The 72,089-nt window shown below is 39.9% G+C and overlaps 3 protein-coding genes across 12 annotated transcripts in view; all 3 read right to left on the reverse strand.

Moving 5' to 3' along the window:
* LOC123505854 (large neutral amino acids transporter small subunit 1-like) overlaps positions 1 to 158 on the reverse strand; it is a 134,670-nt gene extending 134,512 nt beyond the window's left edge. The window contains exon 1 of one of the 3 annotated variants that reach the window (XM_045257644.1): positions 1 to 158. This exon is cut by the window's left edge and continues 406 nt beyond it. In XM_045257644.1, coding sequence (XP_045113579.1) covers positions 1 to 78 — 78 coding nt within the window. In that variant the 5' untranslated portion in view covers positions 79 to 158. The other 2 variants (XM_045257643.1, XM_045257645.1) reach the window with 2 other exon arrangements.
* A 16,646-nt stretch (positions 159 to 16,804) lies between these two features.
* Positions 16,805 to 58,645, reverse strand: LOC123505569 (zinc finger and BTB domain-containing protein 7A-like). 4 transcript variants are annotated; one of them, XM_045257037.1, is made up of 6 exons: positions 58,545 to 58,645; positions 57,932 to 58,033; positions 57,104 to 57,787; positions 55,378 to 55,647; positions 54,911 to 54,994; positions 16,805 to 17,891 (listed from the first exon to the last, which is right to left on the reverse strand). In XM_045257037.1, the coding sequence occupies exons 2-6, from the start codon at positions 58,013 to 58,015 to the stop codon at positions 17,415 to 17,417; spliced, it is 1,599 nt and encodes a 532-aa protein (XP_045112972.1). In that variant the 5' UTR covers positions 58,016 to 58,033; positions 58,545 to 58,645; the 3' UTR covers positions 16,805 to 17,414. The 4 variants fall into 4 exon arrangements, with proteins under 4 accessions (XP_045112972.1, XP_045112970.1, XP_045112971.1 ...); XM_045257035.1 differs by lacking the exon at positions 16,805 to 17,891 and adding an exon at positions 24,854 to 26,851; XM_045257036.1 differs by lacking the exon at positions 16,805 to 17,891 and adding an exon at positions 24,854 to 26,851 and having other exon boundaries at positions 58,478 to 58,612.
* Positions 58,646 to 65,075: 6,430 nt separating this feature from the next.
* The window catches only part of LOC123505534 (myosin heavy chain, non-muscle-like), a 186,142-nt gene continuing 179,128 nt past the window's right edge, over positions 65,076 to 72,089 (reverse strand). For all 5 annotated transcript variants that reach the window (XM_045256957.1, XM_045256956.1, XM_045256953.1 and 2 more), the window contains 4 exons: positions 71,227 to 71,331; positions 69,296 to 69,421; positions 67,424 to 67,529; positions 65,076 to 65,469 (listed from right to left, as the gene is read on the reverse strand). In XM_045256957.1, the coding sequence (XP_045112892.1) occupies positions 65,285 to 65,469; positions 67,424 to 67,529; positions 69,296 to 69,421; positions 71,227 to 71,331 (522 nt within the window). In that variant the 3' untranslated portion in view covers positions 65,076 to 65,284. The remainder of the gene's footprint in view (positions 65,470 to 67,423; positions 67,530 to 69,295; positions 69,422 to 71,226; positions 71,332 to 72,089) is intronic.

The raw sequence follows: 72,089 nt of genomic DNA on the forward strand, positions 1-72,089 counted from the left end.
CACAACCTCCCCCTCCGCCTTGACTTCATCGCCCTCCTTCGTCGGCACCTCCTGGTAATCTCGTTTCTCTTCAGTCATGGTTTCCGCGAGTGAGGAGCGATTACACGACGGGACGACAGCTCCACACAGACTGGGACTTCCGACGCTGCGGCCGCCGCATTTGACTCAGTGCTAGTTGCCAGCACCCACCAGGTACTTGTTCAATTATTTAATACTCACTATACGCGCATTTCTAAATGGCATCTTTTTATCATCTTCGCCCAAGAGTTCATCTAATCACCAGTAGAGGTTCACAACTCGACAGAAAAACTAAAGATAAGCGAAACTTTAGCTTGAAGTGATTGACACTCCCAACATACCGGATCGGCCCGGCGCAGCGCCTTCCAGGCTTCGCCAGACTTTGGGCAGTCAGCGAGTTCCGCTTCCAGCACAAAATTAAGCTTCATGGTAACGAAACGCTGGTTAATCTTAAACTTTTTGTTCTCAAGATTTTTCTTATTCCTTTTGATAATTCAACTTTATTGTGTAAAAAAAAAAAAAAATAAAAAAAAAAGACAGCAAACTTCGTCTAGTTAAATTTCATAACTCACAAACGTCAACACGCGCCTGCGTATACACCACACACAGAAATAAATAAATTAATTAATAAATAAAATAAATAAATAAATAAAAAAAAAAAAATGAATAAATAAATGAATAAATAAAATGCTACATAATGAAAGTGATCATGCTACTTCACCCCTATCGATCTGATGAAGTCACATGTTATCGATTTCCCGCCAGTTGCTCCATCCTGGCCTGCGGCGTGTGTGTGTGTGTGTGTGTGTGAAGAAAGGGACAGACATATCCTGGCATGGGCAACTCTTAATCATCCGTCAAATCAGCTTTTCCTCTGCCTCTCTGTTCGAACACACACACACACACACACACACACACACACACACACACACAAGGCACTAGCATGGTACCCCCCCCACCTCCTGCTGTGCCCCGCGTGGACCACACGTGTCCCGCGTTGGCCACGCCTGCGCACTGCCGCGCCAACACTAATATTTGCTCCACTTTAGTTTCACTGTACCATTAGAACAGAATGGCTTGGTTTTGCTGCTGCCGCTGCTGGTGTAGTTGTAGCTATTTCGACTGTCACTAATATTCCTGCAGCTGCTGAAGTTGCTGCTTTCGCTATTATGATGTTTCCTCGTCAGCAACACAACCTTGATGTATCGACCGAGGGAGAATAATTTTTTGAAGATTTTAATCATACCGAAGATAATTATGAGATGTTACCCAAAGGAGAGACCGTCCCTCCTAAACAAAAAGAGACGCGTGTTACTTGGTCTCGCCTGGTCTTGAATTGGTCATTATGTCATAAGCTATTATACACACACACACACACACACACACACACACATGATATACTTTCCACACACACATGATATACTTCCCTATGTTTATTTTTTTGTTTAACAATAAAAAATACGCCTTTACAAAAAGTATGGAATGCCTTGCAATGCACGGCGCAAAGAAATTAACACTACAAGATTGCAACACGCCCTGCATATTTTAGTGTTCGTCACAGGATGCGACCGTGTCCGTGCCTAGATTCATGAACTCACCAATGGGAAAAAACGCCGGTACTTACTAATAACAAAGACATTAATCTTTTTGAGCAGCCCACTCGTGGGAGAGAACACAAAACCGGTTCTGGGGCGTATAGTCAAGTCTTCGAACTCGGCTTTCCTTGTGCCCGCTGTCACAACCTTAGCAACACTAGCAGACTGTGAAGGCTGCACACGATGGCAGCGGCGATGTGCTCCAGCTCGGGAGATTTAATTTTGTTTAGCCACAAATTTTTCCTGCTTGTAACCTCAACTGTCCACAACGGCCTCATTAATAAAAAGACGCTATAAGAAGCAGCGCCATGCACCGCGACGATGAAGCGATAAATCGCGGAACACTATAGACAAGTATATGTTGTATTCTTGGTAAGAAAGGAAACACTTGGAGCCTTTCAGGGATTTTTAAAGTAGACAGCAGCAGTACAACGCTGTGTAATAACAGCATCACCCAAGGAATACCCGTGCGTATATATACAAGTACTCGGTCAAGTGCAGGCCGTGAACTGACTAACTCGGGCTTACGGGGGTATATTTATTACCTAGTAATAGACTCGATCAAACCTACCGAAACCCCGAGCTCCGTCAAAATGAAACGTTGGTTGAAGCAAAATGAAACAAACATTGAAACGTCAATTCATCAATTCAAGGATTACTGAGAATATTATAACAATACACTTAACCAACATTTTCATTACTAACCAAGCAGAAAGCACTGGTACTTTCCTGATTTTCTTAGCATTGTCACATGACGCAACACGTCGATCAGTTGCCTCAAGAATAAAACAAATAAGAAGAAAAAGACGGATTTTCATGCACAAGGTCTAGTCACATAAATAGTAGTAATTACTTGTTTCTACGGTTTCGATCATCCAGGAGCAGACACTCACAACCTATGACATAATAATTCACGTGGAGAGCCAAAACAAATCAGCTCACGTGCAGTCCACTATTGATCTCAAGCCTCGAGGACCAGAGTTGCCGTCAGTTGCATTTACACTCCATCAGGTAAAGATTTAAAAAGCAATGCATAACACACACGTACACTTGAGCGTAGAGAGAAATATTGTACGCGTGTGCGTCTAGACTTGACAAAATGGCAGGCATTAAGGAATGCTCTGCGTGAACGTTTGCTCCACCCACCTACCCACTTACCCACTCACTTGACCGCAACCTCGGAATAACATCATCCAATCCATGATCCATCCGATGTGAACAGTTACCCGCTGACCTCGCGCGCACACATACACGCGCGCGCGCACTTACACACACACACACACACACACACACACACACACACACACAGTAGTGTAGATCAATATGTCTTCATAACACGTGCATGGGTCCACGTTCACTGAAGACATGAGTAAAAACATATACCGTACAGTATGAATGCTTACTTCTCACCTTTCCTTAATTCTTTCACGGTCCGCATCCGATCACGGGTGGATGCGGCAGCGTAGGTCCGGAAGTTAGGCACAACACACGTGTCTGTCGCGTCTCCGACTCCCGGCGGGACGTTGCTGTGCCGAGCTGGAGGTCAAAAGGGCGCCATAAAGTCGCGTGTTGTGTTGGCACTAGGAAAGGAAAAGCAAGGGAAAGAGTTAGCATGAGCAGCTGTTCATGGATCTTGAATGTGAGGGAGAGGATAGAGACTGCATGAGAGTGAAAGCGTACATAATCTTCCTCGTGCATTGCATCACTCACTATGCATTGCCTTACATGTATCCTCCAACCCACCACACAATTGTTTACTAATAGCTACATTTCATGATTGATCGTGCAATGCAATTTTCTTGCACTCTTAATTTCGTCCCGCATATATTTTTAAGGCGGGTTCACACGTGTCAACGTGCGACTGAAATTGCAAGTCGCTATAAATATCGACTGATTCCTCTACTCGGAACAGGTTCACACATAATGACTGAGAAGTATCGGCTGGTTAGCGGGAAGTGAGTGTAAACAATCAGCTACCCAACAAGATTTCTTCCATTGGTGACGATAACAAATGCGATCAAATTAAATCATCACAGGTATTCAATCCTCACCTCTAACAACACCCTGCACAAAGGGAAGCAGTCATCGCAGAGTGGCAGCTATCTCATCGAACGCCTATTTGCGTAAGCTTTTTTATTGTAGATTAACTTTTATTAGAGTCCCAGATGTACTCTTTTTCCCTTACCAACTCCAAAATAATCTTCTCTATATCGACACCACACCGAGTCTGTCTTGCCAACTCATCGCGCATCTCTCACATGTAGTAATTATTCTTCACACCTAACTAGACTATACTATATGTAAATGAAAGAGCTTCAAGTTGTCCCCAGGAACTTGGGTATTCCATCATTAATGTAGCTCTCATTAACAAATAATATATAAATAAATAAATACACACACAAATACACACACACACACACACACACACACACACACACACACATATATATATATATATATATATATATATATATATATATATATATATATATATATATATATATATATATATATATATATATATCGCTTCATTGCAAGGATTATCAAGTGGTATCTCTTGTTTGTATTGCATGTAGGAGGCACCATGCAACTACTTTCCAACCATTCCTGTTCTTCACCTCTCTCAAACTGAGGTAAACATTTCCAGTCAGCACCTCGTGGCTCTCACTGCGACGCTCTTTCGACTCCTCTGAAGGTTAAGTGTATTAAAGATATTTTTTTTTCGCAAGCCTCACACCCCGATCCCTTGTGTTAAATTATTGAAAATGAAATAGGTTACTTATTTCCCGTAATTCTCCAGTCAACGACAGCAGACTAATGAGGGCCAAATTCTTCAGATGAGAACATGATTAAAAAAGTATTCTTTTGCAACAAAACGCTTCAATACGGTAGTTTTTATTTACTGTAGAGTCCACATTTCAAAAGAATACCAATAAAATTAGGAAAAATGGGCAGCAGTTAAAGTATCTTTGAGAGCAGCAGCTTGAAAAATCTTGAGAAAGCAAACCTAATAGGAAAAGTTAATAAATGGTATGATTCATGGCACTGAGATTCTCCTATTATGATGGCGCTGCGTCCAGTCATCATTAGGCTAAATGTATCTCAAAGGCAGCTTTCATACAATGACGCTCAAGTCACGCTCTACTCACGCTCAAGCAATGATTCTCTGAAAACTTATCTAGGTAAAAGAGAGTGGACCTTGACTGTCTAGAACCGAGGTGACCGCATGACCATAGGAAGCGGGCACCTTGACCGTGTTCCCCTCTAATGTGAATCAAGCATAAATCGTTTCCCTTGCAAAACTACCTACGTATGATTGGAAAGACTTCGGACAACAATCAACAGCACCTGCAACAGTCAAAATTGCTAAAGTAGGAAAAATAAGTAAATAAATAAATAAATTATTAATAAACAAAATATAAAATATATTGATAAAATAGGTAAATAAACAAAATTAAGGAGTAAATGAAATAAACAAAGATAAAAGAATAAATAGAATAAAAGTAAAATACAAAAGATTGATTAAATTAAATTGAATAAGATATAATATTTTTCTCCATTATCTTCCTAAGACTTTCTTTTTTCATCCATGAATAATTTCACTAATATATTTTATTCTTCTACTGCATACTTGGAAGACCTAACTAACTCTTGTTTTTTTTTTTCTAGTTTGTCATATATATATTATTTATTGTTTTCTTGATAATAGTGAAATATTTGCATTTCCCTATACCTAACAATACAAATTATCTATTTGTCTTCAACAGATGTATTTTTTATTATTTTCTTTTAACGTATTATGATTGTATAGGTAGTGTTTTTTCCCCTCGCGTCTAACACTGGTAAGTAAGGTTTATCAAATTTTTCATCTGAAATAATATATCACACACCAAAGTTCCCATCCCATTACTGAGTACAGACAAGAACTGCACTAGCTATTCCATTCAAAGTTTTTACCTTGACATATATTATGGAAACGAACCCAACCACTGAGCTAATGTGTGTGTGTGTGTGTGTGTGTGTGTGTGTGTGTGTACTAAATCAAGTTAGATAAGCGAGTAACAGAGCTCTGTTTGTATCAGTGGACGGAGCAGGAATGTGTCAGAAAACAGCCACATGGAGATCATGTGACTAATTGATGCTGCTTGTCACTTTGTTGAATAATAATTTCAACTTATATAACATAGACAAAGTAACCTTGGCTACAAGTTCAACAAACAAGCCTGATAACACTCCACTCTTCAACAGATTAGTGCACAAGATAGACTGAGGCAAGGGATGCATCTCCGCCGATATGGAATACAGAACTGCAGCAGAAGCACTGCAGGCCAGCCTGTGGTGTGACAGCTCCATATTGGCATGAGAATCGGGGGCATTTTCTTTTTTACCATGAGCAAAGAAACATGACCACATAGAAATATTCCTGGGAGAAAATGTTCTTATTTTTCTCTGTTGAATGTACTCAGTAGCCTAGATTTGAACATTCACTTCATCATATAACAAAATATTTGTTGCAGTTGTCAACAGTTTACTCCAGCCACACCACAATGCAAAGTCCTCACATCTCAGTAGCATACACATCTTACACCACATTAATTCAAGTCTGTCCAGGACACCTTTCTTCTTCATCAGTGTCTGTTGTTCAGTGTTGCTCAGTGTTGCCTTTAATCCCATACACAAACATTTCCTTCCATGTCTTACCCTTGATCTTTCACTTCTTATTCTAGACCTATATATTGCTTTTACTTTTAATTATGCCCTCCTCTCCAGCAAGCTATGCTGGCTTCCTTGCAACCCTAATTATTTCTTAACCAAACCTTCCTTCATAAATAAGAAACCTAGAGGAGAGTGATGGTTGAGAGAATATGTTGCATTTTTTGATAAGCATGATGGGATTAGGATGACATGAAGTAGAATGAAACTTGATATCATGAAAAAATGTAGTATGAAATTATCTGGATATATTAAAAGGATGTAGGAAGATAATTTGGTGATAAGGGTGAGGGATAGGAAAATAAACCAGTAGAACTATACAACTTGAAATTAATCAGGAAATTTAGGCCAAGGTCTTACAAAGTAGCCTCAAAATTCTAGATGTAAACTGAGGCTGTTCCAGGACTGTGCAAGACACCTAAACAAGGGTAACATGAAAGCACATGTGAAGACTCTCAAATAGAGAGAGAGAGAGAGAGAGAGAGAGAGAGAGAGAGAGAGAGAGAGAGAGAGAGAGAGAGAGAGAGATGTAAGATGTGTATGCTACTGAGATGTGAGAACTTTGTATTGTGGTGTGGCTGCTGACCTGCTCCTCCTTCAGTCGGCAGTGTGGAACACGGCGCTGGATGGCGGCAGCGACGTGTACGTCATCGCCCTGGACATCGCTGGTGCGTTCGACAGGGTGTGGCACCGAGGCATCGTGGCGAAACTGCAGAGCTTGGGGGTTTGTGGCGGCCTCCTTCAGCTCCTGCAGGACTACCTCGGTGCAAGGACCTCCAGCACGGTGGTGAGTGGCCACACCTCTACTCCGCACCCTGTCAGGGCTGGTGTGCCTCAGGGTAGCGTCCTCGGACCCCTGCTGTGGAATGTCTACTTCAACGACATCCTGCAGCTCATCCCTGAGGCATATGCCTATGCAGACGACTGCACACTCACATTCGTCTGCGACAGGACCGACAGCCAGGCCACCATCACCAAAATAAACCAGGCCCTGGACACCATCGTCTCCTGGGGGTGGTGTTGGCAGGTCACACTGGCCCCGGAGAAGACCCAGCTCCTCCACATCTCCAGGACACGGCAGGCAGACGGTCAGCCTCGCCCACTACCGGCCATCTTCCTTGAGGGCAGAAGGCTGACTCCCCAGGACTCCATCAACATCCTGGGTGTGGAATTTGACGGCGGCCTCACCTTCACCAACCACGTCAAGAAAGTTACCAGGGACGCGTCCTACAAGCTGGGCTGCATCAGACGCGTGGGGGACGTGCTGGATGCCCAAGGGGTGTCCTCACTCTACAAGGCACAGGTGCGTCCCGTTATGGAGTACGCACCCCTCACCTGGTCCTCCTGCCCCCCCTCGTACCTCACCGGCCTAGAAAGGGTTCAGACCAGAGCCCAGAGGTTGGTGAGGGTCTGCACGCGGGGCCACGCACCAGACACCTTCCAGCCATTGCAGCACAGGCGGGATGTGGCGGGGCTTTGTGTTATGTTCAAAGCTCAGGCACTGCACACCCCTCACCTCGCTACTCTGCGCCTCCCTGGACCGCCGCCCCCTACTCAAGCTACGCGGTCGGCAGGAAACTCTGAGCACCCACACACGGTGGCTGTACCGTTCAGCAGGACTGAGCATAATATACGCTCCTTCCTGCCGCGGTACAGTCGCCTGTGGAACCAGATGGTGCTCAGCACGGACCTGCACCGCTCCACCTCCCTGCACATCTTCAAGTGCCGAGCGAACGAGTGGCTCGCCGACCAGCAGTAGCTGACAAGATATATCAAGGACATATCCACTGTAAACATCATTATACCATTATTTTTTGTAGACATAGCCATAGATAGCCCTACGCTCGTAATGACTAGGGCTTTGGCATTGTGTATTATATCTACTGTTTAAAGAGAGAGAGAGAGAGAGAGAGAGAGAGAGAGAGAGAGAGAGAGAGAGAGAGAGAGAGAGAGAGAGAGCAGACTGGCCCTCTCTAAAGAGAGACCTCCAGCAGAGAGACTGGTGGACCCTTCTGTCTGGACAAGCAGAGTGTATGGTGAGCGCCTTCATGGAACGTCTCAAAGTTTTACAACAAGCACACAATGGCATAGTGGATAAGATGGTGAGTGTGGGATCGGGCAGACGTCCATGTGTAGGTTCAAATCCCACCACATACCACTTTTAAGCTATGCCATTTGTCAAGTGGTTTAAAGTTACCTACATGTCCCCATGATACCCAGGTTCTAAGTGGTTACACAAAAGATGTACTTGGGTGGTGATAATGGCCCTAATATGGGTACCACTATAAAAAAAATTGCCTGTGCCATTAATACGTGGAAGCTTAACAGCGCTTTCACAAATATCCTCTTCAAGTATGCCTACAGGTGCTATTGGCCGACCCCACCAAAAAAAAAAAAAAAAAAAAAAAAAAACACGTCCCACACTGCCAGTACACCTCCAGGCCCACCACCCATCCTTGGTTTGGCTATCATTGCCACCTTGCTGCGAAGACAAAGCACGCTGCATGACTTCACTTCAAGAGGAGCGTGACTCATCGCAATAAAATCCTGCATTGAGGGGCTTGCAAGTGCATTATAGTTACCAGTCCGTGGGCCAAACGGAGGTGGGAGAAAAACCTCTGTAGCAAGTTGTGTGGGCCTGGAATGGGCAACAATACTTGGTGGATACTTGTCAAGGAGAAGCAAGGCAGCAGTAGTCAAGATTCTGTCCCTCCCCTCACCAAGCACGACGGAACCACAGCCATCACCAGCAGGGAGAAAGCAGAGATGCTAGCTGGCCTCTTCTCTGCAAAGATGACTGTCACAGACCCCACCAGACCCCCACCACAGCTGGTGCAGGAGTGTGATCAGATCCTAACATCAGTGGAAGTGACGCATCAACATGTGGAGCGACTCCTGAGAGCAGAGGATATCAGGAAGGCCACCAGAGCTGATGATGTCAGTCCACAAATGCTGTGTCACTGCTCCTTTGAGCTGGCAGGACCTCTCTTGGAAGTGTTTTTGGCCTGCATCCGAAAGAACACCTGGCCCTCCATATGGAAGGAAGCTCATGTGGTGCTGGTGAACAAAAAGAAGTCCAGATCTGATCCTGTGAACTACAGGCCCATCTCTCATCTGTCCGTACTATGCAAGATCCTTGGGAGAATAGTGGTGGAGGCCATTACCCGCCACCTCAAGGACAATGTCCTGCTCTTGGACCAGCAGTACGGAATCAGATCTGGCCGATTAACAATAGACCTCCTAATGCTCCTCTCCAGGGACTGGCATGACTCCCTGGACACTGGCCTAGATACCCTCATCGTCACTCTTGATATTGCAGGCACCTTTGACCGTGTGTGGCAAGCTGGTTTGCTGGAGAAGCTTTGGTACGGAACCTGCTGACACTGATAGGCAACTATCTTCGAGGAAGGAGCCTTCATGTTTTCATCAACGGGCCGTGATTCAGGGACTTCCCAGTAGGGGTTTCAGTCCTTCAGGGATCTGTGCTGGGGCCTGTCCTCTAGAACCTGTACATTGACAACCTTTTCAGGCACCTGCCAACAATCCCTGCATATGCCAATGATTGCACACTGTTCCTTTCATAGCCACGCCAAGACAGTTGGCGAGTAGTAGTTGACGTCAACCAGCAACTTGGCGTGATATGTGAGTGGGGAGAGCGTTGGCAGGTGAGCTTCACTCTTGAGAAAACCCAGACGATGGTCGTCTCTCAGTCCCCAGCAGCCTCGCTAGCTGTAGAAGATGGAGTGATTATGTTTGGCCCCATCTCTGTTCCTCTCCAGGATTATGTTCAGATCCTTGGAGTGGACCTGGACTGAGCACTGTGCTTCAACCGACACCTGAAGTACGTCGCCCACCAAGCCTCCCTCCAAGTCTCTGCACTGCGAAGGGTGGCAAATCTTCTGGACACGGGGGAGATTCTGCTGCTATACAAGGCACAGGTGAGGCCCTACCTGGAATACGAAGCACTGACCTGGATATCCAGTGCTGCCACACACCTGCAGAGGCTGGACAAGGTGGAGCAATGTGTGCAGTGCCTGATGAAAAACGGCAACTCCCAGCTGCCCTCACAAGGTGTGGCACCCCTGGACCTTCTAGAACATCGCTGAGACGTGGCAGCACTGGTGGTATTTCACAAGGTGAGAGAAACGAGAACAGTACTCTCCAGTCACGAGCAGGTCGAGGTGCCAAGGTCTCGCTCAAGTCAACACCAAAGGACCTTCAGCTCACGTGTGTCCCACCAGTGCAACTTATTCACTGCAGCAGTTCCTCACATTGCAGGGCATGTCCACCCAGCAAGTGAAGGTGGCTGCTCACAAATGAAAAGCAACGTGGCCAACCCCCATGGTGCTGATGGGCTCCTGAGTAAACACTCGATAGATCTATGAAGGCCTTTTAGGATAGTGCCATGAGGAAAAGTGGCACTTTAAGCCCTTAGGATAGAGATACACATGCATCTTGATACATTTGTACATATGTATCAAGATACTGTATTGTATGTAAAGTGAATGTTTAAAGAGAGAGAGAGAGAGAGAGAGAGAGAGAGAGAGAGAGAGAGAGAGAGAGAGAGAGAGAGAGAGAGAGAGAGAGAGAGAGAGAGAGAGAGAGAGAGAGAGAGTGTGTGTGTGTGTGTGTGTGTGTGTGTGTGTGTGTGTGTGTATTTACCTAGTTGTATTGTACAGGGTTCAACCAGGGCTCATAGTGTCCTGTCTCCATATCTCCATTTATCTGTGTATATGCGTGTGTGTGTGTGTGTGTATTTACCTAGTTGTATTTACCTAGTTGTAGTTTTACAGGGCCTGGGCTTTATGCTCGTGTGGCCCCGTCTCCATATCTACACTTATCCAATCTTACTTTAAAAGTATGCACACTCGTTGCAGACACTACTTCTTCATTTAAACTGTTCCACGTCTTAATACATCTCTGCGGGAAACTATATTTTTTAATATCTCTCAGACATCTTCCTTTTCTCAGCTTTTTACTATGCGATCTTGTGCTTCGGATGTCATATTCTTCTCTCAGGATCAGTTTCTCATTATCCACTTGGTCCATTCCGTTGATCAATTTATAAACTTGTATCAGGTCTCCTCTCTCCCTTCTTTGTTCCAGGGTTGGTAGGTCCATAGCCTTTAGTCTCTCCTCATATGTCATCCCTTCAAATTCTGGAACCATTCTTGTAGCTATTTTTTTGTAGCCTCTCCAATTTCCTTATGTGTTTCTTTTTATGAGGGGTCCACACTACTCCTCAATTATCCAGGAGCACACCTTCATCATCCGGGGTGAGATGCTGTGTGTGTGTGTGTGTGTGTGTGTGTGTGTGTGTGTGTGTGTGTGTGTGTGTGTGTGTGTGTGTGTGTGTGTGTGTGTATTTGCCTAGTTGTATTGTACAGGGTTCAAGCGGGCCTCATAGTATCCTGTCTCCATATCTCCATTTATCTAGTTTTTCTTTAAAGTTATGCACACTATGTGCTGCGACAATTCCATTATCCACTGCATTCCATTTTTCCACCGTTCTGTGTGGAAAACTGTATTTTCCAATATCCTTCACACACTGCCTCATCCTGATCTTTTCATGTCCTCTAGTCCTTCCATCTTCTTCCATCAATAGCACCAGGTCTTCTTTGTCCATCTTATCAATATCATTTACTATCTTACACCGTGTTATTAGGTCCCCACGTTTTCTTCTATCTTGTAAGGTTGGCAGTCCCATTTCCTTCAGTCATTCTTCATAGGTAAGGTCCTTTAATTCCAGCACCATCTTTGTAGCAATCTTCTGTATCCTTTCCAATTTTCTTTATATCCTTTTTAGAGCTTGGAGACCATACCACTGCTGTATATTCCACCCTTGGGCGTATCATGCTTGTGATGATGTTTTTTATCATATCTTTATCCTTGTAATGAAATGCCACTCTTATATTAGTCAACATCTTATATGATAGTCCAAATATCTTGCTTATGTGTTTATTAGGGCTCGGATTTTCTTGTATGATCACTCCAAGATCTTTTCTTCTTTAGTCTTCATTATTTGCTCCTTTCTCATCAAATTTTTCAATACTGGTCTTCTCTTACTCTTTCCTAGTTCCATTATGTGGCATTTCTTGGCATTAAAGTCTAATTTCCACTTCTTGCTCCATTCATAGATCTTGTTTAAATCTTCCTGCAATAGCAGACAGTCCTCTCTGGTTTTGATAACTCTTAGCAACTTTGCATCATTAGCGAATAAATCTATATATTTATCCCAATGTGAATGTCGTTTACATAAACTTGAAACATAATGGGGGCTAACACTGACCCTTGTGGCACTCCGCTAGTTACTTTACCCCAAGATGAGTATGTATCTCTGATCACAGTTCTCATTTCCCTATCCTTTAGTTCTTTAAAGAACTTTCATAATTTTGGCATGTGGTTTTTAGAACATCATTTTGCTTTCTTATTTCCTGAATCTCCATTACAATTCTGGTTTATTGCACTGAATTTCTCACATTCAGCTACTCTCAATTTCAAGGCTGTGTTCTCCATTCCCAGTCGGTCTTGTTTGTCCATGAGACTGGACATGACCTCCTTCTTGTGTGTGTGTGTATTTATTTACCTAGTTGTAGTTTTACAGGGCCTGGGCTTTATGCTCGTGTGGCCCCATTTCCATATCTACACTTATCCAATTTTTCTTTAAAGCTATGCACACTCTTTGCTGATACCACTTCCTCACTCAAACTGTTCAAAGTCTCAACACATCTTTGCAGGAAACTATATTTTTTAACATCTCTCAGACATCTTCCCTTCTTCAGTTTTTTACTATGCGATCTTGTGCTTCTAATGTCATATTGTTCTCTCAGAATCCATTCCGTTAATCAATTTATAAACTTGTATCAGATCCCCCTCTCTCCCTTCTCTGTTCCAGGGTTGGTAGATCCATAGCCTCATATGTCTCTCCTCATATGTCATCCCTTCAAATTCTGGAACCATTCTTGTGGCCATTTTTTGTAATCTCTCCAACTTCCTTATGTGTTTCTTTTTATGGGGGATCCACACAACTCCTGCATATTCCAATCTGGGTCTTATTATAGTACTTATCAATTTCTTCAGCATTTCTTTGTCCATATAGTGAAATGCTAATCCAATATTCCTTAGCAAATTATACGTCTCTCTGAAAATTCTATCAATATGGCTTACCGGTTGATTGTTTTCTTCCATCGTCACTCAAAAGTCCTTTTCCCTTTTTTACTTTTTCTAGTTCCACTCCATCTCCCATCTTATAGATTTCCACTGGTCGTCTTTCACTCTTTCCTATTTCCATGACATGGCTTTTGTCCACATTGAATTCCATCTCCCATTTCTTACTCCATTTCCAGATCTTGTTTAAGTCTTCCTACAGTATTTCACAATCCTCTTTTTGCTTTATAACTCTACACAGTTTCACATCGTCCGCAAACATATTTATGTAGCTGTTCATTCCCTCTGGCATGTCATTTATATATATGAGAAAAAGGATTGGCCCCAATACTGACCCCTGTGGCGCTCCGCTTTCTACTGCTCTCCACTTGGACTTCATATCTTTAACAACTGTCTTTATTTCTCTCCCTCTCAAATAATTTTCCATCCATCTCAATGTGCTTTCTTTTAATCCACTCTTCTCCTCTAACTTCCACAGTAATCTTTCATGTGGCACTTTATCAAACTCCTTTTTTAAATCCAAATAAATACAGTCAATCCATCCCTCTCTCTCTCTCTTGTACTCTATCAACTATTCTAGAGTAGAAACTCAGTAAATTTGTTACACACGACCAACCTTTTCTAAAACCAAATTGGCTATTTGATAATAATTTGTCTTCAAGAAACTCGATCCATTGTTTCTTTATTACTCTTTCACACATCTTGCATATTACACTAGTTAGTGATACTGGTCTGTACTTTAAAGGTTCTTCCTTCCTTGCTTTCTTATATATATGGGAACCACCTCAGCTCTTTTCCATTCTAATGGTACTGTTCCATTTTCTTTTGAGCATTTTATGATGTATATAGGACTTGTTAGTTCTTCCTTACATTCTTTTAATATTCTGCCTGAGACTTCATCCGGTCCCATTGCATTCTCTTCATATAATTCTTCATCAACTCTCTTATTTCCAGCTTGGTTACTTTAATCTTTCATATAGACAGTCTCTCTATAACCCTGTGGTCTTTCGAATTTGGATTCCTTAGGAAAGACCTCCTGAAATTTACTATTTAATAGTTCTGCCATACTTTTTGGGTCTTCCACCCATTCTCTCCTTTTAACCTTTCTATTGTTTCTTTTTGCCTTATTTTTCCATTTATGAATCTGTAGAACAATTTCGGTTGCTCCTTACATTTTTCGACAATGTCCTTTTCATGGTTCCTTTCTTCTTCCTTCCTCACCTTAGCATATTCATTTCTCACTGCTTTGAAGTTTTACTTATTTTCTGGATTTCTATTTCTCCTCCACCTTTTCCATGCTCCATCTCTTTTCTCCTTTGCCCTAGCACACCTTTCGTTAAACTAATCTTTCTTTCCTTCTTCTTTAGGTCTATATTTTGGGACATATTCCCTGACTCGTTTTGTATATTTCCAAAAATAAGTTATATTTCTCTTGCACCCTCTCTGAGTTTTCCATCTCCTCCCAGTTAACATTTTTAAAATAGTTATTGAGGTTCTCAATATCAGCCTTTCTGTAGTTTAATCGGTCTCCTTTGTATGACTCGTCTCTATCTTCCTTTCTCTCTTTTATATCCATTTCTAATATTATATGGTCACTCTTTCCCAATGGGCACTTATATCTTATATCATCGTTCATTTGTATACCCTTTGTAAAAACCAGGTCCAATCTCGCCGGCTCATCGCGTGTGTGTGTATTTACCTAGTTATAGTTTTACAGGGCTTTACGCTCGTGTGGCCCCGTCTCCATATCTTCACTTATCCAATTTTTCTTTAAAGCTATGCACACTCTTTGTTGACACCACTTCCTCACTCAAACTGTTCCAAGTCTCAACACATCTTTGCAGGAAACTATATTTTTTTAACATCTCTCAGACATGTTCCCCTCCTCAGTTTTTTACTATGCGATCTTGTGTTTCAAATGTCATATTCTTCTCTCAGGATCAGTTTCTCATTATCCACTTGATCCATTCCATTAATCAATTTATAAACTTGTATCAGATCCCCTCTCCCTTCTCTGTTCCAGGGTTGGTAGATCCATAGCCTTTAGTCTCTCCTCATATGTCCTTCAAATTCTGGAACCATTCTTGTAGCCATTTTTTGTAGTCTCTCCAACTTCCTTATGTGTTTCTTTTTATGGGGAGGTCTACACAACTCCTGCATATTCCTATCTGGGTCTTATTATAGTACTTATCAATTTCTTCATAATTTCTTTGTCCATGCAATGAAATGCTATTCAAATATTCCTTAGCAAATTATATGTCTCTCTGAAAATTCTATCAATATGGCTTACCGGTTGATTATTTTCTTCCATCGTCACTCCCAAATCCTTTTCCTTTTTTACTTTCTCCAGTTCTACTCCATCTCCCATCTTATAGATTCCCACTGGTTGTCTTTCACTCTTTCCCATTTCCATGACATGGCTTTTGTCTACATTGAATTCCATCTCCCATTTTTACTCCATTCCCAGATCTGATTTAGGTCTTCCTGCAGTATTTCACAATCCTCTTTTTGCTTTATAACTCTGCACAGCTTCGTATCGTCCGCAAACAGATTTATGTAGCTGTTCACTCCTTCTGGCATGTCGTTTATATGAGAAAAAGTATTGGCGCCAATACTGACCCCTGCGGCACTCCGCTTTCTACTACTCTCCACTTGGACTTCATATCTTTAACTTCTGTCCTTATTTCTCTCCCCCTCAAATAATTATCCATCCATCTCAATGTGCTTCCTTTTAAGCCACCCTTCTCCTTTAACTTCCACAGTAACCTTGCATGTGGTGTGTGTGTGTGTGTGTGTGTGTGTGTGTGTGTGTGTGTGTGTGTGTGTGTGTGTGTGTGTGCCTCAAGTTTATCTTATTATTCTAGGAATATTTGTGTGGCAGAGGGAAAGAGAGCATCCAGTATACATTCTCTACATATAAAGAAGAAGAAAAGAAATAACATGTTTTGTTGTTTGATAGAAGGATGACATGAGAGTTGTTCCTAAAGCCGATCCTGAGTGAGATGACTGCACTGCACACTGAGTGAAACAGGCTGCACATGACTCCTCCACTCTGCTTGATGCTGCTCATCTTCATTTTCTTCAAGCCTTCAACTTCATCTAGTAGATAATGAAAATGAAGAAATCTTGTATATGACACAAAGTATCTCATGAACTAACATGGCAGTATTAAAACAATCAGGCATGCTTGTCCTGCACATCTTGATACTCACCAGACATGAAGGTCAATGGTTCTTGATTGCTTTTATTTATATGTTAAGACTGTGCTATATAGGTCATAAGTTAGAAAATGTAGTATATAAAGGAACATAAAGCTTCATATTAAAATTTAATTCATTTTTAAAATATGTAATAGAAGGTACATAACTGACTAACCCTGAAACAAAAATCATGGATTTGCATAGGAACATTTTGATGTCAAATATTATTTATAGATACAAATTTAATTTCACAAGACAGAACATGTATTTTCAATCATGATGAATTGAAGGCAAGAGTGATTATGTTTTAGAATGACATCTAACCAGTAACCAGTTTTCTATTTCATTTTGTACCATTCATATGAATAACTTTTAACTTATAGAAAATGACAGAAATATCTGGAATCCACATTTATGTTCTAAAAAAATTCTCCTTTATAAAAATATCAATCATAACATCTATGGACAGCTTATATATGAAAGACCAGATGTCACCAATGATAAAGCAATAAAATGTTTGTGCATTTAGACATTATGTATATATTATGGGTAATTGCTAACAGTTTGAGTGAGGTAATGATGTGAATGCCATCTACAAATCTTGTCTCCCTCCATGAGGAAAATTGTGCAATGACTATGTAACAAAGAATGAAATTTCCTCAACCTGACTGTCTTTTCACTATGGTTAGAGAAGGCAGCTGCAAAACAAGGCAAGCTACAGCTAGATGTGGGACTGGAGGTGTACAGTGAGCTGCGACTTGCGGGGGAAACACACTTGGCAGTAGGGGCAGGTGTGAGCGTGAGTCTGTAGGTGGCGTGTGAGAGCCCACTGCCGACTGCATCTGTAGTCACATGTGGGACAGGCAAACTCCTTGCTTGAACTGCCATCAGAGTGTGTGCGGAGGTGATTTTTGAGGTTGACTCTTCGTGACGTGCGGAATGGACACTGGGAGCAAGCAAAGGGTTTTTCTCCTGTGTGTGTTTGCATGTGCCTGTGTATGTCGCTGTTCTTAGCAGTCCTGTAGGGACAATGTGGGCAAGAAAATGGCTTCTCTCCTGTGTGAGTGCGGATATGCTCCTTCATGTGGTCTTTCCGAGGAGTTATATATGAGCAGCAAGGGCACTGGTGTACCTCCCGTACACTTCGTTCACCAGTCCCTGCTCCTCCTTCTCGCTGAGTGTCACCTTCCACGCCTGCCTGTTGAAGATGTTCATATTACTTCAAAGATATCTCCCAGATCCTACACCATTCATACCTAACAGCAAGCAGTACAGATGCTTAAAAAAACCCACATAACTTTCATGTTGTCACTATATTCAGGGATTTGGAAAAACAAGCAGGAATTAGGAAATCCAAGTTTTTACATCAGAAGTATAGATCACCAATAAAGATCTTGATCAGATTAAAACTATGAGGCTACAGCAAAGATGGAGGCTCACCTCATGCTTCAGAGATAACACTAACAGAACATTTATCTGAAATATTCCCTGATTTTTGTCATATACTAGCTGTACTTGAAGAATATTAACACTAATAACACATCACTCTATATTTTCAAGATGCAAAGGACACATTCCTGCTACATAATAGGGTGGTGGCTGTGAAAAACCTATATATTTCTCTATGACTAAAACTGCATTATACACTTTAAGAAATAAAGATGTACTGCAAAATCCATCAACTTGTAGATAAGTGTTTAAAATTTAATTCCAAATGATCATGTACCATTTGGAATTAAATTAAATTAAATTTTGTATCTTTCTTTGAAAGATACAAAATGTTGTGTCATTAGCATACATAACAAACTTAATTCACTTTAACAGTAAAGTTAAAAATTATATAATGCAGTGAGAATATGATGACAGAGGCATTGTCACCTACTGAGCATAGAGTCAAGAATTATTCACACCAGGAAGGCACAAAAGTGTTATAAAGTGAGTAATAAGACTTATGGAGCTAAAGCTTGTAGTGTCACACAAGAATCTTTCACACATCACACTTGCCGCTCACTTGCTCAAGAAAGACAAAAGGTGTTTATAGCCCACTCATCTGTGAAATACCTTAGTAATGTGACCACAGAGCAAACTTTAATCTGCTAAGTGACAGTTGCATAAAATGTTGATGAGCTGATTCACAGTGTGTGTGTGTGTGTGCACGCTCACAAGCATGCATGTGTAGGATTCCTGAGGTCTTCAGTAGTTCAGTTGCAAGTGTCACTGGGTCAGTCTTTTGTATTTGTGTTGCTTAATTGTGAAAACTGGCAAACCCACACTCAAAATCACATCGAGCACTACAATGATGACAGAGCTCATGACTGCAATCAAAATGTCTTGAAAATTGCATTCTAAACATGAAAATTAAATTCTTTTGACAAATTAATGTAATTAAAAGTATGAACAAAGAATACATTTCATTCAATGTTACTCATACTATATACTAGTTTGGAGTTCTTCAAACAACAATACAATCAACACTCAATCAACACAGTAATATGTATGTGTACATTATAATAGACATTTACGCTGCCAAGCATGGGCAATATCACATCTTCATGGGAGAAGGATAAAAGAAAAAAGAAAGAAAGAAAGAAAGATATATATATATATATATATATATATATATATATATATATATATATATATATATATATATATATATATAGAGAGAGAGAGAGAGAGAGAGAGAGAGAGAGAGAGAGAGAGAGAGAGAGAGAGAGAGAGAGAGAGAGAGAGAGAGAGAGAGAGAGAGAGAGAGAGAGAGAGAGAGAGAGAGAGAGAGAGAGAGAGAGAGAGAGAGAGAGAGAGAGAGAGAGAGAGAGAGAGAATGTTATAGATCAATTACAAGAGTGTAATTGATCTCAAACACTAACTCTTGTTTTATATAGAATATTTAACATTTATTGAGATTTTATAATGAAAAGAATGAATGTTTATCAGTATTCATCTGTAATGAACAATATCATTACAATCACCAGTTTGTCAAATGGTGTATTTCATGAAACTATCCATGAAAATAACACATCAACTGATACAGTATATGAGTATGTTTGAATGTATCTCATCTCAATTTAATGAAGACACAAAAAAGCATTAGACGAAAGATATAGTATAGACAAATGGCTAAGGTTGACCTGATTGATATCTATGCCAATGTCCAATACACATGTAAGATTTCCACATTAATATTCAAACATTTTCAACACTAATTATTCTTGTTCCTTTCAATGCCTCTTGCATGTGTCTCTAAGTGCCTCAAACGGTTAACTTTCTGAGGTGAATGGAAAGAACACTGCTGGTGGTGGTGGCTTCTCTCCTGTATGAATCCTGATGTGAATCTTTAAGTTCACCTTGCTGCATCGATAAGGACAGTGAGGGCACTGAAAGGGCTCTTCTCCTGTGTGTGTTCACGTGTAAACAGTCAGACTCTTTTCTGGCTGCAAAGTATGAGCAATAAGTGCACTTGTGCCATCCGTTGGTGGTGAAGCTCTTGTGGAACACCACTCTTCTGCCCCCAGACTGCTGCCCATGCTGTTGGGGACAAGCAGTCTCTCATCAAGGGTGAGAGGCTATCAGCAGGAATGATGTACATACACTGAACACCAAACATGCACAGCTGTAACTTGCAAGATGGTCTGACATAGTAGACAAAAAGCTATTTATGCCATGTACTTGTGGTTGCCAATTTTACTTGCATCACTATCTTAGGCTGCAGTTCCAAGAAAGATCCAATTATCTAATTCAAGAGTCAAGAACATCAATGTTTTTAAGAAAGTTCTAGGACTGTATGCTAACAAGACCATAAGAAGCCAAAGGTCAAAATTGCAATTGCACTGTAAGTACATGAATATTATTGAAATAAGTAATGAGAGAAGATCCAAAGGAGATAGGAAAGAAATAATTGTAATTAATTGAAGTAATATAAAAAGGCAAAAAGACAAGAGGAGATTAGAGATGTATACTGGGAGTCAACAAAGATGCCAAAGTGCTGCACTGGATGATTATGGTTCTCAGAAAACCTCACAACAACAACATGGTCATGTGGCAACATTTCAGTGATGAAAGGATCCTTGGGCTGTAAACTAGACTCACAAAGGGCGCACAACTTTTTTTCAATCACTCATAAGATCCTGCCAGTGCCACCAAGTGCAGGAGACTTAAGCCTCTAAAAGTATAAAGAGGTACCTGTCTAAATCCCAAGGAAAAAAGTTGTAGTGAAAAATAATTACTAGCACTACAGACCAAAGACTTTAATAAAATGAATACATAAGATATGTTACAAATACATAAATAAGTTCCCCTCAATAAAATATCTTTCTGCAAAGTTATGCAGCTGTCATTAGGCTCTGTTATAGTTAAATGCATAACTTCTCCCAGGGGCATTTCTTGGGACTGAAAACATTGAGGGCTGACCCCAGGCCCTTAAAGGAAAGTCTAGGGGGTCCTTCCTGGGAAAAAAAACTCTATTTCTGTGATTTCTTTGGCCTTGTGGTGACTTCAAAATGCGTTAAAATTAAATCATATTATATTGATAGAAACAAGATGATGCACGTATAGGTAACACAGGGATTAAAGAAAAAAATAAATATTCTTACTGAAGCAAAGTCATATTCCCCCACTGTAATTGTTAAAACATGAGAGGTTACATGATTTTTTAAATTTAGTTTGCTTTTCTTAACACCTGACCATGTGAAAAAGTTGAGTGATGATGCCTACAGAATATACCAAGATCCACATTTGCCCCCAAAATGCACATCACATTAGTCTTCTTAAGTTTAATCATCTGGGGCTAAAGAAAAAAACATTCGGGGCTAAAGCCATGGATACCCTGGACAGGCAATGCCACTGACTTCTCCTCTTAACAGCTTACAAGACAGCATTTATATAGTAATACATTAAACGCTACATAAGCCACACCAATTGGAAGGAAGGCTAATCTGAGTTATCTGAAAATTTACATTTTGTAGAATTACCACTAACAGTTGCAATAGTCCGTGTAATGCATTATGTAAATAGGTACTGCACACATGGCATATATAGACACACTGTGTACTCTCTTTCACACACACACACACACACACACACACACACACACACACACACACACACACACACACACACACACACAGACTTTTTGGTAGGAAGAGAAATGAGAACAATAATTAAGGACAGACCATCAGAATGGGGCTTGGTGGAGAGTGGAGTTCCACAGGGATCAGTGTTGGCACCAGTAATGTTTGCGGTCTACATAAATGACATGGTGGATGGGGTGTCCAGTTATGTGAGCCTATTTGCAGACGATGCAAAATTGTTAAGAAAAGTGAGATGTGACAAAGATTGCGAACTACTCCAGGAAGACTTGGACAGAATATGGAAATGGAGCTGTACATGGCAAATGGAGTTCAACACGACAAAATGCAAGAAAATAGAGTTTGGCAAGAGTGAAAGAAGAATCAGGAGTATGTACAAGATAGGAAATGAAGACATAAAACCAGTCATGAAGAAAAAGACCTTGGGGTGACAATTACCAATGACCTATCGCCAGAGAGACATATAAACAAAATAATTGGAGAAGTATTGAACTTATTGAGGAACATAAGAGTGGCGTTCGTATATTTAGATGAAGAAATGATGAAGAAAATAATTACTGCAATGATAAGACCGAGGCTTGAATATGCAACAATACAGTGGGCTCGAACTTAAAGAAACACATAAGGAAACTAGAGAAAGTACAGAGGGCTGCAACAAAAATGGTGCCTGACTTAAGAGATTTGACTTATGAAGACAGACTGAAAAGAATGCAACTTCCGACCCTGGAAAACAGAAGAGAAAGGGGAGACCTGATAGCAATATACAGAGTGATGATTGGCATGGAAAAAATGGATAGGGAAGATCTGTGTATGTGGAATGAAAGAATGTCGAGAGGGCATGGGAAAAAACTAAAAATGGCCACTTATAGGAGAGATGTGAAAAAATATAGCTTCCCTCATAGAAGGGTGGAAGCATGGAATAGTTTAGACGTGGAAGTGGTCAACGCAAGGAATATTCATGATTTTAAGAAAAAGCTGGACATTAATAGATATGGAGACGGGACAACACGAGCATAGCTCTTTTCCCGTATGTTACAATTAGGTAAAAAATTAGGTAAATACACACACACACACACCCGGTAGCTCAGTGGTTAGAGCGCTGGCTTCACAAGCCAGAGGACCAGGGTTCGATTCCCCGGCCGGGTGGAGATATTTGGGTGTGTCTCCTTTCACGTGTAGCCCCTGTTCACCTAGCAGTGAGTAGGTACGGGATGTAAATCGAGGAGTTGTGACCTTGTTGTCCCGGTGTGTGGTGTGTGCCTGGTCTCAGGCCTATCCGAAGATCGGAAATAATGAGCTCTGAGCTCGTTCCGTAGGGTAACGTCTGGCTGTCTCGTCAGAGACTGCAGCAGATCAAACAGTGAAACACACACACACACACACACACACACACAGCATAACTTTAAGGAAAACTTAGATAAATGGATATATGGAGACAGGACACAATGAATCCTGCTTGAACCCTGTACAATACAACTAGGTAAATACACACTCACATGGTTCACAATTATCTCATGGTCCTCTATAACAGTCATTTTGTCTGCCACCAACAGCATCTTCAGCTTCATAACTAACATGAAGACACAGCCTTCCCATTAAAACCCATGATAGAATTACAAAGGCCACAATAAGGTCTACAAAGTAAGCAAAAGCTAAGGAAAACACTGCCACATGCTTGATAAATCACCTGTGTAAACAATGATCTTGGAGTTGGCATTGCTGTGACACATGTGCCCGTTTCATGTCTTGAAATGCTCAGACAATTCCTCAAATAGCTCAGATGATGTAAGAGCTATCAATGTATTCTAGCTGAGCTGCTTAAAAATATTCAATCAAAGGTCAAAGGGTAAAAGATGCTTACTAGTGCACTCAGGATAGAATGCCAGAAAAAAAGAGTCCTGAAAATGTCTAACTTATCTGATATCTGGCATAGTTGGGCCTGACATAAATGAGGTTTACTGTACAACAGTGCATCTTATTAGGATGATAGTAAGCATTACTTCCCTTACTAAATCAACCAGAAGGATATCTTTTCTCTTACTAAATAGCATCTTGGATAAAATTAGAACTTCTGCCATTGCTTGATCTTGTCTTTTATACAATTTATCATCTGCAAATGAGGATACTAAGCAATGTCATAAGGCTTGCATCTTTACAGTATAACTGATACTTGTTTAGCGCTGCAACACAATGTCCTACAATTTCCATATTCATTAAGCAATATAGATTATATGAGGCCTGTTCTGTATGACTTCCCAGGGATGACTAAATGATATTCCTAATTTATTCTTGTTCTGACATTCCTTATTATATTTTCAAATCCCACCTTATCTGGAATACTCATAGACACTCTCTTAGTCACTTCTCTTTCTGCTGCTCCTTCCATGAAGCCAAATTGTATAGAATTATGGACTTCACCTTCCACAACCATTACTCACTGCATTTGTTCTCTTATACTTGCTTCAACAAAATACTTTCAAACAATACAACAGAGGAAAGGATATGTACATCCATTGTTTTTCAAAATAACAGGAATCTAAAATAGTCATTATTTACTGTTTTCCAGCTTCAAGCTCATACAAAGCATAGTTGAAAGAGCTTCACTATCTATGTATACACTCACAACTATTAATAAAATTTGTGCACATTTTTCAGATCTACGTAACTAGAGAATCTGTAAATGTTCAGATTCATAAATGTCTGGTTTATATTTTGTAGGTAATCTTAAAGTGTATGTGCCTATTATGTTTTTCATTATAGTATGGCACCTGTTATTTGAGAAAACACAGGTCGCATGAGAAAATTTACCAGTAAAAGGTGAAGTGAATGGCAAGTCATGCCATTTTCTTCTTACTGTTTAACTGGTGCACAGATTTATTTCCTTAGCCACAGGTCTCACTGCAGGAAGAAAAAAAAAAAAAAAAAAAAAAAAAAAAAATACAATTAGATACTTTGTATGCAATGATGTGAAAATGTCAGATATTGGACACCCCAACATAAACCTCTACTGAATCATGTTAATTAATAATTCTGAATACATAAAGAAAAACTGTGGTTTAAGAAGAATGCTGCATGATGGTCTAGTGTTTATTAAGTAAACAAACATACTATCAAAGTGACTATTGCAATTCATACTTCACATTACAATTTTCTATATCATCTGGGCAGTGTTGAATTGAACATGACTGGTCCACATGGAGTTACATATGATTTGTTACAGGTTGCATGCGACTGCAACTCTGAATAAATACGTCTTCATTTGTCCAAAGCGATTCAGAGGATGATGGACGTGCAAACCATTTAGCAGGGAAACATTTCTTGTACTTTAAAATGCATGTCTAGGACAGAATGCTATATAAAATGTATTTGTTCATACACAGATACTCCTTAAAAGACTGGCACTACAAATAACATTTTTTGGCCAACCAATTCCACATTCTCAACAAATATCTTACATGACCTTTGTACATGTAGTGGCAGGTTGTTTTTCCGTGTTATAGAGCTAGAAAGTGACTATCTTCCCTACACTTCTACCAGTGTCACTAACACTCAAACACACATCAGTCAAATACCTAACAATAAAATTGAATCCATTACAAAACTAAAATTGTATTACCATGTTACTGTCTCTCCATGGTAAGCAACATAAACAACATGAAACATTGATGACTGTCAAGGTGAACAATAAACATACCATTAACATTATTTTTGGAGAAAATGTTAGACTTCAATTTATAAAAATGACTACAATCTACAATAAAACACTTATCACTGGTAGCTGCAGGCAATCTCCACACAAGCCTCCACAAAAGCCTCCTGAAGGTCTCTTGAAGCAGACAAGATGGACAAACAAACTGGCCTTTTGCCAAAGAAAAGCTAATGTTGGCTGTTGAGGTGACTCCCCAATGAATGGTGAGTAGCAATAAGGACAGGCAAATGGTCTCTTACCAGTGAATGCTAATGCTCCAACAGCATTTTATTGTTTATTTTCTCTAAGTTTTTGGCAGTAACTGAGGAACAACACAAACACTGGAGCACCGTGACCAAGCTACCAGCCCTGAACACCCCTTTCCTTCCCCTGCACCAGCATTTGACCAATGCAGGGGATAGAAGTCTTATATACGATTAAGAAACATACATACAACACAGCAACTGCACTCATACACACTACATAATTTATCAAACATAAAAAATCTTACTTTATCTCTGATCTAATTTGTACAGGCTTTTTTCCTTTGTCACCTTTACATCTCTTGCACAATGAAAACAGTGCATAAAACCTACTAAATACATTTAGCACAGAAACGTTGAGCATAATACTGTTGCACCACCAATACTCTAGTCTTATCTTAACATTCTACAACACTAAAAAAACTTGTCCTACACAAATAGTATCGAGATCAAATTGAGGAATAAAGTTTATTCATTTCATCAAAACTTCTTAGATTCATTAGGTTCTTTGGGGCACAATGGACAAACACTAGAGGTAAATGCTTCCACAAATAGCAGCCAACCCAAGTTCTTGACAATGCCTATAGGTGGGTGAATACAGTCTTCCTGAAGAACTATTGGTGTGTCTCCATGTGAGTAGTGAGGGCTTTTGGTGTTTGAAGGTTTGGGGACAGTGGGAACACTGTAACACTCGTTCTTGGGCATGAGTGCGGATGTGAGCCTGGAAAACATTGCTGTCTGAGAACTGCACATTGCAGAACTTGCACAGCAGAGACTTATCTTCAGCATGTGTACACAAGTGGAGGATGAGAGCATCTTTCCTAGATGTGGAAAAGGGGCAGAGGGTGCATCTGTGCAGAGATGATCTGTCCCGGGAATGAATCATGAGGTGTTTGCGGAGGGCATTGGTCTGAACAAACCGCGATGGGCAATGGGGACATCCATAAGGTCTTTCTCCCGTGTGCGTGCGGATGTGTATCTTTAGATGATCTTTTCTGTAGGTGGAGTATGAGCAGTAGGTGCAGTGGTGTAACTTGGCGCCTGTGTTGAGTCTAGCTCCTCTGCGACCTGTGGATCCTTCTACAGCTTCTCCAACATGTCTCGCTCTGCTTTCTTTTGCCTGTAGAAGATTTTGGCGTTGATCATTCACCTTGTGGCAATGAAGCACACTATCAAAACTGCTAAATATCACTTTGGTGCTTCTGGCCCTTTAGGAAAATGTAGCTATGTAAAAGACTTCAACCTACTGACTTCATGAACCAATGGCCATGATAAAGAATTCCCATCAGAGACTTTCTCTGCTGGTTATACAAGGCAAAAACTTTATCTCAGACAAAGAGCAATGAAACACACCTTCTGAAGCTGCTTTAAATTCCTTCTCTCATACAGTCATTTTCCAGATTTCTGGAAGAAGCTGTGTTAAATTCATGAACTCTGGAATCTGACTAGAAATAATAACAAGTAAAAAAATACTGAACTAATGTAGAGCCTAATGTATGATAAATATATGCTCTAATGAATATATATAACACAATCATACAATTATATCATAAATGAAAACTTATTCCAATTCATATCAAACAAGTAAACCACTGATACACTAAGATAGGAGAAACTTTGGGTAAAAGACTTACGGGTTTGAAGCAAAGAAATCTATGGCTACAAACACAAGAAAGAATGAGGAGCAATGAAAACCACATACAAGATGCTGCTGATAAAAGCAATTTTTTAGAAAAATTTAGACAAGTCATAATGCAACTACATATTACTAGAGAAATCTTATTTTCAACCTCAATACAGAGACAGGCTACTGGGGCAGGCAGGGAGGCATGGACACAGATTGCCTGCTGCATAGCAAGAAAACACTGACACACCACAAGGCAAAGGAAGGTGCTTTCTTGCACAATTAGGAACTTCACTCTAGGAGGAAGACTCCCAGCTAGGATAGTAAAACAATTATTCTCACTGTAAATATCAATATATTTTATTTTTGTATATTATATAAAATTTGTAAATATAACATCACAAAATGTGCACAGCACATAAATTTCTATCCATGAATGGCTTCACTAGTTTGCAGGGCTAACCGCTCATGTACGGAAACCAGAAGAAACACAAAGTGGTGGCAGTGTTTATATCAATATTGCTGAGTTCACAACTTGCCACCAACACATTTGCAAGGATGGGACACTGTGATGACGCTACTGAGCTTATTGTGTCAATAGGGCTTAGTGATGAATATATGCTGTTTTAAATATCATACAAGTAATATCACTAAAACAGTGATAATGTTTGCTATCATGTCTCAATGTGTGTGTGTGTGTGTGTGTGTGTGTGTGTGTGTGTGTGTGTGTGTGTGTGTGTGTGTGTGTGTGTGTGTGTGTGTGTGTGTGTGTGTGTGTGTGTGTGTGTGTGTGTTGTTTTGGGTGATGCTCATCACTTACTGATTAAACCCTTTAACTTTAAAAAATGTTGAGCAGGATGTGAGATACAAGTTGTGACCTTATGATCTGAGACAAAGGTCATTCTGACACTCACTATATCTATCACAAGCTCCCATCTCTAAAGATGAAATGTGATAAGTTGCAAAGTGCATGAAGAAATGGTATGGTTCTTATCATTCTTCAACATAGCTCTGCTAGTTTGCTGACCACTAAAATTGGGAGTTAGATTTTCAAAATAGTGATAGATCAGTAACTAAATTTAGTTAAAAAATATGCAAATCCTAAAATCACTTATGCTTGCTCCAGTCTGACTTAGTCATACTATATTATCATAAACTCTTTTGTAATCTTAGAGGGAAGATTAAGTCTTTGTCAGTTTGTTCACATTTTGAAAATATGCAAATTGTCATTTATTTTTTCAGCTTAAACCCCTGCCTGGATGCTTGTTGCTGGCATGCAGCTCAGACAGTTGAAGCCAAAGAATATAATAATAAATGTAAGCCAATGTTTGATTTAATTTGTTTGATTAGTTACAGTACATGTTCATCTTGATCATCACTAAATTTATGGCATGTTATACCTTTTTGGAAAGCTGTGTCTATATTGCTTCATCTTGAAATTTTGTCTGTATTACTTCTTTATCACCATACATCCTCCAACAAAATACCAATTAGCAGTTAGCATTAGGTTTCATATATTTTCAGGTTAAGAGGATGACTGTTATTACTATCGAAGCTAAATCATGTGTTGCAGTCAAATAGTCACTGAAGCTAACTTTTCATGTTAGCTGTGTCCACCACTGCTTCCTAATTCTTATCTTATCCATACTCAGGTAGAGTCATCCAGATATTGTGTGTTTATACAAACAATATATGTACCTATATATAATGTTTGGTTATAACTGAACTAATACTTGAGCACTGCATCTAACAACTACACAGGATCAAAGTTGACATACAGACAGATACTTTAGATAATTGAGACCATAAGATAATGCTTCTCTAAGACTATAGAGCCAAGGACTCCTTATGTGTTGCCAAGTGGCTCTTCAAATGGCTATTCCGGGCAAAGTTTTGGGGACACGCAGGGCAGGCATAAGGTTTTTCTCCGGTGTGGGTTCGAATGTGATTATTGAGGGTACCCTTCTGAACAAACCGTGATGAGCAATAGGGACAGCCGAAAGGTTTTTCCCCTGTGTGCGTACGAATGTGCATGGTCATGTGGTCTTTCCTGGGAGTGCAGTATGAGCAGAAGGAACAGTGGTGCAGCTTGGGGCCAGAAGCGAGCCTGGGCCTGACTCCTGCGCCTTCCCCAACACTGTCCTTCCCCGCCTGTGGGAGACGTTGGACTTGGGTCATTACTTGAATGCTGGTGATCTGAGGCAGTATATATGCTTCAATATGAAGTGATAGGCAGCTGTGCACACATACATTTTTGATAGAAGTAGTAAGTAGGTGGAGTAAATTCCACTTTGTGAAAATAAGTTGAAATAGAAAATTTCCACTGAAAATGAATGTATGTGGCAGGCATGGCATTTTTCAAATATTTATAGAAATATGTTCAAGTACATATATCTTGTTTTTTGTTAAAAGCTGACTGTGTTGGAAGTTAAGTACATTTTATCATTACAAAAAGACATTCACACAATGAGTACAAAATGTATAGATGGCTCCCTATTTGGTGAAGCAGCCCTTATACTCTTTCAAGCTAGAGCTACATGTCAACTCAAGGAACTTCAATAGGTAAATATTATAGACCAGAAGTAATGACATATCAAATAAGCCACACATGCCTCTTTAACCTCACTCCATGTCTGCTACACTATCCTCTCCTTCCTTTTTTCTACATTTTTCACACCCTTTTCCCATCTCTTCCATCAATGCCCCAACTCTCTCTCTCTCTCTCTCTCTCTCTCTAGTAACTGAAACTTCACAGAAATAAATACTAAAAGTCCTGATATATACAAATACTATGTTGAAATCATAATGGCAAGATAACCCCTAAACTATGTGGTGTGTGTGTGTGTGTGAGAGAGAGAGAGAGAGAGAGAGAGAGAGAGAGAGAGAGAGAGAGAGAGAGAGAGAGAGAGAGAGAGAGAGAGAGAGAGAGAGAGAGAGAGAGAGAGAGAGAGAGAGAGAGAGAGAGAGAGAGACACTAAAATTTCAAAAGATTTACGAAAAAATTAATGAAAATAATGAGTTAAACAACAAAATAATCAACTGTATGAGTTGAATTGTAACACTAGCTTCCTTATCTTCACCTGCTTCTACCTCCCCACATTCTCTCTCTCTCCCTCTTTCTCTCTCTCTTAACCTGTACATGCAAGACCGTATAACACACACACACACACACACACACACACACACACACACACACACACACACTGCATCACCATTTCAAAAATGAATTCCACACACACAGACTCACAAAAACCTCCCATCATTATATGTAGGTATGTGGACAACTGCACCAATGCACAACAAGAACCCTGGACTACTCACCAGTGCAAGCAACTCTAGAGCTACTACAAGAATGGACCAAGAACAGAATGACCATCAACCACAGCAAGACTGCATTGATACATGTTTGTATCTCCCAGCTCTTCGTGCAGCTCCATCCTCTCCAGTCCATCATCACTTAGTGTCACAGTGGACAACCAGCTACCTAGAAATAGTATGTTTCCACCACAGTCAGAACAGCTGTTTGCAGGCTATGCAGACTCAAGTTCCTGGAGAAGTCGGCCGATGAGTTGAGTGGGATGTACCTCACCTTCATTTTCCCCAAACTCATATATACAGTAAGTCCTCCTTATACGGTGTTTGGTATTTACTACCCTCGATTTGATTTACGGTAAGAAAAATTCACAGATACGGTATCTGCTCGTGTTTTGTTTACACCGTAGTGTAGCGCCACCACGCCGCATGGCCACCACAACAATCAGTCTCTTCCCACGTTTCCCACTGAACACAAGTGAAATCCTTATGGTGTGTTTTTTGTGGATATTATGAGTAAGGGCTTAAATCCCTACTGTCTCTTAGGTTCAGGAGGGACATCATCTGATAGAATACATGACGACTGAAAGGTAAATAAATACATTTTCTGTTTATTTCTTTTGCGCAGTACTTTACATTTTTTTTATATGAATATTTTCATGTATTTTCATGTCTGTAGGTGTGACTTTCGACGTGCTGGAACACATCCCTTATTATTACATGTTATAATGGGTTCGGTATATGGTCATTTTGATTTCCGGTAAGGTTTTCAGGAACGCTTATGTACCGCATAACGAGGACTTACTATACCTCCAAAGTATGGTCCTCGTCTCGCCTATCCTCAACAGCAACAGCTGAAGAGTGTGCAGAAGAGAGCATGCAAGGTCATCCTTGGCCCTCCCTACAACAACTATGCTGAAGCCCTGATCACCCAGAGTCTGCCCAAGCTGACAGCCAGATATCAAGAAGCCCTGGACGTTTAGAAAGGGCCTGTTGTGTCACTCACTCCTAAATCATCTGCTCTGCCTTAACATGCTTTGCCCAGTTCATGCCACATGATACCAATAATAAGATAACACCTCTCAAGTTGCTGCACAAAGACCAATACCGTCTCAGTGCAGTTCTCTCTAGAGGCGCAAGCCTTTAACAAATAGTATTATTTCCTTAAGCCTAATGTTAAGCATCCCCAACCCATTGTATATTTTCACTGTATATACTGTAATTTCAAGAGACTATTTATAACAATAATAATTATTATCATTACTACACACACACACACACACACACACACACACACACACACACACACACACACACACACACACACACCCTGCGTCATCATCTATGCAATGAAAGACAGAGCAACAACTAAACACACACACACACACACACACACACACACACACACACACACACACACCGCGTCATCATCTATGCCAGGGGTATTCAATTAAAAGTCACTGAGGTCCAGTTCTTAAAATTTCCCCCAAGTAAAAGGTCCGAATGGAAGTCCAGCTTGTGTCTTATAGCCGTTCCCTATGTCGACATTTTCATATGGATTCAACAGTATTTATTGTCTATTTTCAATGCAGGAAATGTTTAACAGAGTGCACAGCTAGCTCTTTTGCCCTAAATAAAAGTAGTCCCAGGCAAATAAATTTAAGGCCTTTATTTCAGATTAAAGAAAACAGAAATCTCAGCACCATGGTGAAAGGTGCATGCCACCCTGCATATTAGCTTGACCTTCCTACTGCAGGAAATTGAGTGTGTTCACGCTCTCACTGGCCTGTTGACACCCGCCAGCGTTGCACGGCGCCCCGCCACCCGCCACATCCTCCCTCCCCGCTGTCACCCGGCCGCAGATTGGTCACAGGTCCGGACAGAACCATCGCTCGGTCCGGATCCGGACCGGGGTCCGCCATTTGGTGATGCCTGATCTATGCAATGAAAGACAGAGCAACAACTAAACACACACACACACACACACACACACACACACACACACACACACACACACACACACACTCACACACACGTAGTGTAGTGGTTAGCAAGCTCAGCTCCCAAATGAAAGGGTCCGGGTTTGAGTCTCGAGAAGCAGCGAGGCAAATGGGCAAGCCTCTTAATGTGTGGCCCCTGTTCACCTGGCAGTAAATAGGTATGGGATGTAACTCAAGGGGTTGTGGCCTCACTTTCCCAGTGTGTGGAATGAATTGTGGTCTCAGTCCTACCTGAAGATCAGTCTATGAGCTCTGAGCTTGCTCTGTAATGGGGAAGGCTGGCTGGATGACCAGAAGGCAACTGAGGTAAATTACACACACACACACACACACACACACACACACACACACACACACACACACACACACACACACACACACACAAGAAGTATAACTTATTTCTGGAAATATACAAAATAGGAGTCAAGGAATATGTCACGAAATATAAACCTAAAGAAGAAGGAAAGAATGATTGGTTTAATGCAAGGTGTGCTAGGACAAAGGAGAAACGAGATGGAGCATGGAAAAGGTAGAGGAGAAATAGAAATCCAGTAAATAAGGAAAACTTCATGGCAGCGAGAAATGAATATGTTAAGGTGAGGAAGGATGAGGAAAGGAACTATGAAAAGGACATTGTCAAAAAATGTAAGGAGCAACCAAAATTGTTCTACAGATTCATAAATGGAAAAATTAGGCAAAAAGAAACAATAGAAAGGTTAAAAGGAGAGAATGGGATGGTGGAAGACCCAAAAAGTATGGCAGAACTATTAAATAATAAATTCCAGGAGGTCTTTACTAATGAATCCAAATTTGAAAAGGCACAGGGTTATAGAGAGACCATCTATATGAAAGAGGTTAAAGTAACCAAGCTTGAAATAAAAGAGTCAATGAAGGAATTGGATGAAGGGAAGGCAATGGGACCAGATGAAGTCTCAGGCAGAATACTGAAAGAATGTAGGGAAGAACTAACAAGTCCTATATACAACATCATAAAATGCTCAATAGAAAATGGAACAGTACCAGTAGAATGGAAAAGAGCTGAGGTGGTTCCTATATATAAGAGCAGAAGGAAGGAAGAACCTTTAAATTACAGACCGGTATCACTAACTAGTGTAATATGCAAGATGTGTGAAAGAATAATAAAGAAACAATGGATCAAGTTCCTTGAAGACAACAAATTAATATAAAATAGCCAATTTGGTTTTAGAAAGACGATCGTGTGTAACTTATTTACTGAGTTTCTACTCTAGAAAAGTTGATAAAGTACAAGAGAGAGAGGGATGGGTTGACTGTATTTATTTGGATTTAAAAAAGGCATTTGATAAAGTGCCACATGCAAGACTACTGTGGAAGTTAGAGAAGGGTGGCTTAAAAGGAAGCACATTGAAATTAATGGAAAATTATTTGAGGGGGAGAGAAATAAGGACGGCAGTTAAAGATATGAAGTCCAAGTGGAGAGCAGTAGAAAGTGGAGTGCCACATGGGTCAGTATTGGCGCCAATACTTTTCCTCATATGTATAAACGACATGCCAGAAGGAGTGAACAGCGACATAAATCTGTTTGCGGACGATACAAAACTGTGCAGAGTTATAAAGCAAAAAGAGTATTGTGAAATACTGCAGGAAGACCTAAACAAGATCTGGGAATGGAGTAAAAAGTGAGAAATGGAATTCAATGTGGACAAAAGCCATGTCATGGAAATGGGAAAGAGTGAAAGACGACCCATGGGAATCTCTAAGATGGGAGATGGAGAAGAACTGGAGAAAGTAAAAAAGGAAAAGGACTTAAATAATCAACTGGTAAGCCATATTGATATAATTTTCAGAGAGACATATAATTTGCTAAGGAATATTGGAGTAGCATTTCACTACATGGACAAAGAAATAATGAAGAAATTGATAAGTACTATAATAAGACCCAGATTGGAATATGCAGGAGTAGTGTGGACCCCTCATAAAAAGAAACACATAAGGAAGTTGGAGAGGCTACAAAAAATGGCTACAAGAATGGTTCCAGAATTTGAAGGGACGACATATGAGGAGAGACTAAAGGCTATGGATCTAACAACCCTGGAATAGAGAAGGGAGAGAGGGGATCTGATACAAGTTTATAAATTGATCAACGGAATGGACCAAGTGGATAATGAGAAACTGATCCTGAGAGAAGAATATGACATTCGAAGCACAAGATCGCATAGTAAAAAGATGAGAAAGGGAAGATGTCTGAGAGATGTTAAAAAATATAGTTTCCCACAAAGATGTGTTGAGACTTGGAACAGTTTGAGTGAAGAAGTGGTGTCAGCAACGAGTGTACATAGTTTTAAAGAAAAATTGGATAAGTGTAGATATGGAGACGGGGCCACACGAGCATAAAGCCCAGGCCCTGTAAAACTACAACTAGGTAAATACACACACACACACACACACACACACACACACACACACACACACGATATGCACTCTGAACTTGCTCCATAATGGGAAAAGGCTGGCTGGGTGACCAGCAGACAACTGTGGTGGTGAATTAGACACACACACACACACACACACACACACACACACACACACACACACACACACACACACACACACACACACACATAGATATGTATCCTCTGAGAGGGAGCAAGATCTTAGTCTTGGTCCAGACAGTGGGTACAGTCACACAAACTACAGTATACATATACGTACGTCCGTATATAATTTTGAAAACGCCAGTTCAAAAAAAGGCAGCTAAACATGAATGATTTATAAATTCTGACTTGCCATAAACTTAAGTTAATCCCTCAGCCATAAAAATGTTTTTGGGCTAAATCATAATAAAAATATATAAATGAACATCCAAAAAAGTGTTGGAATTTAAGACTTGTTTGAAATTTTGACTTGGTTACAAAAATCTTAAAGTCCACAAATTCTATTCAACAAGAATGCAAAACACTTTGAAAAACCTGAACTATTTTTCAGAAAGAGATAAAACTTTGAAACAAACTTAGATTAAAAAAAAGTTATGTATTGAAAAAATGTAATTTTTTTCCAATTTTAACAGTATTGTAAGTTACTTTTCAAATCCACACATTTAACTTATCATGAGCACAAAGATTTTAACAATAATTAACCTTAAGGGTGAAATATAAAAGACAAATATACTGTGATTTTAAATAGTAACAAAAATTCACCCATTATTTCTCCCATAAAAAACTCAAAATCAAATTGTTTCACTCTACAGAAGCATGGAATATACTTAAAATATAACCAAATATTAAGAAAAAGAATAATAGAATAAAAAAAAAATAATAAATAAATAAATAAAATTAATAAAATAAGAAAAATGTAAATAATATTGGAATTGAGCAAGCACAAGCAGGCAGAGCACCATGGTGACAATACTGACAATGTCACTCAAAGTGGCTAATGATGTCATCATGGCTGCACATGACTTCAGGTCACCTGCCACATTGCCTCCCTAAGGCTTCATAACACCCAAATCAGACAATAACAGATATATTTCAAAAACATATGTGAAATATTAGGCCTAAGGCTCCACTTAGTGACATGTCTGGCCTATAAGTGAGAGATGAAGCAGATAATGGTTGAAGGGGGGGATAAGTACTGGCTCAGATGGCTCATTTGTTTACTTACTGGGAACTTGAATTTTTGGGGTTTAACTTTCCTGCAGCTGTTAATTCACTGATATTTCATCCTGGAAGATGGGAAGGTCAGGTATATAAAGGTTAGGACTACTGAAAAATTAAATTATTGATAAACACTGTACTACTTGGGTACCACTATAAATAAAATTGCCTGTGCCACTAATGGGTGGAAGCTGAACAGTACTTCCTATACATACTCTTCAAGTATACCTACAGGTGCTATAGGCCATAGCATTAACAAAAACATATATATTTGCCTTGTTTAGCTACTTTTCTGTTATGGTTGATTTGTTGATGATTCGTCCTCAAGGTTACAGACGTTAGGTTATGACATGGTAGCACCACAAAATAATGGATTACAGCAATATGTTAGGTTTCTGGTGAGCTGTCCCTGGCAGCTGGCTGTCTGTCACCAATAGGCACCCCACCCCCACACCACCTTAAACCTTTAATGATGTAAAATAATTGGCCTTTGTTTACTAAGAGGCTACAAACATGTAATTATTTTTGTTATTATCATTACTATTATTACTATTTTGGTGTTCATTTTCATTACCTCCACTGCTTCATAGTAAACAAACAAACAATGACAGCCAGGCAGTAATAGTAAACACCATTATTATGGGGTGTGGGTGTTGCACCAAGATAAAGATTAATTTGCCAGAATTAATTAATAAGAGTATAATAATGTCAGTCTGAAAATGATACACATGTATAATGTAATCTACAAACTATTACTTGCCAACAATATCATAACAGAAACTTGAGGGAGGTGCATCTGGAGGTGGAGAGGAAGATGGCAGGCCTCTGATAGACATCAAAGGCAATTTCAGTCAATAACACGAAAAAAGATGACAGACGTCACTTTTGTCAGAAATATAGGTAGGAAAAATGCTTCATCAAGTAAGAAGCCAACTTCACCTAAACCTTTCCTCAAGGATGGAAGTTTCACAGATAAACATTATAAAAAAGAAAGAAGTCTGTAGTTAAACAAATTTTTCACTTCAAACAAAAAACCATACACAAAATTTTTGCTTATACAGAACTGATGACTTTCATTGCCTTTGATTCAAGACGGAGTAACAAGAGCAACTTTTTGCTATTTTGGGACTCATCAACGTACATAGGAATAAAAATTTTTAAGTGCAAAATCAAAATGAATCTGATCATCATTAGCCTAAAATAGTGTATTTACCTAGTTGTATTGTACAGGGTTCAAGCAGGGCTCATAGTGTCCTGTCTCCATATCTCCATTTATCCAATTTTTCCTTAGTTATGCACATTATGTGCTGTAACTACTTCATTACTCAATGCATTCCACTTTTCCACAGTTCTGTATGGAAAACTGTATTTTCCAATATCCTTCACACACTGCCTCATCCTGATCTTCTTTACATGTCCTCTTGTCCTTCTATCTCCTTCTGTCACCAGCACTAGGTCTTCCTTGTCTATTTTTTCAATGCTACTGACTATCTTGTACATTGTTATTAGGTCCCCTCGTTCTCTTCTATCTTGTAAGTTTGATAGTCCCATTTCCTTCAGTGGTTCTTCATATGTTAGGTCCTTTAGTTCCGGTGCCATCTTTGTAGCAATCTTCTGTATCCTTTCTAATCTTCTTATATCTTTTTTAGAGCTCGGACACCACACCACTGCTGCATATTCCATCTTTGGACATATCATGCTTGTGATAATTTTTTTCATCATATCTTTGTCCATGAATTGAAATGCCACTCATCTTTTTCCTCTTTAGTCTTCATTATTTGCTCCTCTCTCATCAGACAGTTCCTTACCGGTCTCCTTTTGCTCTTTCCTAGTTCCATTATGTGACATTTCTTGGCATTAAACTCCAATTTCCACTTCTTACTCCATTCATAGATTTTGTTTATATCATCCTGTAACAGCAGACAGTCCTCCCTGGTTTTAATAACTCTTAGAAGCTTTGCATCATCAAGAAATAAATTAATATAACTGTTTACCCCATTGTGAATGTCATTTACATAGTTCAGAAACATAATGGGGGCTAACACTGATCCTTGTGGCACTTCATTTGTTTCTTTACCCCAAGATGACTATGTATCTCTGATCAAAGTTCTCATCTCCCTATCCTTCAATTAGTTAGTCCCTTGTCCATTCTAGCAAAGTTCCTTGCAGTCCTCTTATGTTCTCTAGTTTCCAAAGTAGTCTTCCATGAAGGACTTTATCAACATCCTTTTTTATATCCACGTATACTGTGTCTACCTATCCGTCTCTGCTTTCCAGTCCTTCTATAACTCTCGAGTAGAAGCTCAATAGATTTGATACACATGACTGTCCTGTCCTGAACCAAAATTGTCAGTTGGGTATGACTTGTTCCTCTTCTAGATGTTTAACCCATTTTTCTTTGATAATTATTTCACACAACTTCCCCATAACACTTGTAAATGACAATGGTCTGCAATTTAATGGTTCACTTGCCTTTCCTCCTTTAAATATCGGTATTACGTTAGCTCTCTTCCATTCTAGGGGAACTTTCCCTTCATTTACTGAACTTTTAATCATTTCCCAAATTGGATTCAGCAGTTGCTCTTTACATTTTTTTCGCACCCAGCCTGATACACCATCTGGCCCCATTGCTTTTCTGACATCCATATTATCCAATAATTTTCTAATATCCTCCTTGTGCACTGTGATTTCCTGTAGTCCCTGGCAATGCAATGTCCTATTAAGTTCTGTGAAATCTTCTTCTGAAGTGAACACCATTTTGAAGCTCTCATTCATTATTTCACACATTTCCTTCTCTGTTTGGTATGTCTTCCTTAAATTATTTTTTTCTACTGTTTCTTTGTTCTTCATTTTCCCATTTATAAACTTATAGAAAAGTTTGGGTTTGTCTTTGCTTTTACTCACCACATCTTTCTCGGTTTCTTTCTTCTTCCCTCCTTACTCTAATGTATTCATTTCTCGCATCCTTATACAGCTGTCTGTTATTGTAATTTCTCTGCTTTATGAGTTTCTTCCAAGCTTTATCTTTTGCCTTTTTTGCTTCTGTGCATCTAGCATTAAACCAAGCATGTATTTTTTTCTTGACTCTATAAACAGGTACATGTTTCTTTACACCTTCGTTATATTTCTGTAAGAATATTTCATATTTCCCTTGTATTGTCATTCCATACATAATGTTTCTCCATTCAATATCAGCAAAATAGATCCTCAATTTTTCAAAATCCTCTCTTGCATAATTCAATCTCTCTTTATTGTAGTCATCTCTGTATCTTATCCCATCCTCCTCCTGTATTTCCATCTCCAAAATCACATGATCACTTCTACCCATTGGACTAAGGCATTGTATGATGGGAGGGGGTTCTGGTTTCTATGTGAATACTAGGTCAAGCAATGATCGTTCTTCTTCCCCCTGTACCTTGTTGACTCTTCTACCCACTGATCCATTGTATTAACCATAATCAACTGTAGCATCTCCTCGCTCCACTGTCCAGCATTATCCATTACTTCCATCTTTTTGCAGTTTACATTTTTACAGTTAAAGTTTCCAGCTAAAAGTATTCTTCCATCTCTTCTTATCATATTATCTGGGCACTTAATCACCTCTCTTAGCATATCTTTATGTTCTTCAATTCCCCATGTGTTTGTCTTAGGTGGCACATATGTAACTATGATTTTTCTTTTCTTCAATTCCTGTTTTGATTGTTACTCCCATTACTTCCACTTTGCCCTCACCATACTGCACATCTTCCACATATATATTATCACAAACCATTATTAGCACTCCTCCTCCCCCTTTACCCTTCCTGTTTCTTCTCCAGCTATTATATCCCTCCTCTTTAAAGTTAACATGGATCTCCGCTCTTAGTTTTGTTTCAACGATACACATTACATCCAGCCTCTCCTTCAAATAATCCCTAACCTCCAACATAATGGATAACAACCCATCTATATTAGTATAAGTCACTCTTAATTTCTTGCCTCCTCCACGACCTCCTCCTTTTTCCATTGGTACCACTTTTTAGTTTCACATCTAGAACCTGCCAGTAGAAATTCTTTTTCTCGATCTCTCCCCTTTTCTCATTTTTTTCATTAGTTACACTTCTTAGCACTTTCTCCTTTTCCCTCCCCTCTAAATTCATATCTCTTTTTATCCATATATCTTTGTGTTCAGTATCATCGGCCAGCTTGCCTTTCCTAGTCATAATTTCCTCCACCGCCACTTGAGATTTCTTTATCACTTTCACTGGTCTCCTACCCCCTTCACTATATCTTTCCAACTTAATCACTTCCTCCACCTCCTGGTCCAGCTCCTCTGTGCTGTCCTGGGCCTGTTTGATAATAGTTTTGGCCAATTCTCTCTCCTCACGCTCTCTCGTAAACTTGTTTGGATTTTTTTCCCTTCATCCTAAAAAGCACGAAACATTTCCTTTTACCCACTGTATCTCGCATTAGATCTTCCTTCTCCTTAATTACTTGTATGACAGTGTCTTTTGTTCTTTCCTGAATTTGTCTCTTTACTGCCTCTGAAAATTCAACTTTTTCCTCTTCCTGTTCTTGCCTCCATGCATTTCGTAATTCCTTCAGCTTGCTTTCACACAATCCAATTTCTACTCTGTCCTCAATCCCATCTTATATTTTTTTCTGTAGGTTCCTTATGGAGTCCTTGTAGTTGTGACATATACCTTTTAGTAAATCATTTTGTTTCTTTATCTCCTGTATCTCCTCCCTTGATCCCTGATTGACTACACTAACCTTCTCACATTCAACTAATCTCAATCTCAGATCTGTGTTTTTCGTTATCAGTCTGTCCTGCTTGTCCATTAAACTCGACATCACTTCCTTCATGTACCTTAACTCTCTTTCCAAGATGATCAACCTCCTCATATTGCCTCTTTCGTCCCTACATCCAGAAAAGTCCTTGTCCACAGTATCATTTGTCAATCTCCTCAGTCCAACATGTGTTTCAATAAACCAGTGGTTTTCACAAGATGGCGTATGTTTTGTTGTCATATGTCTGGCCGCATCACTCATTTCCATATGTCAACATTTATAGTTAAAACAAGAAAGTTATAGCTAGACTGCAAAATGTCCCCACAAAAAAATTCACTCTAAAAATGAATGATTGAAGAAAATTATACTCCAGCCTTTCCTCCTATCCAGTCCCTTGGACAGCCCCCTGACATGTTCTTGGTCTTCCATTATATATATATTTGTTAATAGTGCACAAATACAAGCTAATCTCTGCTTTTGGTCACCAAATTTTTTTTATGTAGATCTCTGGATGTCGTGTAGAAATTTATTTCACATTATAACAAGTGTATTCTGGTTTCTGCCCCCGTCCATTGAATCTACAAAGTTTTCTTTTGTCTCAAAAGATCAGTATAAGCAAAAAAAGTTCACTAACCATTGTGGAAGATTTTCAGCTGCAGCTGATTTGGGGCTCATGAGCCCCATATGGGTCTATTCATGGGGCTGAGGGGTCCATAAAGGTCAGATAAAATTTTTCATTTATAACTTCATTTTTCTATGAAGTTGTTATATTCTTGTTAAAGTAAGAAAAGCAATGAATTTGTAGGGTGGCCTGAAATACTACTGTACATAGTCATATAATGTCAACTGATCATTGTTGCCAGGTTTTCACTACCAGAGTGGTTCCCCACAGAAAAAATAAATAAAATAAAATAAAAATAAATAAATAAAATAAATAAATAAATAAATAAAATAAAATAAAATAATAATAATAAAAAAAATACATACCCTACTACATGTAAACATTGTTGCCAGCACAACCAGCATAACTGGATGTTTTATACCCAAGATAGAAGTTAGGATAGGATAGTTTGTTCCCTCGGGTATAAAATTGTCAAGGCTAGAATATATCCATCAATGTCAGAATATACTCCCTCCATCTTCCATGTAAAAAGTATATCTTATATTACCAAAACATAACTGCTGATGCTAATGTGGCATATATAGTGACCTCACAACTGTCAATGCATATTTCTTATGTACTATACACTGAATTCTAAATAGACATTTCCCACTCTTATTATGTGAACATGTGTAGAGCAAAAATTATCTGAGTGTTATATTTACCCATTGTATTTTCCTGATTGTTTGAGTCATGAACAACGAATATTAAAGAGTGACAAAAAAATATTGTCATTTGGGAGTATGAGTTTGGGGTGTGTGTGTGTGTGTGTGTGTGTGTGTGTGTGTGTGTGTGTGTGTGTGTGTGTGTGTGTGTTAACCTAGTTATGTTTATCTAGTTGTGAGATACAGGAAAAGAGCCTCACTAAGCTCGTGCTGTCCTGCCTCCTGATCTGTTTTTATCAAAATTTTTGCTTAAATTTGTGTATGGTCTTTGCACAACATTTCATCATCAAGTTTGTTCCACGCTGCTATACATTCACGAAGAAAGCTGTATTCTTTATGTCTTCTGCAATCACTCACTTTCAGTTTTCTTCCATGTCTTCCAGTGCTCCTCGTATCAAGTTTCACTAGATCATCTCTGTCCAGCTTCTTTATCCCTTCCAATATCCTGTACAGTGCTATCATATCACCTCTCTACCTCCTTTCCTCCAGTGTAGTTAGTCCCAGTTTTTCCAACCTCTATTCATAACTATATTGACTCAGATTTGTAGGAATTTTTGCTGCAGCTTTCTGGATTCTTTCTAGCTTCCTGATGTCTTTTTTTTTGGATTTGGTGACCACACTAATGCTGCATACTCCAAATGTGGACGTATTATTGTTGTTATCAATTTCTTTTATCATATCTTCATCGATGTATGTAAATGTTGCACTGATATTTCTAAATAGATTATAGGTTTCTCCTGTCATCTTGTTAATATGCTTTTCAAATGACGATAATTCATTTGCCCTGAATCTTGTGTGTGTGTGTGTGTGTGTGTGTGTGTGTGTGTGTGTGTGTGTGTGTGTGTGTGTGTGTGTGTTTGTGTGTGTGTGTGTGTGTGTGTGTGTGTGTGTGTGTTGTGTGTGTGTGTGTGTGTGTTTGTGTGTGTTTGTGTTTTTTTTTTTTTTTTTGTTTTTTTTTTTTTTTTTTTTTTTTTTTTTTTTTTTTTTTTTTTTTTTTGTGTTTTTGTGTGTTTGTGTGTGTGTGTGTGTGTGTGTGTGTGTGTGTGTGTGTGTGTGTGTGTGTGTGTGTGTGTGTGTGTGTGTGTGTGTGTGTGTGTGTGTGTGTGTGTATTTACCTAATTGTATTTACCTAATTGTAACATACGGGAAAAGAGCTATGCTCGTGTTGTCCCGTCTCCATATCTATTAATGTCCAGCTTTTTCTTAAAATCATGAATATTCCTTGCGTTGACCACTTCCACGTCTAAACTATTCCATGCTTCCACCCTTCTATGAGGGAAGCTATATTTTTTCACATCTCTCCTATAAGTGGCCATTTTAGTTTTTTCCCATGCCCTCTCGACATTCTTCCATTCCACATACACAGATCTTCCCTATCCATTTTTCCATGCCAATCATCACTCTGTATATTGCTATCAGGTCTCCCTTTCTCTTCTGTTTTCCAGGGTTGGAAGTTGCATTCTTTTCAGTCTGTCTTCATAAGTCAAATCTCTTAAGTCAGGCACCATTTTGTTGCAGCCCTCTGTACTTTCTCTAGTTTCCTTATGTGTTTCTTTAAGTTCGAGCCCACTGTATTGTTGCATATTCAAGCCTCGGTCTTATCATTGCAGTAATTATTTTCTTCATCATTTCTTCATCTAGATATACGAACGCCACTCTTATGTTCCTCAATAAGTTCAATACTTCTCCAATTATTTTGTTTATATGTCTCTCTGGCGATAGGTCATTGGTAATTGTCACCCCAAGGTCTTTTTCTTCATGACTGGTTTTATGTCTTCATTTCCTATCTTGTACATACTCCTGATTCTTCTTTCACTCTTGCCAAACTCTATTTTCTTGCATTTTGTCGTGTTGAACTCCATTTGCCATGTACAGCTCCATTTCCATATTCTGTCCAAGTCTTCCTGGAGTAGTTCGCAATCTTTGTCACATCTCACTTTTCTTAACAATTTTGCATCGTCTGCAAATAGGCTCACATAACTGGACACCCCATCCACCATGTCATTTATGTAGACTGCGAACATTACTGGTGCCAACACTGATCCCTGTGGAACTCCACTCTCCACCAATCCCCATTCTGATGGTCTGTCCTTAATTATTGTTCTCATTTCTCTTCCTACCAAAAGTCTTCCATCCATTTTAGTAAACTGCCATGCACTCCTCCTACCATTTCAAGTTTCCAGATCAGTCTCTGGTGTGGTACCTTATCAAAGGCCTTTTTAAATCCAGATATATTCCATCAGCCCAACCATCTCTTTCCTGTATTACATCTATCACCCTCGAATAGTAACATATCAGGTTTGTCGTGCATGAACGCCTTTTCTAAAACCAAATTGACACTCACAAAGTATGTCATTTTTCTCCAAGAAGTCTGTCCATCTATTCTTCACCACCCTCTCACACATCTTAGCTACCACACTTGTAAGTGACACTGGTCTATAGTTCAATGGGTCTCTCTTGTTACCTGATTTATAGATTGGGACAATGTTAGCTCTTTTCCAGTCTTGGGGCACTACACCTTCCCTTAATGAGGCATCAATTACTTCACAAACTTTTTCTGCCAATTGCTCCCTGCATTCTCTTAAAATCCATCCTGATACCCCATCAGGTCCCACAGCTTTTCTCACTTCTAAACTCCCCATCATGTTCTTGATCTCCTCCACAGTTACTTGAAACTCCTTCATAATCCCTTTCTGTTCCATTACCAGTGGTTTGTCAAAAGCAGTCTCCTTTGTGAATACCTTCCGAAAGCATCCATTCATAGCCTCTGCCATTTCCCTGGGATCTTCACTGTATACTCCATTTACTTCTAAACTTTCAATACTTTCTCTATTTTTGATGTTGTTGTTCACATGTCTGTAAAAAGCCTTGGTTGGTCTTTACATTTATCAATTATATCCTTTTCTTGTTTCTTTCTTTCTTCTCTTCTAATCAACACATATTCATTTCTTGCTCTTTTGTAACTTTCCCACTGCTTAATCCGTCTTTTCCTTCTCCACCTCTTCCATGCATCCTCTTTTCTTGTTCTAGCCTTTTCACATCTATCGTTAAACCAGTCCTGCTTTCCAACTTCTCTATGTTGTCTTATTGGTACAAATTTTTCTCACCTTCTTTGTATATTTTTATAAATTCCTTCCACTTTTCATTTGCTCCTTAGCACTCTTGAATTTCATCCAATTTGTCTCTTGAAAGAATTTCTTTAGGTTTCCAAAATCTGTCTTGGCATAATTCCATCTTCCCACTTTATATTCTTCATTTCTTCTAGATTTCTCTTCGTCTATCACCTTGAACTCCAAAACTGCATGATCACTCTTTGCTAAAGGGCACTCCACCCTCATCTCCTCAATGACCATTGGCTCTGTACTAAAGACCAAGTCCAGTCTTGACGATGCTCCCTCTCCTCCAAACCTAGTATCTTCTTTGACCCACTGAGTTAACACATTTTCCATTGCCAGTGTCAATAGTGTATTTCCCCATGTTGTCTCTGATCCTTCCATTGACCAGTCCTCCCAACACACCTCTTTACAATTAAAATCTCCCATCATTATAGTTCGTTCACAGCCACCCAACATTTCTTCCAGACATGTTCCTGTATCACTTATCATTTCTTCATATTCCTGTACTGACCATGCATTTGTCTTAGGTGGTACGTACACCACTATGTAGTGCCTCTTTTTCCTTCATTAGTTTCTGCTCTGATCTTTAGCACTTCTGCCTTTCCCATACCTTTTTCACTTGATCCACCTTTATATCTTTTTAACCAGCAACATCACTCCTCCTCCCATCTTACCTACTCTATTTCTTTTCCAAACATTATATTTCCTTCTCCAACCATCATCAGGTCTTCTCCTCTCTCAGTTTTGTTTCAGTAAGACCCACAATATCTGGGTTCTTGTCCCTCAAGTAATCGTTGAGTTCTAAAATCCCGATATCACTCCATTTATGTTGGAATACATTACATTTCGCTCATATGTAAGTTTCTTTAGTCCTTTCTTGCTGTACTTTTCTGGGTTATGAACCACTTCCTCAGTCTCATATCCAAGATTCTCCAGAAAACTCTTTCTTCTCCTCTTCTGTCCTCTCTTCATTTTTTTCAAAGCCTCCTTTCTCAACTCATTTAACATTTCTCTTTCCTTTTCACCGAGATCTCTTCTCAACCAAATCTTCCTTGTTGTTTCCTGCTGGGCTAGCCTCCATGACTTCTCCACCAATTCATCTACATCCTTTTGTGACTTAAGTTTGATTCTTATTGGCCTCATACCTTCTCTTGTGAACTTTCCAATTCTATGGAAGTCCTCTATTTCTTGTACTAGGTCTTTTCCTCCTCCTGCACCACATTAATGATATTATTTATCACCTTTTTATGTTTTCTCTCTCTCCATTTTACTCGGTGTCTTATCCTCCTCCACACCAAATATCACCACACATCTCTTTTTGTCTACAGTTTCCCTCACCAATGTCTCATTTGACTTAATAACCTTCACCACTTTCTCAGCTATCTTCTCTTCTATGATCTGTTGATCTATAATTTCAGCAAGGCCCAAAGTTTTCTCCCAGACTCTTTGATTTCCTTTTCCAGACTTGCAACTTTGTAATTTACCTCCTTTCTTTCCACTTCCTGACTTTTTTCCATTCAGCCTGCTTCTCCATCACTTTTCCTAGAGATTCTCCACATTTTCGCAATTCACTTTAATTAGCTTAACTTCCTCTTTCAGTGCTGCATTTTCCTTCTTCATATCGGCACAGTCTCTCTTTACATTGTCATAACTCGTTTCCAGGCCCTCATACTTTTCAAACAGTTTTTCAATTTTACCTTCTAACTCCAGAATTTTCTTCACATAAGCGCTCTTCTCCATTATTCCTTGAAACCCTGTGAAGTCTGATTCATCTTTCGAGTTCACGGCCGCCATGTTGCGCAGATGTAAACAAACCAGCTGATGGCTCAAACGCAGGCTACAGTTTATATTTACCTTCACTGGACATTATTTTGCTAATCAACAGTTAACATGACTATATGGAGACGGGACAAACATTACCAGCTCCTTTCCCACCTTGGTTACTCTTAGGTAACTGTAGAATTATAGATGATTGCTCTGAGCTCAGCGACCACCTCCGCCATCGACGATGTCCCGTGTGTGTGTGTGTGTGTGTGTGTGTGTGTGTGTGTGTGTGTGTGTGTGTGTGTGTGTGTGTGTGTGTGTGTGTGTGTGTGTGTGTGTGTGTGTGTGTGTGTGTGTGTGTGTGTGTGTGTGTGTGTGTGTGTGTGTGTGTGTGTGTGTGTGTGTGTGTGTGTGTGTGTGTGTGTGTGTGTGTGTGTGTGTGTGTGTGTGTGTGTGTGTGTGTGTGTGTGTGTGTGTGTGTGTGTGTGTGTGTGTGTGTGTGTGTGTGTGTGTGTGTGTGTGTGTGTGTGTGTGTGTGTGTGTGTGTGTGTGTGTGTGTGTGTGTGTGTGTGTGTGTGTGTGTGTGTGTGTGTGTGTGTGTGTGTGTGTGTGTGTGTGTGTAGGGGGGATGGGAAGAGTCCCTCATAGAGATCCAAGAATCCAACACACCATTATACCTAATGTACTTTAGGAACCTGAGGAACACTAAAGTAATTCAAAGGGCAGCAGCCCATATGTGCTGCATAATAATAACTGAGGAACTGAATATTATATACATAATACCATTATGTTCAAAGAGGATTTGAAGAATTGATGTGAAGCACAGTAATTTTAATTTTCCCATATGAAGTTGTCACCAGAGACTATAACCTCATCCACTAATGGTAAATGCAAATCAAACATAAGCATGTTACTAATCAGGTCAAAATTATTTTTCTTGGCTGGCTTTGATATGCCCTCTCTACTTGTATAACAAAAGTATGTACAGTCCAGATGCTACAATAATATTGAGGTTCTGAATGTCCTTTACTCAATTACTATTAATCATTAGCCATAACATAATGAATTACACGCATTAACTACATTTCTCCACTCATTACATACTATACAGCATACCATACAAAAAAAAAAAAAAAAAAAAAACATGATAAGGAATCTCAGAAGATCAGAATAAATTTTTGAGACTGCCTCACTGAGCAACACAAGCTACTTCCACAATCACATATGTATTTATCATTCTCTCTATAATCAACAGTAACCTTTCCAACACCTGACATCACAATATAGTACATGAGCAACCCACCATCAACAATCACATACTCTTCCATTACTTGCCCAAAATGTATCCACAACAGCTTTCTCATCCATTTCTGGCAATATCAGAACCATTATTCACAATTATTTTTCCTCATCTCCTAACACACACACACACACACACACACACACACACACACACACACACACACACACAGAAGAGTGTTAATATTTGGGATGAAAGAACAAAATATAACATATAAGCCTAAGAGAATTAAAGAAGAATTAAAAACGGTACGAGATCTGTTAAAAAATCTAAATGATAATGAAAAAAAAGACCTACAAGAAGTGGAAGAGATCCATAGACTGAGTCTGTATAAGGAGGGAGTAAAGGGGCTATCACACTGGCCTATGATACGCGGAACATGGGCCATAGTTCTTGGTACGAAACCAGGAACACTATCACAAACATGCTGCCCGTGTTCTTGTTATGTTAGGCAAACGGCCCACTAACCAAGCCAAAGCCTAATCAAAATAAACCAGAACAAAACCATGCCACTTATACCTCAGTCTGTGCTTTGTCCAGGAAATGCATTTGCACCTCCTCTTGTTAAAGAAAATGAAGTAAAAAAAACTAGAGAAAAGCTGAGACGTGCGCGATGGCAACTTTAGAGTCGGAGGTGGTTGCCATGAGCCCAACCTATCGACATGATATATATATACTTTACCTCTCTAAATTGATGAAATATTATTTAATATTCCAATATGAAAAATTTAATCACATTCTTTTTAGTTCAAATGAAAGGTTTTTATTACATATATCATGTTTACTTTTCCAATGGGATAGCATACGGAGAACCGGGATGGATATGAAGCCATCCCAACTTGGTTCCGCTAATCCCAGGCAAGTTCCAGCTATCTAGAGCGGATGTTCCTGGTTCCGCGTATCACAGGCCAGTGTGATAGGGCCTTAAGGAGACCGATTAAAGTAGTACTGAAGTCACAACAATCTGTGGAGGACATTTTATATAGAACATCAAAATTAAGAGAGGTAGAAGGTTGTAAAGAGGTGTACATAAGAAAAATAGAAATGAGGAAGAAAGAAGATATAAGGAATTGTTGGAAGAGGCGAGAAGGAAAAATGATGAACGGTCTGAAGAGGAAAAAGAAAAGTTTTTTTGGAGTTATAGGAGAGAGAGTCAGAAAATGGTGTGGAAAGAAGGAATGCGGAGGGAGAGGAGCAGTAGGTGGACCGTAATGTATACTAATATAGATGGGATACTGTTAAGTAGATTGGAATTGCAAGACTATGTGATGGTGGAGAAGCCTGATATAGTGTGTTTGACTGAGACAAAATTACATGAAAAAAACAAAGGTAAATTTGGATAATAAATATAATATATGGAGAAAGGATAGAGAGGGTAAAGGTGGAGGAGGAGTTATGATTATGACGAAGAAGGAGATAAATGTGGATAAGGTTTGGTATGGGAAGAACAATGCAGAAGTGATAAGTATAAGGTAAAAAAGTGATGGAAAAGAATTAATCATAATGGTGACCTATGTACCTCCTAAAACAAATTCTTGGACATTAAGGGAATACGACAATATGATCAAGGATACTTTACAGAGTTTGGAAAGTGTATTAACTGGAAAAAGTAAGGTGATACTAGTAGGAGATTTTAATTGTAATAAAGTGGATTGGGAAAATCTAGTAAGTGGTGTTGGAGAGGAAGCATGGCGAGAGAGATTCCTTAATCTAATGATGGAAAATATGATGGAACAGAGGGTGAAAGAAAATACTAGATATAGCGGAGATGATGAACCAGCTAGACTGGATTTGGTGTTAACACGAGAAGTGTACCTATATGGGGATATACAATATAAATGTCCATTGTGGAAAAGTGATCATGTGGTTATGAAAATGCAGATGGCAATAACACAGCGAAGGAGAGATGAGACATACAGGAGTGGTAGATTGAATTATAGAAAGATGGACACAGAAAATTTGAAAAATTATTTCAGAACATTAGATTGGGAGGAGATGTTACAAATCAGAGAAGTGCAAAAAAAATATGAGATTTTTATGAAATATTATAAAGAAGGAGTTATGAAATTTGTACCAAAGTATAAACTGAAAGAGGAAGGAAGAAAGGATTGGTTTAATGCAACTTGTGGCTTGGAACAGATGGAAAAAGAGCAGGAATATACTAAATAAGGGGAATCATAGAGCGGCGAGAAATGAGTATGTGAGGGTAAGGAGGGAGGAAGAAAGAAAATTTGAAAAAGATATTGTAGACAAGAGTAAGGAACATCCAAAATTATTTTACAGGTTCATAAATGATAAACTTAAAAAGAGAGTCCATTGAAAGATTAAAAGGAGAGCAAGGGATAGTAGATGACCCTAAGAATATCGCAGAATTGCTAAATAATAGGTTTCAACAAGTATTTACTAAAGAAACAATGTTTGTAAAGCCTCAAAATGTAGAAGGAAATGTGCACATGGATGACATTAAGATACCTAAAAAGGAGTTATATAAAATGTTGGAGGAACTTAAAGATGATAAAGCGATGGAACCAGATGAAGTTTCAGGCAAATTATTGAAGGAATGTAGAGAAGAATTGATAGATCCATTATATGATATTATAAGGTGCTCGTTAGAAACCGGGGAAGTACCGGTAGGGTGGAAAAAGAGCTGAAGTGGTGCCCATTTATAAGGGAGGCAGTAAGGAAGAGCCTCTTAACTATAGACCTGTGTCTTTAACAAGTGTGGTTGGTAAGATTTGTAAGAGGGTGATAAAAGAAATATTGGATACGGTTCCTGGAGGATCATAAGTTATCATCGGGTCATCAATTTGGCTTTAGGAAACAAATCTACTGAGCATTTATTCAAGAGTGGTTGACAAAATACAAGAGAGAGGGATGGATGGACTATGTATATTTGGATTTAAAAAAAAGCTTTTGACAAGGTACCTCACATGAGACTGCTATGGAAATCAGAGATTTATGGAGGACTGAAGGGAAAAGTGTTAAAGTGGATGGAAAACTACTTGAGATGGAGGGAGATGAGAACGGTAATAAGGGAGGCAAAGTCGGACTGGTTGGTAGTGGAGAGTGGAGTTCCACAAGGGTCAGTGCTGGCACCAATACTTTTCCTTGTCTATATTAATGATATGCCAGAGGGAGTAAACAGTTATATTAATTTGTTTGCAGATGATGCGAAGTTGTGTAGGTGTGTGAAGAGTGAAGAAGATTGTGAAATTTTACAGGCAGATCTGGATAGGATTTGGGAGTGGAGCAAGAGGTGGGAGATGGAATTTAATCTGAGCAAAAGTCATGTAATGGAGATGGGGAAGAGTGGAAGACGGCCAAGAGGGTCATATAAGATGGGTGAAGGAGTAGTGTTGAAAAAGGTGGAAAAGGAAAAGGATTTGGGAGTGATAATACAAGACCATGGGCAGTTTGAGGCTCATATTGACAAGATGTTTGGAGAAACATAATTTGATTAGAAATATTGGATTAGCCTTTCATTATATGGATAAAGATATGATGAAGAAATTAATTAGTACGGTAATTAGACCAAGATTGGAATATGCTGGGGTGGTTTGGTCCCCTTATAAAAAGAAGCATATAAGGAAGTTGGAGAGATTGCAGAGAATGGCAACAAAAATGGTTCCGGAATTGGCAGAAATGACCTATGAGGAGAGATTAAAAGAAATTAATTTGCTTACCTTGGAACAAAGAAGAGAAAGAGGAGATTTAATACAGGTTTATAAACTGTTGAACAGTTTGGATGAAGTGGATAATGAGCAAATAATGTTGAGAGAGGAAAATTTAAATAGAACTACGAGATCGCATAGTAAAAAGATAGCCAAGGGAATATGCTTGAAGGATGTGAAGAAATATAGTTTCCCACAGAGATGTGTGGAGGTGTGGAATGGTTTGAGTGAGGAGGAGGTGTCAGCGAGGAGTGTGCATAGTTTTAAAGGAAAGTTGGATGTGTGTAGATATGGAGACGGGGCCACACGAGCATGATACCCAGGCCCTGTAAAATTACAACTAGGTGAATACAACTAGATGAATACACACACACCAAAAAAAAAAAAAAAAAAAAAAAAAAAAAAAAACAGCAGCCCATTCAACATATTTACTAACAAAAGCAACACTTTAATTTTTGCTTTATTTTTTGCATCATACTTGCACATCAGACATATGAAAAAGCATTCAGTGTGTTTCTACGTTCTGTCCATACAGGCTCATATGAGCTAAGATAGGCCTTTGATTTAGACTGTGTGTGTGTGTGTGTGTGTGTGTGTGTGTGTGTGTGTGTGTGTGTGTGTGTGTGTGTGTGTGTGTTTGTGTGTGTGTGTGTGTAGACTGTCTCGATTATACCATAAAGTCTCAATTATATCAATCTGGTACATCAGTAATACAGCAAATAATAAAATGAGAAAATTATTGTAAACTTGTTCATTATTGGAGGAATTATTCAGTATGAGAGAGAGAGAGAGAGAGAGAGAGAGAGAGAGAGAGAGAGAGAGAGAGAGAGAGAGAGAGAGAGAGAGAGAGAGTGTCCTTTAGATTTTCACATCAATGGTAACTATGCATAATCTGGATATACTATACAGCAGGGAAACAAATCCCAAAGCTTAAATTTTCCCATTTCTTTTGCAATGAATACAGTACACTGCATTAAAATGGAAGATGTAGTATTTGCATTTTCCATCTTTTGGTAAACTGTAATCCACAAAATGTCACACACAGTAGAAATGTAGAAAACTAAGAAAATAAATGCAGAATGCAACAAAAGAACTCTGCAGCAAATCTTTTTGGCTACAGGTTATTGTCAAACATGTGGCCGAGTATAAAAGAACGGATGAGATTTTGACATATATTTTTACCTTTGCACAACTAATATCACTATGAAATGCTGGGAAAAGCTTACCTTGAGAAGCAAAGAGAAGCATGCACATATACACAATGACTATCTATAATGTCATGTACAGGCCAGGAGAGCAATGGTGAGTGAATAGATATGAATGTTTGTGAGGAAAATTAAGATCTGACATTAATTCTTTTAAAAGTTCATTAAACTATAAATATGGACAACCAGGGCAAATAGCATAGGCAAAATTTCAGTCTGAACAATTTATCCTATCTTCAGGTAAATTTCTCAAGGGGTTCCACAACATTCCAAGGTAAAACATGAATGACAGAAATCTTACTCCATCATATATATTCACTCACATCAACAATGGTCTTCAGGCTACATCATTAACTGGTCTCACAATTGGAATGCACTGAAACATTATCATAAAAATAATAATGAAAATGTAATTTACATAAAATTAATATCTTCATTAAAAAATGACTCTTCCTCACATAGGCTATAACACAGGAAATTCTAACAGATGAGCTTTGAGGAGTTTTTGTGCTATGTAGATAATTACTTGACAGAATTGATGCCAGACTAAAGATAAATCCAGAAAGGTTTTCTATGGATGTCCATCATGGTATGTATGTTAGTTTGGATATGTATATTTTCCTAATGTTCATTTCATTATTAGTTGTAACAGCAATTCAGATAATTATTTCAAGTAGCCATCCAATTTTGTACAATTATATCTCACTCTGACATTGCAAGTGTGACAGTGTCAGCAGGAGGAACATACTGAGTCAAAGACTGTAAAGTAATAAATAGATTTTTGCCTGGTTACACTTAACAAAAATGCAAGTCAACAGCTTGTGAATGTAAGAACCAATGCACTACTATATCAGTTAAGTCAGGCATTAATATAAGTACTTCCAAATGAAGTTTAAACCAGTAGTTTTAGTGCATTCCTATTCCCACAACACATCAAAGAGCTGCATGGCCTGAATGCAGAGCACTCATAGGCTGTGCCATCACCACATACAGGCTGAGACACACATTCAACATGCCTCAACAAGTCCTTCTTTCTTTCAACATACTTCCAGGCCACACAACACCGTCTTTCCGAAAACAAACACAAATATGGAATCACCGCAACAACAGACAATACAATCTGATACAAAATAGTTTATTGTCAACTGATGATACTTATAATTACTGAATCTAGTCATGACAGCATCATTTTCAATATAACTTCTGTGGAGAATTCCATATTTGTAAGTGTTCTCCTAAGACTGTCTTGAATACTTCCAGTCACCACAGCTCAAGCATCATCAACACAATACAACAAACTACTACGATTTGGAGAAGACAAAACCACTACTGAGTTCTCAGCTTACAGGTTGTGTACCACATTTTTCATTTTGCAATATACAATAAACAAAGCACAAAGATAAACGAACAAAACCTTACAGTGGTCCTGCCTTCCCCACAAAGTCTCAGGAACACTCACCACTGGGTTCTGAGGTGGGCTGCCTTCACCGCCATAGCTGTCGGAGGTGGCCACTCCTCCACTAAACTCACTGCCTCCAAGCCACTGCAAATATGACATATCATTCAGGTTAGCTACTACAAATGAAATTGTCATCACATACTGTGCAAGTGCAAAACAATGCAATTCATATGAAAAAGAAATATAAAATCATATGTTTTTAAAAAATACATAGGTACACAAAGTATGGTATGAGTTGATGCAGTAAAAATTACATCCTGACTACCAATGTAAAATTAAACTGTGTTCTAGAATTAAGAAATTCAAGTCTTCATGTAGCTATAGGACTTATCATGAAGATGACAAATGGAGTTAAAGAAAAATCTAAACAACCAAAACAAAATTATATAATCATAAAAAGAAATTAAATTAAAATCTTATAATGTTGAAAACTGAACCAAAAACATCAATCATAAAGCTCAGCTAACCTCATGCATGCCTGAGGGTCCTGCTAGAGCCTCTACCACCACCTCTGGAAGTGCCTGAGGGGGCAACTGAGTCTGGTGGCTCTGGTCTTCATAGTCCTTTGCAGGCATCATGAGTCTACCTTTGTCTTCCTGTGTACTACCCTCTGCTGGTGCATCTGCTGGCAAGCCTCCACAGTACTCCATGCCTCCACCTAAAGAGTTGGAGGAGGGCTGCTCGCTGGCATCTTCCCATGTCTCTTCCTTAATAACTATGGCCTCCTCCCCTCCATCCTGAAAGGTCATTTATGGTGATTAGCAACTTTTCAAAGCAAAGTATCTCAAGCATATAGCTACTCATTGTTTTGTAAGCTGAACAGCAAAACATAATTCTTACCTATATCATTTCAATAAACAAGGTGATAACAACTTGCTTGTAATGAAAATTTCACTTAGTTGAAACTAGTTCCACATAGAACAACAGCAACAGTCATTGTTTAACCCATTTTCATATGATGTACAGCAATTTAGTATACAGGATGCAACACGAGTTTCTGTGGATATTACCAGAGGCAAAAGTACAAGTCATTCTAAGTAGAAGATGTTCTTACACATGCATTTTGCAGCCTTGTTTAGGTGTAGGAAATTTGAATGTGGCTGGCTGACAACATCCAGCCTGGCATCTTGGGACATGTTTATGTGATGTCTGATGGTAAAACATTGAGTTATTCTGTCACCATTTCTACCAGTTTTTGGGTCATGTAATGAGATGGTCAGGTAATTTACCGATAAACATTACACATGACTGTAAATAACAACAAATAAAATAACAGGCTATGTGACAACACCTTGCCTTCCTAGGCAAGCAGGGAAGGAGTTAGGCTAGCAGCAAATTAGCTGATTGCCAGCCAGTCACTTGCAGTTTCACATCAAGATGGTGACGGTGAATATATTTAGATTGTGTTACATGATTTTTATAGAAAAAAACTGTTAAAAATGTCACACAATTTCAAGGACATAAACAATTGCCAGCTCAGATAATTATATCTGTCACTGTGTGACACTCAGATCTCATTCCATGATTAAATAAGGCCTCAAAATACTTATGTGCATGGAATATTTTCTACATAAAATAACATGTTCGTTTGCCTCAAGCAAAATCCACAGAAATTCATCTCCTATCCTGTATGCAAACTATTGATTAATATCACACTTAAAAACTTACACATATATCCTTTTCTTATGTATGATATTAACTTCAGATTTTTTGCTATAAACATACCTTAGAACAGAGGCTGATTAAAGGGGTGATGGTAATTGATGAGATGAGGATAATGGTGATTCACTTGCAATATCACATACTTATAAGAAAATAATGTCAGAGGATTAGGCAAGTATGGCAGTTAGTGTGATGTATAATGAACATAATGGTCTATATACGTAAAGCAAGACGACAAGTAACTCAAAACCAGTGCACAAATCTGAAAGTCTGTGATCAGTTTTTCTAACTACTGTTGCATAGTTAGAAAGCAATGAGAGAAAATACATTACTAGAACTATCAGAATATTTTCCCATAATCAGTATGAGTTATCTCCACTGTATACAACCACATATTCTGCTACTCTCTTAAATATATGTTACTACTGCTCCTATTGGATGCTACAATGAGATCTTTTACTTACAATGTTAGGCAAGTTAGTATAATTTTAGAACTCTATACAAACTGAAGGAAGGCTGCTCATCAAATACCTTGTACTGGCTTCTCGAGGAGTCCTGAGTGTGTGTTTGGTATCTGTCACTGCTCTGGCTGTTCTCTATGTGCTTTGCCTTTTCAGAGTGACCCTTCTTGTCATGCTCCTCCATGTCTCCATCACAGGGGTCAGAGCTTGCCTCCTCTAGTCTATGGGTGGCCTCTTCTACTGCAGGTTCTTGAGTGTGGTAATCGGCTTTATAGCAATCCTGGGACACTGGATTGTAGAGGGTGTTGGGAGATTCTGACCTGCCCTGTAAAGACTCTTCACTGTCCCCTCGTCTTCTTCTCTTGGGATGCGGGCTGCTCCGGTCATCACTCGCATCACATGCCTGAGACTTGGAGGATGCTTTCTCAGCACTGCTGGAGAGACCAATACTTGCTTTACTCCTCTTTTCTGCCGGTATTTCATCTGGTACAGCAAGCCCTTTGATTTGGAGGAGTTCGGCCACCTTGATCAGCCTAGAGAGGTCTCTCTGTGCCACACTCACAATGCCTGCATACATATAGCTCAGTAGCGCCTCCAGCTCATCACGCCGCACATCCTGCAGCAACACCACCGGATGTTTGCCTGCTGTGTGCTCAAACATTTCCTCAAAGTACTGACTACAAGTTGACAGCACCAGTTTGTGCACCGGGTAGAATTTGCCTTCACACGCAACAGTGGCATCTGTGTACCTCTCCTGCAAAATAAAATCTTTATGATATTCATACTTTACGGAATGTAACTTATTATACAAAACAGTTGCCTTCCTCAATCTCATATAATGCTTCACATCATTTGCCACTCATTAAGTTTCCAATAGTTGAATTACTGCCTTACTAACCTTTAGCCTTAAAGCTGACAGCATATGACAGAATGTGGTGCTGTGGTTGTTCCATGACAGTGACAACATTCCATCCCCCATCATGGAAAATTTAAATAAAACCTGGAAACAATGAACAAGTATTAAACAAAGAAAAATCAGCTGATCCAGCCAAAACGTTGTTGATCACTCAAAAAAAAAAAATTCTGTTAAGAAATATAATGACTTGTAAGCCGATAAACACAAGATCACCGATAACCATTAGTCTTAAATCACAGCGAAGAGATCAAGAAGGAAACACTCGCCTACTAAGTAACATGTCAAGCAACACACGTATTCACATACTCGCACAATAATTCTTAACTTCTTCTACAGCCTTTCTTTGATATTTCAACCGACATAACAAGTCAAACACACCCCTACGCAATACCATTGCCATAAAACAGGCCCCACCGCCCTTCACACGGGAGATTTCAGCTACTGTCATGCACTCACAAAAAATGATAAATAACACAGCGCCTCTCCACACTCTCTCTTCTTCCCCGTCATACACCTCGCAGTGCTTACCCCAGTGATGGTGTGATTGACAGAGGCTCTATTGGCTCTCCTCGTTCATGGTAAAGGCTCCACGTACCTTAATCTAGTACTAATGGCGTGAAGTTTGAAGCAGCACAGCACCGCGGCGCCATGGACGATTTCTTTGTTTGGTTCCAATAAAGAGCGACGCGCGAGCCCTCACCTGTCACGGAAAGTCTTAAGAAAAATGCAAGACGCGCTACTCCAGGGATATTTAAGTTAATTTTGAGGTTGTTTTGTATGTTGTGTGGGTCTATTTATGGTTTGTGGTCATGGGGTCTACGCTGTGATAGTGTATGATGCATTATAGCGTAAATGTGGTGCAAGTCTTCATGACCATTTTCTTATTCGATAATGGTAGGTCATGAAACCGTCCTAAGCTGCGAAAATGTATTGCATCCATTGAATTTTCCCTCTCCAGATATCTCAGACTATCGGAGGAAACTGTCATAAGCTAATAATTAATAAAACAGAGTACTTGTGAAGTACTGTAGATAGCTTCTCAACCCTATCTCACCCCTGGCCGCCTTTCCTCACCTCAGCCTGACAGACAGCCGAGCCTCGCATGCCTCAGCGCCGCCGTCGTCCACATTGTCTATGGCTCCTGGTCAGCTTGTCACTTAAATTCACAGGTTAATCAAACACACACTCGTTGTATCATTGTATTTCCTCGCATACTTGATAGAAATAAAAAGAAAATACAGAATAAGAATCGATGTCCTAGTATAGAAGCAAAGACCGTGTAATCTCCCTTACATCCTTTATTCATGCCAGCACAGTCAACGTACAGTAGGGGTACAGCACAGCACGTGGTAGGCAGGACGTCGATCAAAGACTCGGCTGGCATTTAATATATCATACGAACATGGCTCGCGTCAAGGCACCGAACAGTTCCTTATCCATGGGAGGGTAAAGGGAGAGATTCCAGGAGAGAGGTACAATTATAATTGAGTAACTGAAGGTTAAATATCAGTGATTCACTGTGATAAGAATACATGGGGATCACATTTGATTTTCAAGAAAGCAATAGAGTAGGAAGTGTGGTTGTAGTAAGGCCTGGCGTGGCATCGTCTCCATTGCTCTTCCTTTATTTTCTGTCATTCATCTCGTGTGTGTGTGTGTGTGTGTATGTGTGTGTTATTCACCACGGTCGTTTGCTGGTCTCCTAGTCAGCCTTCCCCATTACAAAGCGAGCTCAGAGCTCATAGGCCGATCTTCGGATAGGCCTGAGACCACAACACACTCCACATACCGGGAAAGCGAGGCCACAAACCCTAGAGTTACATCCCATACCTACTTACTGCTACGTGAACAGGGCTACACATTTGCCCATTTGCCTCACCACCCCCGGGATTCGAACCTGGGATTTTTCGGCTGTGAGCCGAGCGTGCTAACCGCGACACTAAGTGGTGTGTGTGTAATTCACCTCGGTCTTCTGCTGGTCACCCAGCCAGTCTTCCCCATTACGGAGCGAACTTATAGCTCATAGACTGATCTTCGGGTAGGACTGAGACCACATTACACACAACACACACCGGGAAAGCGAGGCCACAACTCCTCGAGTTACATCCCGTACCTATTTACTTTTACTTATTTACGCGGTGTGTGTGCGTGTGTTTGTTTGTGTGTGTGTTGTACTGTCTGAATACATCCAAGGTCAGGGGCTGAACGTCTTTTCAAGGGAGTAGGGCTTGTAAAAGCTTTTCTAGGGAATAAGGTGGTCTGGGCACAGAAAGCAAACGACCAAACGACAGCAAGCAAAGGAGTCTTGAAGTAGCCTGAGGGTAAAGGGGGATGGTTCTGAAAGAGCTTTTTAATGCTTTTTTTTTTTATTCTCTTGCTGCTTCCAGTCAATAAAATAATCAGTGCACCGGGAGGCAGGCTGCTGAGGAAAAATCATAAAGGATCACATTGAAATGTATTTCATCCTTTGGGGCCTTGCGAAGACCAACGAGAAATACCCAAGCTGACCAAGGATTGCTGAGAAATAATAAATAGGTAAAAACAAATACAAGACATGCAATAACTAGACAAGCACGGGTACTTGCTGGAACCTTTGCCTTTATCAACTATTAAGAGAAGCAGGGCGAGGAAACCAACTGAGGATAAGGTATGGAAGAAAATCTAGGCGAGGAAAGAGTTCGGTGTGAGAGAAACAAGGGAAATTATGGAGAAAAAAAAAAAAAAAAAAAAAGACAGCAGCAATCTTGTTGATCTTTTGCGATAAACATACCTAAATTAATGGACGTAAGATAGTAAAGGAAAAGGTTCCTTCCCACTTACCATTTTCTCGTACCAATGGATAACAAGCAAAGAAGAGAGAAAGAAATAATAGATATATGAATGGCAACGATATTAGAAGTAGGGCTCGGAAGAGGAGAAATAAAGGTTGAATTTGGAAATTAAAATGAACGTTAAGTAGCGAGGAAGGAAATGGGATAAGAGAGGAAACGAGGACTGTGGAGGGACGTATTTCTTATCAGATTTGCATTAAAAAGAGATATCTTGAGGGAAACCACGAGGAACTCAGCGCCAAGCACACCTACCACCACCACCACCACCACCGTCGCGTCTCCCCCGAGGAAACCAGTCGTGTTCCTGACATATACTTACAAGAAAGAGATGGATACAGCACTTGGAAAAACATGAAACGTTATCTGAAAGGCAATTTGGATTTAGAAAAGGAGAAACAGGCGTAACAAATCTCTTAAAGTTACTGCGACCGAGTGGCAGAAACAGAGCAAGGAAGGGTAAGCGGTATATCAGTGTTGTTGTTGGTAGTGGTGAGGAGTCCATCCAATTCAAATGACACTACTTTCATGAGGTGATATACAAAAGAAGTAGAGTAAGAAAAATCAGACAAATAAAGAAAAGAGCAGCGAGGATCGAAGAATATCAACCAGTATTTTATTTGGTATTTTCTTAAAAGTAGACAATTTAACAGTTAATACACATTGGTTTCATATATTCGTGCGGGAGAAAAATATAGCCACTTTCATGGTATTATCTTAAAAGCAGACAATTCAAGAGGCAAAACACCAATTTCCTCGTTTCTTCGTACATGAGAAAACATAACCTGGGTGCTGACGTCATGAACGATCCCCTTCATAACGCCGTGACTTGAGGTTCGTGACATCTTGTTTGGACTATATTCTGAAACACTTCTGCACCACACCTTCACTACATTCAAACGACTTTAATTGAAGTTATACGGTGTTTCTGTGATTTTAGTGACCTATTAGGAAGATTTCTATATATCAATAGAATAAACTCCAATGGCTAATTACCTTTCTGAGCTTTGAAAGTAATCGTAATGAGAAAGCAAAGAGTTTCAGAATACAGACCTTATTAGTTTCACGGTGTAGTAATGGCGCGACAGTCTAGACAGGTAATAAATCCACTTGGCTTTCGGTTACCTCGACTGACGCAATAGACTAATAATGTATCGTGGTAAAAAACATCAATTTCAGGTTTCTATACTGAAATACTTTAGGGTCATAAAAATTGTTTCTAAAGGCCATATATTTTAAAAGATATTCCTCTTATTACTGATGAAGAAACTTTTTTAACCTTTAATGATTTCGACAAAAGTAAGTTTAAGGTTCAAGTTAAGGTAAGTGCCGAAACGTCTGAGGAGAGTCCTTGCATGTGCGTCCAGTACTTCACCGTGGCGTTACTCCTGAAGGGGACACGAACTAACACACGAACACAGCAACATCAACATCAAGTAACAATAATAATGAGACAGAAATACGGAAACAAAAGTCCGAACGTGTGAGGAATATAGATTAAGAGAAGAAGGATTATTTCAAGTACCACATGAATATACATTTTGTGTTTCAATAGTTGAATATGCGAAACTGGGTGTTGAGAAAGAGAGAGAGAGAAAAAAAAAAGAAAACGGAAAAGGAAAACACGATCTAAGGCTATATTTAATTCTGGGATGGACGTGCATAACTTTTTTTGTTTAATCTTTATCACAGAACTGACGAGATCTTACTCTGGGAAAAATATATATATAGGAAAAAATGTTAAAAGACGATAGACGAAAGGAAGGAGGTAAAGATGAAGAGATGAGAGCTGAAAAGAAAACAAGAGATGAAAAAATGAAGAGGAAAAAAAAACATGAGGTAAAATGAAGACCGAGAGGAAAAAGAGGATAACGAATAGGGAAATGAGAAGAAAATTCGATTTAAAGGGAAGGAAGAAAAACCTAAGGTAAAATATCGGGAAAAGAAATTTGCTGAGAGAGAGAGAGAGAGAGAGAGAGAGAGAGAGAGAGAGAGAGAGAGAGAGAGAGAGAGAGAGAGAGAGAGAGAGAGAGAGAGAGAGAGAGAGAGAGAGAGAGAGAGAGAAAATTACTATTTTTATCTACATACAAACATACACAGGACAGTCAGATATAAAAATAGTGCCCCCCCCCACACACACACACACACACACACACACACACACACACACACACACACACACACACACACAAACAATTTTAAGGCACATTAAAAGGCATACAGCGAGCCATAAGGTCACACTAGAAACACACACACACACACACGTGCTCTTCTTACATATCTATTTATTTATTGCGTTACTAAGACGTCTACATAATTTAACTACGTATCACTAAAAACATACACAGACATACACGTACACACATACATACATACACCTATATGTTCGTTTGTATGCATACCCGTTACATACATGAAAACGTATACAACTGTATTTACAATTACTGATGCGTCTACTTAATAGTAATCCTTGACACAACAATAACCTTTTCTGCAATGGTGATCTGACGTAAGTCCTCTATTTTCAATCATCGTACACATACATAAATTTGCATTTGTATCTTACGTTTCTGAATCCCTTCCATTTGTTGTGTTACCTTTATACAAAGGTAATCTTTTCTCTGGATTCTATGGTGTTCTGCAGGACTTGGTTCAATCAGAGTTCTGTCATTTCTTGTGCCGATGACTTCACAGCACTTTTCTACACCATTCACCAGATCTTCACCTCGACATGAATGTAGTGACTCCGGATGAACAACAGTGATTAACTTCTAATCTTTCTACAGTTTTCGAGATGGACATAGCAAAATTACTTGTTTAATATTTTCAGGTAGTCAGTTTCTTCATTAAATGCAGTGATTATCATGCACATCCTTTTGACCTAATATTTCGTCGGTTTCAGCAACATTCATCTGAGCTGCTCTTTCATATCACCATTCTTGGGCTATTCCGTACTAAATATAAATAGTCCAGCTAAAAATCCGTTATATCACACGTAAAATAAATTTGTCTTTAGTTGCTTTTTTTCAGTCATCTCAGCCAATTTTTCTTCCATTCACATATAATGACGCTTTACATAAATTTTATCTAAGAATAAACATGAAAGGATATAGTCTCCACTCAAACAACTCTTCTTGGAAAGGTAAAGTCAAAAGTTTCTGTCTCAAGTCCCTCTAGCTAACTTGCCTTTAGGTCTTACAATAAGTTCTTGCTTTGTTTAATGAATAATATTCTGAATTTGCTAATTGTATTCTTCCTCCAACACAACGCACTCCTTGCATAAGACTTTCAGTTTACTGCTATCCTTATTCTGTTCAACTTGCTAATGAGAAAGTCAAGCTGTCTCATCCCCGATAAAATAATAAACTGCTAAACTTTAGGACACTGGCTTATTATTCCACCTCCCGTGCACATTGATTTTAAGAGGGAGAGTGAGATACCTGTGGAATTAAACTATCTTTCCTTTTGTGACTCACCTTCTATATTTTACATAATAATTTTCCTGGAGGGACTTGTTAAACGAATGATTTTATTTTATTTTTTGTGTATTCCTTAACAAGTTCATTAATCACGTAAAGCTACTACTACTACTACTACTACTACTACTACTACTACTACTACCACCACCATCATCACCACAATTACTAAGTACTGCTGCTACTATTATGTTGCATGAAAAGGAGGCTGCCTGAGCGATAAAAAAAATACATATAAAAAAAGCCTTAATTAGTTCTCCTTAAAAATTTGTATAGAAAGAGTTCTGAAAGGGTGAGCCAATTTAATCTCTGAGGTGTCTTGATAATACTCTCTTAAACTACTACTACTACTACTACTACTACTACTACTACTACTACTACTACTACTACTACTATTACAACTACTACAACTATCATTACTACACGAACAACAACAACAACGACTACTACTACTACTACTACTACTATTACAACTACTACAATTATCACTACAACAACAACAACAACAACAACTACTACTACTACTACTACTACTACTACTACTGCTATTAGTGTCAGGCGATCCAGGTATTGTTTTAGGTGAGGAGGTGATGTGCAGGTAGATAAGCGAAGCAGCAGCAGCATAACCATCAGAAGCAGCAGCAGCAAGAGCAGATCACTACTGACGTCAGCAAAGGTCACGAGTTTGACATCCAGAGCGTGACCTGTCAATCCTGAGAGAATACTCGTTGTAGCGAGATTAACACACACACACACACACACACACACACACACATATGTATTTCGATTAGTGGAAACGATGGCATGAATAACTTGCCATTTATGTGGATGCTGCCTTCACTGTGGTGGTGGTGGTGGTGGTGGTGGTGGTGGTGGTGGTGGTGGTGGTAGTAGTAGTAGTGTTAGTGGTTGTGGTAACAATGGTAGTGTGGTCCAGGTAACGATAGCACGTGATGATAGTAGAAATGATAGGAGGAGGAGGAGGAGGAGGAGGAGGAGAAGGAGGGACAGTAGGTAGAGGCGACTCGATGCTACTCCCCAGAAGAATCCAGTGCCGTCCTTTGCATCTGCTCCACGTTTTTCCTGGCTCTGCGCTGCCGCCTTGCCATCAACTTCATCTGTAGGGACTCATTCATACGCTGCGTCTTGCTCTGTTGCTCCTTCATGAACTGCTCCATCTCCTCCTGATGCTGCTTGGCCAGGGTGCTGAGCTGGGCTGTGAGATAGAAGAAGGGAGGTCTGAGTTATGAAGGAGAGCAGAAACAATGATTAGGGAAAAAAAAATAAGAATTGAGGAAGACTCGATACTATAGTTACGGGAAGAAAGAGGAAAGTAATGACAATCTATGAAGGAAAGGAGAATAAGGGAGGAAGAAGGAGGGAGGAGGACTGAGTTATGAAGAAAGGGAGAATAGAGGTTGTATAGCTAGGGGCAAAACAAGGAAGGAGGGAGCTTAGTTAGTAAGAGGGGAGAGTAGAGGCTATAGTTAGGGGAAGAAAGAGGGAAGAAGGGCTGAAGTAATCTTAAAGAAAGATTGAGGGAGTGAAGGGTCTAAGAGAGTCATTGAGAGGCTAGGGAGGAGATGAAAGATGAAGAAAGGGTGTTGTGGTGGTGTGAGTGGGAGGAAGGAGAGGTTGAGAAGAGCACCGAGAGGTAAGGGAAGGGAAAGATGCTAAGCTTATCTTGTGAAACGGAGAGGGAGAAGAAAAAAAAAGGAAAAGACTAGCAGAAAGAAAAAAAGTAAAAATGAAAATGGAAAATGAACAGGTTCAGAGGATAATGTTGAAAACGATCGGCGTGAGAAAAAAAAAAAAAAAAAAAAAAAGAGGCTGGGAAAGGAAAGTGAAGAGGAGGAGAAGGAGGGACGGAGCTAAGCAGAGCGTCTATAAGTTACCCTGAAGATGAACATAGAAAAGAGGGAAAGGGGAGACGATAAGCTGACGTGGGCGGCCTAGAGGAGGAGGAGGAGGAGGAGGAGGAGACTTTGAGTTAGAGGATGAAAGAAGTATGACGTATGTTGGCAGAAGTGGGCTTGGTGGGTGGCGAAGGACGAGAGAAGTGCGTTAAGACCAGCAGGAGGCGTGGACGGACAGACCTGACGGCTTGAAAGTCTGATGTCACAAACTGCCAACGAAGATAAATGGCTTATACTTCAAATATCTTTTTTTTCATAACGATGAATGACTTCCTGCTGGGACACGTTCTTCTCTTACTCTTTTGTTGTATGCTCTAAAACACACACACACACACACACACACACACACACACACACACACACACACACACACACACACACACACACACACACACACACACACACACACTGCATCCCACGTTTCATCGCTCAATTTGTCATGTTTCCCAGCGATGGACGTCAGCGAGTGAAATGTATTTATGTTGTAAGGACGAAAAATAATATAGGGTACACGTCGAGTCCATTCATTGAGCAAGGCTGGACACGCTATACTAGTGCACATGAATATTGCTCACTTGTTTCCCCCAGCATCAGCAACTGACAGTTAGAGGAAGGATGATGCTACACAGTGAAATGCTGTTCAGTTTAATGTAGGTGCTGTTCAATGTATTCAAAAGTACAGGAGTCAGCTCATTGTCTATGAAATGAAAATGAAAGGCCAAGATCTTACGAATTTTCAAGGGCTAATATCATGACATTATTTGCGAACTTAATGCATTTATCAGCATCTCACGTCTTCTCCCTATCGCAGATGAGACACAACTGAAATGTAAAAAGTAATACCGTCTTATATACGTATTCCACCTGTGCCTTAGAAAGTTATGTGTTTGGAAACTCGAGAGAGAGAGAGAGAGAGAGAGAGAGAGAGAGAGAGAGAGAGAGAGAGAGAGAGAGAGAGAGAGAGAGAGAGAGAGAGAGAGAGAGAGAGAGAGAGAGAGAGAGAGAGAGAGAGAGAGAGAGAGAGAGAGAGAGAGAGAGAGAGAGAGAGAGAGAGAGAGAGAGAGAGAGAGAGAGAGAGAGAGAGAGAGAGAGAGAGAGAGAGAGAGAGAGAGAGAGAGAGAGAGAGAGACTAAAAAGAAAAAAAAATCCACAAAGAGTGACTGGAAGCGTTTCACTTTTGGTGTGAGGCAGGAGGCCATTGAGTTCCTTCAGGAAGTGCTTTGAGGCACTTAGGGGCACTCGGGGAGCACTTACCTTGGTAATGGTCATACATGTTGCCGAAGATGACGGTGTTGGAAGGCATTGGAGCCAGCTCGTCACGGCTGAGCAGGGGTGGCGTGCCGGCGCGCTCACTCTCCGCCTGCAGGGAACAAAAAAATATGAATCAACACAGCGCCTAGCAGCGTCCCGGCGCGGCAAGTGTGTGTTGGTCGCCGCGGCACGGCAGGTGTGGGGTGGTCGCTGCGGCACGGCAGGTGTGTGGTGTCAGTGCAGCGTGGCAGGTGGAGCAAGGCAAGCATATTCGTGCGTGAACACATGATTTAGATAACATTACATGCAATCACACGACAATCAGCAGATCACAGGGACCTCATGCTCCACGCAAAGCGTATCTTATCCGCCCCTCAGTCAAGTGGCGGCAGACGTGACAGATTCATCACTTTGAGGTGGTTTAAGATAACAGAGATTTGACCCTGAATGTGCGACAACACTTTCACTTATAATGAGATAATAATAATCTCAAGTGGACGCCGTGCAGATAAAAGGCACACCTGCACGCGAGCAGTGAGTGACGGAAGGAGAGAAACATTCACAGAGGAGTGTTCAGGTAAGCAGGCCACACGCTGCTCTCTCTCTCTCTCTCTCTCTCTCTCTCTCTCTCTCTCTCTCTCTCTCTCTCTCTCTCTCTCTCTCTCTCTTTCCCTCACCACTGTGGTCGGCATGACTCGTACTCCGGAAACATTTTTCTGGTAGAGTAACTGAAGCAAAAACTTTGTACTCCCCGTCTCCGGCATGGTTGAAAACACGGGCTTGTTTGGGAGTTGTTGGGACACTTAACACAATGCAGGAGGCACTGTCCAGAGTCGCTGAAGAGCGGAGCGAACCAGAAACTCTAGCCATTCATTGTCCAGTTCCATTGAAGTACAGCAGCTTGAGTGACTGCGATGGAATGCGCAACAGTTTCCTTTAGTCATAGTCACTTTGTAAGTACCAGATGTTTGCCGGAACTGAAGATCGAACAGTTGAATTAAACTCTGGCCAGACAAAATAAACTTCCTACGCGCGAAAATAAAATAAAGAAAAGTTACCATGAGTGCAATGCAGTAAAGTTTATTATACGGAGCATCTGGCGTGTACCCGCACTGGAAATGTTGATAATGACACTCGCACGACCTTAGAGAGGGTAGGGACCGCGGCAGAGCGGGTTGGAGGCTGTGTGGACCTGCAGGTGTGTGGAGATGTAGGTGTGCATTACCGAGTGCGCTGGAAGTAAAGGCGAGTTATGAGCTGTGAAGGTACACATGGTACACTGAGGCGTGGGAGCGGTACAGATGTCAGGTGGGATAATGATGGCGAAGATGAGATGGTGGTACGAAACGTGTGCTGAAGAGACAGGTTTTGGGAAAGATAGTTGTATGAGTGAAGGACGCGTGAAACCTGCATAAACACTCTGGAGGATTAAACAAATGACATGCGCTAAGGTTTGACAATCAAGTTTCTATGCAAGTGTAGGGAACGATAAATAAACATGTGCTAAGATGGAGTGTGATAGAAGCCTAAAATAATGGCAACAGCAGGTGTGTGTGTGTGTGTGTGTGTGTGTGTGTGTGTGTGTGTGTGTGTGTGTGTGTGTGCGTGCGAGTGAATATACAAACAAGACATGAGAGTATCAAAACAAGATCGAGACTAATACATCACACACATACCTAAACACACACAAACACACCCACACCCATACCCACACACACACACACACACACACACACACACACACACACACACACACACACACACACACACACACACACACACACACACCACCCAATACAACAGCAAGAAGAATAAATGCAAAAGTCAAATAAGAGTGGAAATGTGATAAATACACCAAACACTAGTAATACTCACATCTCCAGCTTCCACCTTGACCACCTGGCCTTCTGTCACCATCAACTTGGCCAGCTCCTCCACGTTGAAGTCCTCAGTCCTCAAGGTAGAGTCCAGCTCGATATCCATCCCCCAAAGCTGTTTCACCTGACGAGGCATGGAAAGGAGGATGATAAACGAAAGTGAAGGGAGGAAGTGTATAGATGTCAGAGGATAACCAAGTAAGATATGGTGACGAAAGAAAAAAGAAGGAAGAAAGAATGAAGAAGGATGGGAAATAAAAGAAGGGTAATGAAAGAAGGTAAGGTGCCAAAAGTAGAAAGAATGATAGAAATATAAGTAAAAGGAAAATAAAAAAAGGAAGAAAGAATGACAGAAAACAAAACGAGAGATGAGCAGTAATTAAAAAAGAAGTGTACTCATAATAACGCAGGAAAGGAGACGAGGAGAGGATAACAAAGGGAGGGAGTTATGATGAAATTGAAAGGGAAGTGACGAAGGAATAAGGGAAGAGAGGAAGGCTGGTGGAGAAAGGGAATATGAGGATGGCAGGCAGAAGATAGGGTGAGGGGGTGACGGAGAAAAGGGTGAAGGAAAGGAGACAAAGGTGGGTGGGAAGAGAGAGAGAGAGAGAGAGAGAGAGAGAGAGAGAGAGAGAGAGAGAGAGAGAGAGAGAGAGAGAGAGAGAGAGAGAGAGAGAGAGAGAGAGAGAGAGAGAGAGAGAGAGAGAGAGAGAGAGAGAGAGAGAGAGAGAGAGAGAGAGAGAGAGAGAGAGAGAGAGAGAGAGAGAGAGAGAGAGAGAGAGAGAGAGAGAGAGAGAGAGAGAGAGAGAGAGAGAGAGAGAGAGAGAGAGAGAGAGAGAGAGAGAGAGAGAGAGAGAGAGAGAGAGAGAGAGAGAGAGAGAATATATCCTGATATCTGTCCCCATGGCTCCTCTATTTTGTAAGGAAGAGAAATAGAAGGGAGAGCGAGAGAGAGAGAGAGAGAGAGAGAGAGAGAGAGAGAGAGAGAGAGAGAGAGAGAGAGAGAGAGAGAGAGAGAGAGAGAGAGAGAGAGAGAGAGAGAGAGAGAGAGAGAGAGAGAGAGAGAGAGAGAGAGAGAGAGAGAGAGAGAGAGAGAGAGAGAGAGAGAGAGAGAGAGAGAGAGAGAGAGAGAGAGAGAGAGAGAGAGAGAGAGAGAGAGAGAGAGAGAGAGAGAGAGAGAGAGAGGAAAGAAGGTATTAAGAAAGACTGCAAAGGAGGAAGGGAAAACAACGGTGAAATCTTTCTTTTGTGTTGATGTATGTATGCTACGAAACATACATATTCCAGTCTAATCTCAACCTCAAGTGACTTTATTCGTTTTTTAGGGTTGATGGAGGAACTCGTAGAATCTAAAACGTGGCATTTAACCCGTTCAGTGCCACACGAAACAGTTAACAACACTAGAAGCAATGCGTGAAGTCTTTACAAGAAGGTTATGGGTGAGGAAAAAGAGTACGTTTTGCAATGTGGCTGTAGACCAAGTAAAGATGTCTCGGAGTAACTGGTATAATAAGGGAAAGGTGTATCAAGTGGCAGTATATTTTCAACTCTGCTCTTAGCCCTTTCAATACTGGGACACATTTTTTCCCTAAGATTTATGTGCGATTAGACTATTTTATTGAGATTAGGAAGGGTCTATGGAGGTCAGAAGATTAATGACCACATTCTTCACCATTTACGTTTCTGAAGCTGTATAAAATCACCATATAGTAACAAGAATGAAAATAGATACGCGTCATGGTACTGAAGAGGTTAATCTCTATTCATATTAATGACCACAGTCTTCACCATTTTACTACCCCCAACATACGTTTCTGAAGCTGTATAAAATTAGTAACCAGAATGAATACAAAACGCGTCACGGTACTGAAGAGGTTAATCTCCATTCTAAAGTGCACTGTTTTACTAATAATTCACCACCACCATTACCTTATCCTGGATGAGGCGCACACGTTCCCGCCTCAGCTCCAGTGTCTTGTCCTTGACCCTGTCGTTGATGTCGTTCAGGTCCTTCATGATGGTCGTGTTGATCACCTGACACACAGGGAAGATCATCATTATTACTACATCAGTTACATTACCATTCCTCTTCTAAGTTTTGAATTCAATTTTTGTTTTGCGGAAAGAAGGGTGTTTTTGAGTAAGACAGAAACGAGAAAGCGATCAAGTGATGTGGGCATATATAGAAAAATAAAGCTAAGGGAAATGATGGCGGAGGAAAACAAAATGTCATTATTATTGTACTTCTTGAATTTCACTTTCATATTATCCAAAAAAACACAAAAAAACAAACAAACCCAGTTAATTAGCTATAAAAGGGGGTGTGAGGAAGTGTGAAAGTGAGTTAAAAAGGATAAGAAAAAAAAAGCGAGGACAAGAAGTACTAAAAGAACTTATACATGTAGATCAAATGTGGGAGGTGAAAAAATGAGGGGAATGCTCCTAGAGGGAGGGGTATACAGTGTTACGAGGCACTATATCGCGGAGGACCGAAAATACAATATACAAAGCATGTTTTGATGCTCTATATACATTAGTACATAGAGCAAAGTTCAGCGACACACAACTGATATTTTAGACCTTAAATGCAGTGAAGCAACGCAGTTGAACCAACTGCAGCTCGTTTGGTCCTTGGCTGTCGTGAGTGGAGACGAAGGGCTGATGTTTTGCTTCTTTGCGTGTCAGCGAGGCTGGTCAAGACCAGGAAAATAGAGAAAATAGTCCGCTCACTTTGCTGCTCACTAAATGTCACTTATATAAAGAATTCCCCGCCAAAAATGCAGTTCAGTTTT

Source organism: Portunus trituberculatus, chromosome 18, assembly GCF_017591435.1.
Source record: "Portunus trituberculatus isolate SZX2019 chromosome 18, ASM1759143v1, whole genome shotgun sequence".
Classification (NCBI taxonomy): Eukaryota; Metazoa; Arthropoda; class Malacostraca; order Decapoda; family Portunidae; genus Portunus; species Portunus trituberculatus.

Bases quoted from the DNA above. Each gene is read 5' to 3' on its own strand.
- LOC123505569 (XM_045257035.1), bottom strand. From the start codon at position 58,015: ATGATGGGGGATGGAATGTTGTCACTGTCATGGAACAACCACAGCACC. The intron at 57,788-57,931 runs GTTAGTAAGGCA...TTTATTTTGCAG, and splicing joins TGTCAGCTTTAAGGCTAAAG to GAGAGGTACACAGATGCCAC. The intron at 54,995-55,377 runs GTTAGCTGAGCT...TCATATTTGCAG, and splicing joins GACCCTCAGGCATGCATGAG to TGGCTTGGAGGCAGTGAGTT.